General features: G+C 44.0%; 7 non-coding genes and 1 pseudogene across 7 annotated transcripts; 1 reads left to right on the forward strand and 7 right to left on the reverse strand.

Moving 5' to 3' along the window:
• Positions 1–10026: 10026 nt before the first annotated feature.
• On the reverse strand, positions 10027–10098 carry trnag-ucc (transfer RNA glycine (anticodon UCC)). Its single transcript has one exon. It is a non-coding gene; the product is annotated as a tRNA-Gly (tRNA).
• A 2007-nt stretch (positions 10099–12105) lies between these two features.
• trnag-ucc (transfer RNA glycine (anticodon UCC)) lies at positions 12106–12177 on the reverse strand. Its single transcript has one exon. It is a non-coding gene; the product is annotated as a tRNA-Gly (tRNA).
• Positions 12178–16274: 4097 nt separating this feature from the next.
• Positions 16275–16346, reverse strand: trnag-ucc (transfer RNA glycine (anticodon UCC)). The gene has a single exon. It is a non-coding gene; the product is annotated as a tRNA-Gly (tRNA).
• A 2010-nt stretch (positions 16347–18356) lies between these two features.
• trnar-ucu (transfer RNA arginine (anticodon UCU)) lies at positions 18357–18428 on the reverse strand. Its single transcript has one exon. It is a non-coding gene; the product is annotated as a tRNA-Arg (tRNA).
• Positions 18429–20437: 2009 nt separating this feature from the next.
• On the reverse strand, positions 20438–20509 carry trnag-ucc (transfer RNA glycine (anticodon UCC)). The gene has a single exon. It is a non-coding gene; the product is annotated as a tRNA-Gly (tRNA).
• A 2010-nt stretch (positions 20510–22519) lies between these two features.
• Positions 22520–22591, reverse strand: trnag-ucc (transfer RNA glycine (anticodon UCC)). Its single transcript has one exon. It is a non-coding gene; the product is annotated as a tRNA-Gly (tRNA).
• A 2011-nt stretch (positions 22592–24602) lies between these two features.
• Positions 24603–24674, reverse strand: trnag-ucc (transfer RNA glycine (anticodon UCC)). The gene has a single exon. It is a non-coding gene; the product is annotated as a tRNA-Gly (tRNA).
• A 38073-nt stretch (positions 24675–62747) lies between these two features.
• On the forward strand, positions 62748–67018 carry LOC137366829 (uncharacterized; annotated as a pseudogene).
• The last annotated feature ends 5071 nt before the right edge of the window (positions 67019–72089 follow it).

A 72089-nucleotide genomic window follows, 5' to 3' on the forward strand; every position in this document is an offset into this window, starting at 1 on the left:
CCTTGAGATTCTTGACCAAGATGGACCTACAAGGTTCTGTGATCAAGCAGAGAGTTTATTAGGCTTAACTAAGATGCACAAAGTTAATCCTTAACAACAACAATAAGTATACAGCAACACTCAGGACGGGTTCTTGCTTCTGAGCTTGCTGGGACATGGACTTCTCTCCTTCTTCTTCTCTTGCTGTATTGACAATAGTGTATCTTCTCCCTCTAAGTGTGCCAACAGTGTTCTGTTCACACGTTGCTAAGTGTACCGATGACATCCCATATCACCCTTTATTTTACGCTTCTCGGTGTGCTGGGATCTGACCATATTAGGTTCTGAATTGTTCCGGGTATCCTAATTGGTTCAATCTACACACTTTACAGATGCTTCCTGTGTCTTTCACTTTTTAGCAAGGATCCTTGTGTTCCCAGGTTCTGGTCTCTCTGATAAGGGGAAACATCCTCTCAGTATCCACCCGGCCAAGTGCTCTCACAATGTTATGCATTTCAATAAGATCACTTCTCATTCTTCTTAATTCTAATGGCTGCAGGCCAACCTGTACAACCATTTCCCAGAAAATAACTCCTTCATCCGAGCAATCAGTCGAGTGAATCTTCTCTGAACTGCTTCCAATGCAATTTATTTGTTTTCATCAGTAAGGAGACCAAAACTGTACACATTATTACGGATGCAGTCTCACCAGTACCCTGGACAACTGTAGCAAATCTTCCTTACTTTAATAGTCTATTCTCCTTGCAATAACTGACATCATTCCATTTGCCTTCCTAAACTCATGTTGTACGTGCCAACCAACTTTTTTGTAATTCATGTACCAGGATACCCAACTCTGTCGCGTTGTTTTACTGTATGTTTCTGTTCCGTGTTGATTCAGTGCGTCATGAATTAAACGGTTGCATTTGATAATGTATTCGTGAAGGCCGATTGAAACCGAGTTGTAAGACAGATGGGGGATCTCAGCCGATATAAATGAAGATACAAAAAGTCAGATTTCATAATTCTTCCGGCCAAATTAGTTTATTTTAATCTTTGCCTTGCTTGCTAATCGGAAATTGGCGGGCTTTTTGAAATTGATTACATTTCAGTTGCAGTTCAATCAATCAGGGCCCAGCATTTCCCGCCGCCCTTCTACTTCCCAGAGCTGGTTTCAAACTTGACTGATGGACGGGGCTGCATCCAATCACAACACTAGGGCGGTCCCTCTACTGTCTTAAATAGACAGTCCCTGAGCAGTCTCAACATTTACAGTGTCTTTGTTCCACATCTTCTACCATAATGGCCAGAACCAAGCAGACAGCGCGCAAATCGACCGGAGGGAAAGCTTCCCGCAAGCAGCTGGCTAACAAAGCGGCCCGCAAGAGCGCTCCAGCCACGGGTGGAGTGAAGAAGCCTCACCGTTACAGACCCGGCACTGTGGCTCTGCGGGAGATCCGCCACTGCCAGAAATCCATCGAGCTGCTCATCCGCAAACTGCCCTTCCAGCGCCTGGTGCGGGAGATCACGCAGGACTTCAAGACAGACCTGCGCTTCCAGAGCTCGGCCGTCATGGCCCTGCAGGAGGCCAGCGAGGCTTTCCTGGTGGGGCTCTTTGAGGACATCAACATGTGCGCCATCCACGCCAATCGAGTCACCATCATGCCCAAAGACATCCAGCTGGCCCGCCGTATCCGCGGGGAGCGCGTCTAAACTCACCCTGCCCCGAACTGATTTTGGCATCAAATAACACAACGGCTCTTTTAAGAGCCACCAAATCGGCAAAACAAAGAGCAGCGATCTCCTGTTGTCAGAGAACTGTGGTCTAGAGCAGATCATTTTATTGGAGAGCCGATCATTGTGTAAAAGCTTTCGTTTTGTGTAAACGGTAGATTTGCTAAAATGCCTGACAAATATTGCAAGAGGCGAGCCGTTAAATGCCCGAATCCAGTACTGAGAAGGCTGAAGGGAGATCTGATTGAAATGCACAACATTTTGGCGGGACTGGAGAGAGTGGAGGTGAAGGGTCTTAGCAGAGAGGTCAGTGACTATGGGGCATATGTTTAAAGAGATAGGTAGAAAAATTAGAGGGAAAACGAGAATTGTATTTTCACCCAGAGGGTGGTGGGGATCTGGAACTCACTGCCTGAAATGATAGTTGAGGCAGAGACCACCAACTCAGTCAAAGGGAATCTGGATATGCATCTCAAGTGCTGTAATCTGCAGGGCGACGGACTGAATGCTGGAAGGTGGGACTAGAATAGGTGGGTCGTTTTTCGGCCGGCACCGACACGATGGGGCAAGTGCCCTCTTTCTATGCCAATACAAAGCAGCGCTCGCATTATAAAATTGCCTTCTCAGACAGCAAACAGCCCTTTAACAGATAAAGTGGGTGGCTCTGAAAAGAGCCTTTGGGTTCGCAGACTTAAGTCAGGCAGCTTCACTTTCTCTTGGTGCTCAGAGCGCTGGTTTTCTTGGGCAGCAGCACAGCCTCGATATTAGGCAGCACCCCGCCCTGAGCGATGGTCACCTCTCCCAGCAGCCTGTTGAGCTCCTCGTCGTTGCGGACGGCCAGCTGGAGGTGTCTGGGGATGATGCTGGTCTTCTTGTTGTCCCGGGCTGCGTTGCCGGCCAGCTCGAGGATTTCAGCTGTCAGATACTCGAGCACAGCAGCCAGATGGACCGGTGCTCCGGCACCCACACGCCTTTTTAAGGAACCTGTGAACACTGCCCACCGGGAACTGCAGTCCAGCCCGGGAGGAGCGAGACTTGGCCTTGGACCGAGCTTTACCACCGGTCTTCCCTCTTCCAGATATTTCGTCAATCTGACAAACACTTTCAGGAAGAATGCTGAGAACCGCCCACAATAGTCCCATTTATACCTTCGGGAGGAATGGTGTCGGGGGCACTGGTGATTGGTCACTCTGCACTGGGTGTCATTGTGCTCGTCATGTGACCAATCAGAGAACTGCTGAATTCACCAATCCGGAGACGCCAAGGAGATGAGGGCGGAAAATAACGGCGCGAAATTGTCAGACTGCAAATGATTTCTCAAATTTGAAAAGCCCGCCAATATATTTGCAAAACACAGAGCGGGTTCAATATAGATCACCACATTTTTCGGTAACTTGGTTTCACCGCAAATATTTTTTATTCATATTGTATTTTTCTGCATTTGATAACAAGTTACAGATTCGCTTTCACATTCCGCCATCTATTCGGGTTTACTCTCTATCCTTTTTGAAACATTGTATAACCAGCGGACAGAAAGCCTCTTCCACAGCATTCTGTAACCAGATGAAGGGATGAAGGGTCACTGACCCGAAACGTTAACTCTGCTTCTCTTTCCACAGATGCTGCCAGACCTGCTGAGTGGTTCCAGCATTTCTTGTTTTTGTTCATGAAATAGTGTGTTAGATGTATGTTCACAAAAGAAAGGGGTGAAGTTAATATCCCGATATAGGAGGGGTGCAGAGTTATTGGATAGGATGAAAAAGTTCTGGATAGGTTGACATCTCTTTAAGTTAATAAGTCCAGAATGGAAGTATCCCATATTACTGGGGGACATAGCAGAAGCTCTGAGCAAAATCTTTGAATATGGAAGATGTGCCAGGTGACTGAAGGATTACACTCCTGTTCTGGAATGGAGAAGGAAAAATCTGGTAACAAAGACCATTATTTTTGACATCAGTGGTGAATTAATAAAGGACAACCAGTACGGATTTGCTGAGGGCAAATCATGTGCGACTAACATGATTGAATTCTTGTGGATGAAGTTACTGAAGGTAGTACAGTAATTATCGGATATATGCTCTTCCAAAGGCATTCGATCAAGTAGTGAATAACAGACTTACATGGAGAATAGAAATTCATGTAAAAATTGACACTGGCATCCTGAGATGGTAGTTGGTTAAAGGATAGGAGGTTCTTCTGTGACATTGTCTTATTTACACCTTCTCCTTTCTGATCTCTTGCCCCACCCCCACTTTACATGCTGATAACCTTTTACAATTCTAATATTTGCTCGTTCTGAAGTAGGGTCACTGACCTGAAACGTTAACTCTGCTTCTATCTCCAAAGATGCTGCCAGACCTGCTGAGTATTTCCAGCATTTCTTGTTTTCATTTCAGATTTCCTGCATCCGCAGTATTTTGCTTTTATTTTAGAGTTTAGTGGTGAACTGATCCTTTCTGCTGACTGGGCAGAACTATGCAGTGGGGTGACGCAGAAAACTGTGCGAAGAACATTACTTCGATAGGGCCGACAATGTCGAAGTTTGAGGATGACAGAATACATAGCAATGTATGCAAATAGTAAAGAGCTGTAAGTTTCAGGTAGATGTTACCTGAACAGAGGTGAGACAGAGAATACCCAACCCGTCTCACCTTTAGATTCCTGACCAAGCTAGACCTACAAGGTACAAACTCAAGTTTTGTGACCAAGTCAGAGAGTTTATTAGGCTTAACTAAGATGTACAAAGTTAATACTTAACAATGGTAATAGATATGCAGCAACACACAACACCCGTTCTTGTTTCTGTGCTTGCTGCGGCACAGACATCTCTCCTTCTTCATCCCTTGCTGTGTTTTCTTGACTGTATTCTCTCTTCTCCTTTTAAGTACCAACTATCTTCTGTTGACCCCTGTCTAAGTGTGATGACGATGTCCTGTAACACCCTTTCTTTTATCCTTTTTGTGGTGCAAGGATGTTACCATATTAGTTTTGAATTGTTCTAAGTGTCCTAATTGGTCCAGGTTGACATCATTGTTTGACACTAGTTAGTTAATAGTTGAATCTACACACATTACAGATGCTTCCCGATTCTTTCTATTTTAGTAAAGATCCTGAAGGTTACATTCTTGCTGATCCCGGACATTTTTTCTTTAATTCTGCCTTGATCTCTTCTCTCTCCCTGCAAGGATTGCTGGTGTCTCTCCCATTATTCTCACACAAAGGTTTAAACAAAGTATAGCCTTGACAACAAATTTCATAATAAAGCAAGCAACAGATCAAACAGAATTCAATATATTGATGCACAAAGCATATCATTAATCCCATTATTTTAGTTGTTCTTATTTGTTACAAACGTAAAATATGTCACGGTCCATCGCCCCCACAATGTGGATCCCCCTTCAGCTACATGACTTGCCTTTTTTTTCCTCTGGCTACGTGCATCTTCCACACTGACACCACTCTCAACATGACATTTTGACGTAGTTCAGTGAAGATGGCCGTCATGCTTTACAATCCAACCTTGACATTGCAGTTCTTGCATAAATGTAAGCCATGAAAATACTCTAAACTTTACACAGCGGTGAGCAGTGTTCAGGTGACACAGAAAATCTGGTGCGTTGGGCAGAGACAATCAGTTGATCTATCAAAGTCTCTTGATATGCTCCTATCTATACTACCTACAACACAACAATTCTTTTGTTATTGAAAAGCTTGGATAGATGGCTCTGGATTGTGTTATCTAAGTAAGTGGTTGTTCTCCTTACAGCAATGTGGATTGAGGGGAAATTTGATACAGGTGTAGGTAAGTTAGACAAGGAGAACCTGTTCCCATTAGTTGATGGTGCAAGGACTAGGAGACACAGATTGATGGTTTTGGGAAAGAGATGCAGGGAAATGTGAGGAAGCACTTTTTGTTATACCTGCTGCAACTGTCTGTCCACAAGTGTGGTGGAAGCAGAGACAATCAATGACTTCAATAGGAAATTGGAGAAACACTTGAAGGAAGCAAACTTGCTCCAGGGCGACGCTGATCAAGCAGGAGAATGAATCTGATTGGATGATGAGAATATTTTATCAACGACAATTCTGTCAAGGCTGTGAAACTTTTTCGTTTGTAAAATACTGCAACATAAAGTAAACCAGCAATTTAAGATTGCGTTGGCCGGGAATCAAACCCGGACCAACTGCTTGGAAGGCAGCTATGCTCACCACTATACCACTATCGCTTGCTGCAGTGCGCCTCTCCGGCGTTTTGATTAATAGAATGCTGTACAATGATTTCAACTTGTCGCTGAGCAATCCGTTCATGTTAATGAAAACACAATACTGTGAATGCTGGAAATCTGAAATAAAAACAGACAGTGCTGCAAATATTCTGATCAAAGGTCACTCACGTGAAACGTTATCCCTGCTTCTCTCCACACAGATGCTGCCAGACCTGCTGGGTATTTCCAGCATCTTGTTTTTATTTCAGATTTCCAGCATCCGCAGCATTTTGCTTTTCTTTTAGAATTTCGTAGTGAACTGATCCTTTTTGCTTACTGGGCAGAACTATGCAGTGAGGTGACGAAGAAAACTGTATGGAGAACAATGTTTTTAACGGGCCCACAATTTCGAAGTTTGAGGAGGACAAAATACATTGCAATGTATGCAAATAGTAAAGAGCTGTAAGTTTCAGGAAGATGTTACCTGAACAGAGGTGAGACAGAGAATACCCAACCCGTCTCACCTTTAGATTCCTGACCAAGATAGACCTACAAGGTACAAACTCAAGTTATGTGACCAAGTCAGAGAGTTTATTAGGCTTAACTAAGATGTACAAAGTTAATACTTAACGATGGTAATAGATATTCAGTAACACACAACACACGTTCTTGTTTCTGTGCCTGCTGCGGCACAGACTTCGCTCCTTCTTCGACCCTTGCTGTATTTTCTTGACTGTATTCTATCTTCTCCTTTTGAAAACCAACGATCTTCTGTTGACCCCTGTCTAAGTGTGATGACGATGTCCTGTAACACCCTTTCTTTTATCCTTTTTGTGGTGCAAGGATGTTACCATATTAGTTTTGAATTGTTCTAAGTGTTCTAATTGGTCCAGGTTGACATCATTGTTTGACACTAGTTAGTTAATAGTTGAATCTACACACATTACAGATGCTTCCCGATTCTTTCTATTTTAGCAAAGATCATAAAGTTTACATTCTTTATGATCCCAGACATTTTTTCTTTAATTCTGCCTTTATCTCTTCTCTCTCCCTGCAAGGAGTGCTGGTGTCTGTCCCATTGTTCTCACACAAAGGTTTAAACAAAGTATAGCCTTGAAAACAAATTTCATAATAAAGCAAGCAACAGATCAAACAGATTTCAATATATTGATGTACAAAGCATATCATTAATCCTATTATTTTAGTTGTTCTTATTTGTCACAAACGTAAAATATGTCACGGTCCATCGCCCCCACATTGTGGATTCCCCTCCAGCTACATGACTTGCCTTTTTTTTCCTATGGCTACGTGCATCTTCCACACTGACACCACTCTCAACATGACATTTTGACGTAGTTCAGTGAAGATGACCGTCATGCTTTACAATCCAACCTTGACATTGCAGTTCTTGCATAAATGTAAGCCATGAAAATACTCTAAACTTTACACAGCGGTGAGCAGTGTTCAGGTGACACAGAAAATCTGGTGCGTTGGGCAGAGACAATCAGTTGATCTATCAAAGTCTCTTGATATGCTCCTATCTATACTACCTACAACACAACAATTCTTTTGTTATTGAAAAGCTTGGATAGATGGCTCTGGATTGTGTTATCTAAGTAAGTGGTTGTTCTCCTTACAGCAATGTGGATTGAGGGGAAATTTGATACAGGTGTAGGTAAGTTAGACAAGGAGAACCTGTTCCCATTAGTTGATGGTGCAAGGACTAGGAGACACAGATTGATGGTTTTGGGAAAGAGATGCAGGGAAATGTGAGGAAGCACTTTTTGTTATACCTGCTGCAACTGTCTGTCCACAAGTGTGGTGGAAGCAGAGACAATCAATGACTTCAATAGGAAATTGGAGAAACACTTGAAGGAAGCAAACTTGCTCCAGGGCGACGCTGATCAAGCAGGAGAATGAATCTGATTGGATGATGAGAATATTTTATCAACGACAATTCTGTCAAGGCTGTGAAACTTTTTCGTTTGTAAAATACTGCAACATAAAGTAAACCAGCAATTTAAGATTGCGTTGGCCGGGAATCAAACCCGGACCAACTGCTTGGAAGGCAGCTATGCTCACCACTATACCACTATCGCTTGCTGCAGTGCGCCTCTCCGGCGTTTTGATTAATAGAATGCTGTACAATGATTTCAACTTGTCGCTGAGCAATCCGTTCATGTTAATGAAAACACAATACTGTGAATGCTGGAAATCTGAAATAAAAACAGACAGTGCTGCAAATATTCTGATCAAAGGTCACTCACGTGAAACGTTATCCCTGCTTCTCTCCACACAGATGCTGCCAGACCTGCTGGGTATTTCCAGCATCTTGTTTTTATTTCAGATTTCCAGCATCCGCAGCATTTTGCTTTTCTTTTAGAATTTCGTAGTGAACTGATCCTTTTTGCTTACTGGGCAGAACTATGCAGTGAGGTGACGAAGAAAACTGTATGGAGAACAATGTTTTTAACGGGCCCACAATTTCGAAGTTTGAGGAGGACAAAATACATTGCAATGTATGCAAATAGTAAAGAGCTGTAAGTTTCAGGAAGATGTTACCTGAACAGAGGTGAGACAGAGAATACCCAACCCGTCTCACCTTTAGATTCCTGACCAAGATAGACCTACAAGGTACAAACTCAAGTTATGTGACCAAGTCAGAGAGTTTATTAGGCTTAACTAAGATGTACAAAGTTAATACTTAACGATGGTAATAGATATTCAGTAACACACAACACACGTTCTTGTTTCTGTGCCTGCTGCGGCACAGACTTCTCTCCTTCTTCGACCCTTGCTGTATTTTCTTGACTGTATTCTATCTTCTCCTTTTGAAAACCAACGATCTTCTGTTGACCCCTGTCTAAGTGTGATGACGATGTCCTGTAACACCCTTTCTTTTATCCTTTTTGTGGTGCAAGGATGTTACCATATTAGTTTTGAATTGTTCTAAGTGTTCTAATTGGTCCAGGTTGACATCATTGTTTGACACTAGTTAGTTAATAGTTGAATCTACACACATTACAGATGCTTCCCGATTCTTTCTATTTTAGCAAAGATCATAAAGTTTACATTCTTTATGATCCCAGACATTTTTTCTTTAATTCTGCCTTTATCTCTTCTCTCTCCCTGCAAGGAGTGCTGGTGTCTGTCCCATTGTTCTCACACAAAGGTTTAAACAAAGTATAGCCTTGAAAACAAATTTCATAATAAAGCAAGCAACAGATCAAACAGATTTCAATATATTGATGTACAAAGCATATCATTAATCCTATTATTTTAGTTGTTCTTATTTGTCACAAACGTAAAATATGTCACGGTCCATCGCCCCCACATTGTGGATTCCCCTCCAGCTACATGACTTGCCTTTTTTTTCCTATGGCTACGTGCATCTTCCACACTGACACCACTCTCAACATGACATTTTGACGTAGTTCAGTGAAGATGACCGTCATGCTTTACAATCCAACCTTGACATTGCAGTTCTTGCATAAATGTAAGCCATGAAAATACTCTAAACTTTACACAGCGGTGAGCAGTGTTCAGGTGATACAGAAAATCTGGTGCGTTGGGCAGAGACAATCAGTTGATCTATCAAAGTCTCTTGATGTTATGCTCCTATCTATACTACTTACAACACAACTATTCTTTTGTTATTGAAAAGCTTGGATAGATGGCTCTGGATTGTGTTATCTAAGTAAGTGGTTGTTCTCCATACAGCAATGTGGATTGAGGGGAAATTTGATACAGGTATAGGTAAGTTAGACAAGCAGAACCTGTTCCCATTATTTGATGGTACAAGGAATAGGAGACACAGATTGATAGTTTTGGGAAAGAGATGCAGGGAAATGTGAGGAAGCACTTTTTGTTATACCTGCTGCAACTATCTGTCCACAAGTGTGGTGGAAGCAAAGACAATCAATGATTTCAATAGGAAATTGGAGAAACACTTGAAGGAAACAAACTTGCTCCAGGGCGACGCTGATCAAGCAGGAGAATGAATCTGATTGGATGATGAGAATATTTTATCAACTTCAATTCTGTCAAGGATTTGAAACTTTATCGTTAGTAAAATACTGCAACATAACGTAAACACACAATTTAGGATTGCGATGGCCGGGAATCGAACCCGGGCCAACTGCTTGGAAGGCAGCTATGCTCACCACTATACCACCATCGCTTACTGTTCTGCATTGCTCCGGCGTTTTGATTAATAGAAAGTACAATGATTTCAACTTGCAGCTGAGCAGTCCGTTCATGTTCATAAAAACACAACACTGTGAATGCTGGAAATCTGAAATAAAAACAGACAGTGCTGCAAATATTCTGATCAAAGGTCACTCACCTGAAACGTTAACTCTGCTTCTCTCCACACAGATGCTGCCAGACCTGCTGAGTATTTCCAGCATTTCTTGTTTTTATTTCAGATTTCCAGCATCCGCAGTGTTTTGCTTTTATTTTAGAGTTACGTAGTGAACTGATCCTTTTTGCTTCCAGGGCAGAACTATGCAGTGAGGTGACGCAGAAAACTGTACGGAGAACAATGTTTTTAACGGGCCCACAATTTCGAAGTTTGAGGAGGACAAAATACATAGCAATGTATGCATATAGTAAAGAGCTGTAAGTTTCAGGTCGATGTTACCTGAACAAGGTGAGACAGCGAATCCCCAACACGTCTCACCTTTAGATTCCTGACCACGATAGACCTACAAGGTACAAACTCAAGTTATGTGACCAAGTCAGAGAGTTTATTAGGCTTAACTAAGATCTACAAAGTTAATACTTAACAATGGTAATAGATATGCAGCAACACACAACACCCGTTCTTGTTTCTGTGCTTGCTGCGGCACGGACTTCTCTCCTTCTTCATCCCTTGCTGTGTTTTCTTGACTGTATTCTATCTTCTCCTTTTAAGTACCAACGATCTTCTGTTGACCCCTGTCTAAGTGTGATGACGATGTCCTGTACCACCCTTTCTTTTATCCTTTTTGTGGTGCAAGGATGTTACCATATTAGTTTTGAATTGTTCTAAGTGTCCTAATTGGTCCAGGTTGACATCATTGTTTGACACTAGTTAGTTAATAGTTGAATCTACACACATTACAGATGCTTCCCGATTCTTTCTATTTTAGCAAAGATCCTAAAGGATACATTCTTGCTGATCCCAGACATTTTTTTCTTTAATTCTGACTTTATCTCTTCTCTCTCCCTGCAAGGAGTGCTGGTGTCTCTCCCATTGTTCTCACACAAAGGTTTAAACAAAGTATAGCCCTGAAAACAAATTTCATAATAAAGCAAGCAACAGATCAAACAGACTTCTCTCTATTGACGTGCAAAGCATATCACTAACCTATTATTTTAGTTGTTCTTATTTGTCACAAACGTAAAATATGTCACGGTCCATCGCCCCCACATTGTGGATCCCCCTCCAGCTAGATGACTTGCCTTTTTTTTCCTATGGCTACGTGCATCTTCCACACTGACACCACTCTCAACATGACATTTTGACGTAGTTCAGTGAAGATGACCGTCATGCTTTACAATCCAACCTTGACATTGCAGTTCTTGCATAAATGTAAGCCATGAAAATACTCTAAACTTTACACAGCGGTGAGCAGTGTTCAGGTGATACAGAAAATCTGGTGCGTTGGGCAGAGACAATCAGTTGATCTATCAAAGTCTCTTGATGTTATGCTCCTATCTATACTACTTACAACACAACTATTCTTTTGTTATTGAAAAGCTTGGATAGATGGCTCTGGATTGTGTTATCTAAGTAAGTGGTTGTTCTCCATACAGCAATGTTGATTGAGGGGAAATTTGATACAGGTATAGGTAAGTTAGACAAGGAGAACCTGTTCCCATTATTTGATGGTACAAGGACTAGGAGACACAGATTGATGGTTTTGGGAAAGAGATGCAGGGAAATGTGAGGAAGCACTTTTTGTTATACCTGCTGCAACTATCTGTCCACAAGTGTGGTGGAAGCAAAGACAATCAATGATTTCAATAGGAAATTGGAGAAACACTTGAAGGAAACAAACTTGCTCCAGGACGACGCTGATCAAGCAGGAGAATGAATCTGATTGGATGATGAGAATATTTTATCAACTTCAATTCTGTCAAGGCTTTGAAACTTTTTCGTTAGTAAAATACTGCAACATAAGGTAAACACACAATTTAGGATTGCGATGGCCGGGAATCGAACCCGGGCCAACTGCGTGGAAGGTAGCAATGCTCACCACTATACCACCATCGCTTACTGTTCTGCATCTCTCCGGCGTTTTGATTAATAGAAAGCTGTACAATGATTTCAACTTGCAGCTGAGCAGTCCGTTCATGTTCATAAAAACACAACACTGTGAATGCTGGAAATCTGAAATAAAAACAGACAGTGCTGCAAATATTCTGATCAAAGGTCACTCACCTGAAACGTTAACTATGCTTCTCTCTACACAGATGCTGCTAGACCTGCTGAGTATTTCCAGCATTTCTTGTTTTTATTTCAGATTTCCAGCATCCGCAGTGTTTTGCTTTTATTTTTGAGTTACGTAGTGAACTGATCCTTTTTGCTTCCAGGGCAGAACTATGCAGTGAGGTGACGCAGAAAACTGTACGGAGAACAATGTTTTTAACGGGCCCACAATTTCGAAGTTTGAGGAGGACAAAATACATAGCAATGTATGCATATAGTGAAGAGCTGTAAGTTTCAGGTCGATGTTACCTGAACAGAGGTGAGACAGCGAATCCCCAACACGTCTCACCTTCAGATTCCTGACCACGATAGACCTACAAGGTACAAACTCAAGTTATGTGACCAAGTCAGACAGTTTATTAGGCTTAACTAAGATGTACAAAGTTAATACTTAACAATGGTTATAGATATGTAGCAACAAACAACACCCGTTCTTGTTTCTGTGCTTGCTGCGGCATGGACTTCTCTCCTTCTTCATCCCTTGCTGTGTTTTCTTGACTGTATTCTATCTTCTCCTTTTAAGTACCAACGATCTTCTGTTGACCCCTGTCTAAATGTGATGACGATGTCCTGTAACACCCTTTCTTTTATCCTTTTTGTGGTGCAAGGATGTTACCATATTAGTTTTGAATTGTTCAAAGTGTCCTAATTGGTCCAGGTTGACATCATTGTTTGACACTAGTTAGTTAATAATTGAATCTTCGCACATTACAGATGCTTCCATATTCTTTCTATTTTAGCAAAGATCCTAAAGGTTAGATTCTTGCTGATCCCAGACATTTTTTTCTTTCATTCTGCCTTTATCTCTTCTCTCTCCCTGCAAGGAGTGCTGGTGTCTCTCCCATTGTTCTCACACAAAGGTTTAAACAAAGTATAGCCTTGAAAACAAATTTCATAATAAAGCAAGCAACAGATCAAACAGACTTCAATATATTGATGTAAAAAGCATATCATTAATCCTATTATTTTAGTTGTTCTTATTTGTCACAAACGTAAAATATGTCACGGTCCATCGCCCCCACATTGTGGATCCCCCTTCAGCTACATGAGTTGCCTTTTTCTTCATATCGCTACGTGCATCTTCCACACTGACACCACTCTCAACATGACATTTTGAAGTAGTTCAGTGAAGATGACCGTCATGCTTTACAATCCAACCTTGACATTGCAGTTCTTGCATAAATGTAAGCCATGAAAATACTCTAAACTTTACACAGCGGTGAGCAGTGTTCAGGTGATACAGAAAATCTGGTGCGTTGGGCAGAGACAATCAGTTGATCTATCAAAGTCTCTTGATGTCATGCTCCTATCTGGACTACTTACAACACAACTATTCTTTTGTTATTGAAAAGATTGGATAGATGGCTCTGGATTGTGTTATCTAAGTAAGTGGTTGTTCTCCTTACAGCAATGTGGATTGAGGGGAAATTTGATACAGGTGTAGGTAAGTCAGACAAGGAGAACCTGTTCCCATTATTTGATGGTACATGGACTAGGGGACACAGATTGATGGTCTTGGGAAAGAGATGCAGGGAAATGTGAGGAAGCACTTTTTGTTATACCTGCTGCAACTATCTGTCCACAAGTGTGGTGGAAGCAGAGACAATCAATGATTTCAATAGGAAATTGGAGAAACACTTGAAGGAAACAAACTTGCTCCAGGGCGACGCTGATCAAGCAGGAGAATGAATCTGATTGGATGATGAGAATATTTTATCAACTTCAATTCTGTCAAGGCTTTGAAATTTTTTCCTTTGCAAAATACTGCAACAGAAAGTAAACCTGCAATTTAACATTGCAATGGCCGGGAATCGAACCCGAGCCATCTGCTTGGAAGGCAGCTCCGCTCACCACTATACCACCATCGCTTACTGTTCTGCATCTCTCCGGCGTTTCGATTAATAGAATGCTGTACAATGATTTCAACTTGGAGCTGAGCAATCCGTTCATGTCAATAAAAACACAATACTGTGAATGCTGGAAATCTGAAATAAAAACAGACAGTGCTGCAAATATTCTGATCAAAGGTCACTCACCTGAAACGTTAACTCTGCTTCTCTCCACACAGATGCTGCCAGACCTGCTGAGTATTTCCAGCATTTCTTGTTTTTATTTCAGATTTCTAGCATCCGCAGCATTTTGCTTTTCTTTTAGAGTTTCGTAGTGAACTGATCCTTTTAGCTTACTGGGCAGAACTATGCAGTGAGGTGACGCAGAAAACTGTACGGAGAACAATGTTTTTAACGGGCCCACAATTTCGAAGTTTGAGGAGGACAAAATACATAGCAATGTATGCATATAGTAAAGAGCTGTAAGTTTCAGGTAGATGTTACCTGAACAGAGGTGAGACAGAGAATACCCAACCCGTCTCACCTTTAGATTCCTGACCAAGATAGACCTACAAGGTACAAACTCAAGTTATGTGACCAAGTCAGAGAGTTTATTAGGCTTAACTAAGATGTACAAAGTTAATACTTAACAATGGTGATAGATACGCAGCAACACACAACACCCGTTCTTGTTTCTGTGCTTGCTGCGGCACGGACTTCTCTCCTTCTTCATCCCTTGCTGTGTTTTATTGACTGTATTCTATCTTCTCCTTTTAAGTACCAACGATCTTCTGTTGACCCCTGTCTAAGTGTGATGACGATGTCCTGTAACACCCTTTCTTTTATCCTTTTTGTGGTGCAAGGATGTTACCATATTAGTTTTGAATTGTTCTAAGTGTCCTAATTGGTCCAGGTTGACATCATTGTTTGACACTAGTTAGTTAATAGTTGAATCTACACACATTACAGATGCTTCCCGATTCTTTCTATTTTAGCAAATATCCTAAAGGTTACAGTCTTGCTGATCCCAGACATTTTTTTCTTTAATTATGCCTTTATATCTTCTCTCTCCCTGCAAGGAGTACTGGTGTCTCTCCCATTGTTCTCACACAAAGGTTTAAACAAAGTATAGCCTTGAAAACAAATTTCATAATAAAGCAAGCAACAGATCAAACAGACTTCAAATCTATTTATGCACAACGCATATCATTAATCCTATTATTTTAGTTGTTCTTATTTGTCACAAACGTAAAATATGTCACGGTCCATCGCCCCCACATTGTGGATCCCCCTCCAGCTACATGACTTGCCTTTTTTTTCCTATGGCTACGTGCATATTCCACACTGACACCACTCTCGACATGACATTTTGACGTAGTCCAGTGAAGATGACCGTCATGCTTTACAATCCAACCTTGACATTGCAGTTCTTGCACAAATGTAAGCCATGAAAATACTCTAAACTTTACACAGCGGTGAGCAGTGTTCAGGTGATACAGAAAATCTGGTGCGTTGGGCAGAGACAATCAGTTGATCTATCAAAGTCTCTTGATGTTATGCTCCTATCTAGACTACTTACAACACAACTATTCTTCTGTTATTGAAAAGCTTGGATAGATGGCTCTGGATTGTGTTATCTAAGTAAGTGGTTGTTCTCCTGACAGCAATGTGGATTGAGGGGAAATTTAATACAGGTGTAGGTAAGTTAGACAAGGAGAACCTGTTCCCATTAGTTGATGGTACATGGACTAGGAGACACAGATTGATGGTTTTGGGAAAGAGATGCAGGAAAATGTGAGGAAGCATTTTTTGTCATACCTGCTGCAACTGTCTGTCCACAAGTGTGGTGGAAGCAGAGACAATCAATGATTTCAATAGGAAATTGGAGAAACACTTGAAGGAAGCAAACTTGCTCCAGGGCGACGCTGATCAAGCAGGAGAATGAATCTGATTGGATGATGAGAATATTTTATCAACTTCAATTCTGTCAAGGCTTTGATATTTTTTCCTTTGCAAAATACTGCAACAGAAAGTAAACCTGCAATTTAAGATTGCGATGGCCGGGAATCGAACCCGGGTCAACTGCTTGGAAGGCAGCTATGCTCACCACTATACCACCATCGCTGACTGCGCTACATCACTCCGGCGTTTTGATTAATAGAATGCTGTACAATGATTTCAACTTGGAGCTGAGCAATCCGTTCATGTTTATAAAAACACAACACTGTGAATGCTGGAAATCTGAAATAAAACCAGACAGTGCTGCAAATATTCTGATCAAAGGTCACTCACCTGAAACGTTAACTCTGCTTCTCTCTACACAGATGCTGCCAGACCTGCTGAGTATTTCCAGCATTTCTTGTTTTTATTTAAGATTTCCAGCATCCGCAGCATTTTGCTTTTGATTTAGAGTTTCGTAGTGAACTGATCCTTTTTGCTTACTGGGCAGAACTATGCAGTGAGGTGACACAGAAAACTGTACGGAGAACAATGTTTTTAACGGGCCCACAATTTCGAAGTTTGAGGAGGACAAAATACATTGCAATGTATGCATATAGTAAAGAGCTGTAAGTTTCAGGGAGATGTTACCTGAACAGAGGTGAGACAGAGAATACCCAACCCGTCTCATCTTTAGATTCCTGACCAAGATAGACCTACAAGGTACAAACTCAAGTTATATGACCAAGTCAGAGAGTTTATTAGGCTTAACTAAGATGTACAAAGTTAATACTTAACAATGGTAATAGATATGCAGCAACACACAACACCCGTTCTTGTTTCTGTGCTTGCTGCGGCACGGACTTCTCTCCTTCTTCATCCCTTGCTGAGTTTTCTTGACAGTATTCTATCATCTCCTTTTAAGTACCAACGATCTTCTGTTGACCCCTGTCTAAGTGTGATGACGATGTCCTGTAACACCCTTTCTTTTATCCTTTTTGTGGTGCAAGGATGTTACCATATTAGTTTTGAATTGTTCTAAGTGTCCTAATTGGTCCAGGTTGACATCATTGTTTGACACTAGTTAGTTAATAGTTGAATCTACACACATTACAGATGCTTCCCGATACTTTCTATTTTAGCAAATATCCTAAAGGTTACAGTCTTGCTGATCCCAGACATTTTTTTCTTTAATTATGCCTTTATATCTTCTCTCTCCCTGCAAGGAGTGCTGGTGTCTCTCCCATTGTTCTCACACAAAGGTTTAAACAAAGTATAGCCTTGAAAACAAATTTCATAATAAAGCAAGCAACAGATCAAACAGACTTCAATATATTGATGTACAAAGCATATCATTAATCCTATTATTTTAGTTGTTCTTATTTGTCACAAACGTAAAATATGTCACGGTCCATCGCCCCCACATTGTGGATCCCCCTCCAGCTACATGACTGCCTTTTTTTCCTATGGCTACGTGCATCTTCCACACTGACACCACTCTCAACATGACATTTTGACGTAGTTCAGTGAAGATGACCGTCATGCTTTACAATCCAACCTTGACATTGCAGTTCTTGCATAAATGTAAGCCATGAAAATACTCTAAACTTTACACAGCGGTGAGCAGTGTTCAGGTGATACAGAAAATCTGGTGCGTTGGGCAGAGACAATCAGTTGATCTATCAAAGTCTCTTGATGTTATGCTCCTATCTAGACTACTTACAACACAACTATTCTTCTGTTATTGAAAAGCTTGGATAGATGGCTCTGGATTGTGTTATCTAAGTAAGTGGTTGTTCTCCTGACAGCAATGTGGATTGAGGGGAAATTTTATACAGGTGTAGGTAAGTTAGACAAGGAGAACCTGTTCCCATTAGTTGATGGTACATGGACTAGGAGACACAGATTGATGGTTTTGGGAAAGAGATGCAGGTAAATGTGAGGAAGCATTTTTTGTCATACCTGCTGCAACTGTCTGTCCACAAGTGTGGTGGAAGCAGAGACAATCAATGATTTCAATAGGAAATTGGAGAAACACTTGAAGGAAGCAAACTTGCTCCAGGGCGACGCTGATAAAGCAGGAGAATGAATCTGATTGGATGATGAGAATATTTTATCAACTTCAATTCTGTCAAGGCTTTGAAATTTTTTCATTTGCAAAATACTGCAACAGAAAGTAAACCAGCAATTTAAGATTGCGATGGCCGGGAATCGAACCCAGGTCAACTGCTTAGAAGGCAGCTATGCTCACCACTATCCCACCATCGCTGACTGCGCTGCATCACTCCGGCGTTTTGATTAATAGAATGCTGTACAATGATTTCAACTTGGAGCTGAGCAATCCGTTCATGTTAATAAAAACACAACACTGTGAATGCTGGAAATCTGAAATAAAACCAGACAGTGCTGCAAATATTCTGATCAAAGGTCACTCACCTGAAACGTTAACTCTGTTTCTCTCGACACAGATGCTGCCAGACCTGCTGAGTATTTCCAGCATTTCTTGTTTTTATTTCAGATTTCCAGCATCCGCAGCATTTTGCTTTTGATTTAGAGTTTCGTAGTGAACTGATCCTTTTTGCTTACTGGGCAGAACTATGCAGTGAGGTGACACAGAAAATTGTACGGAGAACAATGTTTTTAACGGGCCCACAATTTCGAAGTTTGAGGAGGACAAAATACATTGCAATGTATGCATATAGTAAAGAGCTGTAAGTTTCAGGTAGATGTTACCTGAACAGAGGTGAGACAGAGAATACCCAACCCGTCTCACCTTTAGATTCCTGACCAAGATAGACCTACAAGGTACAAACTCAAGTTATGTGACCAAGTCAGAGAGTTTATTAGGCTTAACTAAGATCTACAAAGTTAATACTTAACAATGGTAATAGATATGCAGCAACACACAACACCCGTTCTTGTTTCTGTGCTTGCTGCGGCACGGACTTCTCTCCTTCTTCATCCCTTGCTGAGTTTTCTTGACAGTATTCTATCATCTCCTTCTAAGTACCAACTATCTTCTGTTGACCCCTGTCTAAGTGTGATGACGATGTCCTGGAATACCCTTTCTTTTATCCTTTTTGTGGTGCAAGGATGTTACCATATAAGTTTTGAATTGTTCTAAGTTTTCTAATTGGTCCAGGTTGACATCATTGTTTGACACTAGTTAGTTAATAGTTGAATCTACACACATTACAGATGCTTCCCGATTCTTTCTATTATAGCAAAGATCCTAAAGTTTACATTCTTGCTGATCCCAGACATTTTTTCTTTAATTCTGCCTTTATCTCTTCTCTCTCCCTGCAAGGAGTGCTGGTGTCTCTCCCATTGTTCTCACACAAAGGTTTAAACAAAGTATAGCCTTGAAAACAAATTTCATAATAAAGCAAGCAACAGATCAAACAGACTTCAATGTATTGATGTACAAAGCATATCATTAATCCTATTATTTTAGTTGTTCTTATTTGTCACAAACGTAAAATATGTCACGGTCCATCGCCCCCACATTGTGGATCCCCCTCCAGCTACATGACTGCCTTTTTTTCCTATGGCTACGTGCATCTTCCACACTGACACCACTCTCAACATGACATTTTGACGTAGTTCAGTGAAGATGACCGTCATGCTTTACAATCCAACCTTGACATTGCAGTACTTGCATAAATGTAAGCCATGAAAATACTCTAAACTTTACACAGCGGTGAGCAGTGTTCAGGTGATACAGAAAATCTGGTGCGTTGGGCAGAGACAATCAGTTGATCTATCAAAGTCTCTTGATGTTATGCTCCTATATAGACTACTTACAACACAACTACTCTTCTGTTATTGAAAAGCTTGGATAGATGGCTCTGGATTGTGTTATCTAAGTAAGAGGTTGTTCTCCTGACAGCAATGTGGATTGAGGGGAAATTTAATACAGGTGTAGGTAAGTTAGACAAGGAGAACCTGTTCCCATTAGTTGATGGTACATGGACTAGGAGACACAGATTGATGGTTTTGGGAAAGAGATGCAGGAAAATGTGAGGAAGCATTTTTTGTCATACCTGCTGCAACTGTCTGTCCACAAGTGTGGTGGAAGCAGAGACAATCAATGATTTCAATAGGAAATTGGAGAAACACTTGAAGGAAGCAAACTTGCTCCAGGGCGACGCTGATCAAGCAGGAGAATGAATCTGATTGGATGATGAGAATATTTTATCAACTTCAATTCTGTCAAGGCTTTGATATTTTTTCCTTTGCAAAATACTGCAGCAGAAAGTAAACCTGCAATTTAAGATTGCGATGGCCGGGAATCGAACCCGGGTCAACTGCTTGGAAGGCAGCTATGCTCACCACTATACCACCATCGCTGACTGCGCTACATCACTCCGGCGTTTTGATTAATAGAATGCTGTACAATGATTTCAACTTGGAGCTGAGCAATCCGTTCATGTTTATAAAAACACAACACTGTGAATGCTGGAAATCTGAAATAAAACCAGACAGTGCTGCAAATATTCTGATCAAAGGTCACTCACCTGAAACGTTAACTCTGCTTCTCTCTACACAGATGCTGCCAGACCTGCTGAGTATTTCCAGCATTTCTTGTTTTTATTTCAGATTTCCAGCATCCGCAGCATTTTGCTTTTGATTTAGAGTTTCGTAGTGAACTGATCCTTTTTGCTTACTGGGCAGAACTATGCAGTGAGGTGACACAGAAAACTGTACGGAGAACAATGTTTTTAACTGGCCCACAATTTCGAAGTTTGAGGAGGACAAAATACATTGCAATGTATGCATATAGTAAAGAGCTGTAAGTTTCAGGTAGATGTTACCTGAACAGAGGTGAGACAGAGAATACCCAACCCGTCTCACCTTTAGATTCCTGACCAAGATAGACCTACAAGGTACAAACTCAAGTTATGTGACCAAGTCAGAGAGTTTATTAGGCTTAACTAAGATGTACAAAGTTAATACTTAACAATGGTAATAGATATGCAGCAACACACAACACCCGTTCTTGTTTCTGTGCTTGCTGCGGCACGGACTTCTCTCCTTCTTCATCCCTTGCTGTGTTTTATTGACTGTATTCCATCTTCTCCTTTTAAGTACCAACGATCTTCTGTTGACCCCTGTCTAAGTGTGATGACGATGTCCTGTAACACCCTTTCTTTTATCCTTTTTGTGGTGCAAGGATGTTACCATATTAGTTTTGAATTGTTCTAAGTGTCCTAATTGGTCCAGGTTGACATCATTGTTTGACACTAGTTAGTTAATAGTTGAATCTACACACATTACAGATGCTTCCCGATTCTTTCTATTTTAGCAAATATCCGAAAGGTTACAGTCTTGCTGATCCCAGACATTTTTTTCTTTAATTCTGCCTTGATCTCTTCTCTCTCCCTGCAAGGAGTGCTGGTGTCTCTCCCATTGTTCTCACACAAAGGTTTAAACAAAGTATAGCCTTGAAAACAAATTTCATAATAAAGCAAGCAACAGATCAAACAGACTTCAATATATTGATGGACAAAGCATATCATTAATCCTATTATTTTAGTTGTTCTTATTTGTCACAAACGTAAAATATGTCACGGTCCATCGCCCCCACATTGTGGATCCCCCTCCAGCTACATGACTGCCTTTTTTTCCTATGGCTACGTGCATCTTCCACACTGACACCACTCTCAACATGACATTTTGACGTACTTCAGTGAAGATGACCGTCATGCTTTACAATCCAACCATGACATTGCAGTTCTTGCATAAATGTAAGCCATGAAAATACTCTAAACTTTACACAGCGGTGAGCAGTGTTCAGGTGATACAGAAAATCTATTGCGTTGGGCAGAGACAATCAGTTGATCTATCAAAGTCTCTTGATGTTATGCTCCTATCTAGACTACTTACAACACAACTATTCTTCTGTTATTGAAAAGCTTGGATAGATGGCTCTGGATTGTGTTATCTAAGTAAGTGGTTGTTCTCCTGACAGCAATGTGGATTGAGGGGAAATTTTATACAGGTGTAGGTAAGTTAGACAAGGAGAACCTGTTCCCATTAGTTGATGGTACATGGACTAGGAGACACAGATTGATGGTTTTGGGAAAGAGATGCAGGTAAATGTGAGGAAGCATTTTTTGTCATACCTGCTGCAACTGTCTGTCCACAAGTGTGGTGGAAGCAGAGACAATCAATGATTTCAATAGGAAATTGGAGAAACACTTGAAGGAAGCAAACTTGCTCCAGGGCGACGCTGATAAAGCAGGAGAATGAATCTGATTGGATGATGAGAATATTTTATCAACTTCAATTCTGTCAAGGCTTTGAAATTTTTTCCTTTGCAAAATACTGCAACAGAAAGTAAACCTGCAATTTAAGATTGCGATGGCCGGGAATCGAACCCGGGTCAACTGCTTGGAAGGCAGCTATGCTCACCACTATACCACCATCGCTGACTGCGCTACACGACTCCGGCGTTTTGATTAATAGAATGCTGTACAATGATTTCAACTTGGAGCTGAGCAATCCGTTCATGTTAATAAAAACACAACACTGTGAATGCTGGAAATCTGAAATAAAACCAGACAGTGCTGCAAATATTCTGATCAAAGGTCACTCACCTGAAACGTTAACTCTGTTTCTCTCGACACAGATGCTGCCAGACCTGCTGAGTATTTCCAGCATTTCTTGTTTTTATTTCAGATTTCCAGCATCCGCAGCATTTTGCTTTTGATTTAGAGTTTCGTAGTGAACTGATCCTTTTTGCTTACTGGGCAGAACTATGCAGTGAGGTGACACAGAAAACTGTACGGAGAACAATGTTTTTAACTGGCCCACAATTTCGAAGTTTGAGGAGGACAAAATACATTGCAATGTATGCATATAGTAAAGAGCTGTAAGTTTCAGGTAGATGTTACCTGAACAGAGGTGAGACAGAGAATACCCAACCCGTCTCACCTTTAGATTCCTGACCAAGATAGACCTACAAGGTACAAACTCAAGTTATGTGACCAAGTCAGAGAGTTTATTAGGCTTAACTAAGATGTACAAAGCTAATACTTAACAATGGTAATAGATATGCAGCAACACACAACACCTGTTCTTGTTTCTGTGCTTGCTGCGGCACGGACTTCTCTCCTTCTTCATCCCTTGCTGAGTTTTCTTGACAGTATTCTATCATCTCCTTTTAAGTACCAACTATCTTCTGTTGACCCCTGTCTAAGTGTGATGACGATTTCCTGGAATACCCTTTCTTTTATCCTTTTTGTGGTGCAAGGATGTTACCATATAAGTTTTGAATTGTTCTAAGTTTTCTAATTGGTCCAGGTTGACATCATTGTTCGACACTAGTTAGTTAATAGTTGAATCTACACACATTACAGATGCTTCCCGATTCTTTCTATTTTAGCAAAGATCCTAAAGTTTACATTCTTGCTGATCCCAGACATTTTTTTCTTTAATTCTGCCTTTATCTCTTCTCTCTCCCTGCAAGGAGTGCTGGTGTCTCTCCCATTGTTCTCACACAAAGGTTTAAACAAAGTATAGCCTTGAAAACAAATTTCATAATAAAGCAAGCAACAGATCAAACAGACTTCAATATATTGATGTACAAAGCATATCATTAATCCTATTATTTTAGTTGTTCTTATTTGTCACAAACGTAAAATATGTCACGGTCCATCGCCCCCACATTGTGGATCCCCCTCCAGCTACATGACTTGCCTTTTTTTCCTATGGCTACGTGCATCTTCCACACTGACACCACTCTCAACATGACATTTTGACGTAGTTCAGTGAAGATGACCGTCATGCTTTACAATCCAACCTTGACATTGCAGTTCTTGCATAAATGTAAGCCATTAAAATACTCTAAACTTTACACAGCGGTGAGCAGTGTTCAGGTGATACAGAAAATCTGGTGCGTTGGGCAGAGACAATCAGTTGATCTATCAAAGTCTCTTGATGTTATGCTCCTATCTAGACTTCTTACAACACAACAATTCTTTTGTTATTGAAAAGCTTGGATAGATGGCTCTGGATTGTGTTATCTAAGTAAGTGGTTGTTCTCCTTGCAGCAATGTGGATTGAGGGGAAATTTGATACAGGTGTAGGTAAGTTAGACAACGAGAACCTGTTCCCATTAGTTGATGGTACAAGGACTAGGAGACACAGATTGATGGTTTTGGGAAAGAGATGCAGGGAAATGTGAGGAAGCACGTTTTGTTTTTCCGGCTGCAACAGTCTGTCCACAAGTGTGGTGGAAGCAGAGACAATCAATGATTTCAATAGGAAATTGGAGAAACACTTGAAGGAAGCAAACTTGCTCCGAGGCGACGCTGATCAAGCAGGAGAATGTATCTGATTGGATGATGAGAATATTTTATCAACTTCAATTCTGTCAAGGCTTTGAAATTTTTTCCTTTGCAAAATACTGCAACATAAAGTAAACCTGCAATTTAAGATTGCGATGGCCGGGAATCGAACACGGGACAACTGCTTGGAAGGCAGCTATGCTCACCACTACGCCACCATCGCTTACTACGCTGCATCACTCCGGCGTTTTGATTAATAGAATGCTGTACAATGATTTCAACTTGGAGCTGAGCAATCCGTTCATGTTAATAAAAACACAACATTGTGAATGCTGGAAATCTGAAATAAAAACAGACAGTGCTGCAAATATTCTGATCAAAGGTCACTCACCTGAAACGTTAACTCTGCTTCTCTCGACACAGATGCTGCCAGACCTGCTGAGTATTTCCAGCATTTCTTGTTTTTATTTCAGATTTCCAGCATCCGCAGCATTTTGCTTTTCTTTTAGAGTTTCGTAGTGAACTGATCCTTTTTGCTTACTGGGCAGAACCATGCAGTGAGGTGACGCAGAAAACTGTACGGAGAAAAATGATTTTAACGGGCCCACAATTTCGAAGTTTGAGGAGGACAAAATACATAGCAATGCATGCATATAGTAAAGAGCTGTCAGTTTCAGGTAGATGTTACCTGAACAGAGGTGAGACAGAGAATACCCAACCCATCTCATCTTTAGATTCCTGACCAAGATAGACCGACAAGGTACAAACTCAAGTTATGTGACCAAGTCAGAGAGTTTATTAGGCTTAACTAAGATCTACAAAGTTAATACTTAACAATGGTAATAGATATGCAGCAACACACAACACCCGTTCTTGTTTCTGTGCTTGCTGCGGCACGGACTTCTCTCCTTCTTCATCCCTTGCTGTGTTGTCTTGACTGTATTCTACCTTCTCCTTTGAAGTACCAACGATCTTCTGTTGACCCCTGTCTAAGTGTGATGACGATGCTCCTATCTATACTACTTACAACACTACTATTCTTTTGTTATTGAAAAGCTTGGATAGATGGCTCTGGATTGTGTTATCTAAGTAAGTGGTTGTTCTCCTTACAGCAATGTGGATTGAGGGGAAATTTGATACAGGTGTAGGTAAGTCAGACAAGGAGAACCTGTTCCCATTATTTGATGGTACATGGACTAGGAGACACAGATTGATGGTCTTGGGAAAGAGATGCCGGGAAATGTGAGGAAGCACTTTTTGTTACACCTGCTGCATCTCTCTGTCCACAAGTGTGTTGGAAGCAGAGACAATCAATGATTTCAAAAGGAAATTGGAGAAACACTTGAAGGAAACAAACTTGCTGCAGGGCGACGCCGATCAAGCAGGAGAATGAATCTGATTGGATGATGAAAATATTTTATCAACTTCTATTCTGTAATGGCTTTGACATTTTTTTCCTTTGTAAAATACTGCAACATAAATTTGACCTGCGATTGGACATTGCGGTGACCAAGCACAACAGCTCCTTGCAGATCTCCACAATGTACAAAAATAAAGCACCAAGCACATCGGCTCTTTTAACATCCACTGACAGCCTCTCTGAAAGAATCGATTTACTGCAGTTATTTGAATACCAACTGCTCACATTTCAGCTGAAGGTAACTTCGAGATCTCCGACAGGAACGTTCATATATCGGTTCGATCATTGCGTCACTTGTTAATGCCCTGCCTTAAAATAACTACCGGCCAACGATCTGTATTGTACCTGTTAGTTCATGGCATGTGAATGTTGATTTTCCTCTGCACCAGTCAATTCCTGGTATGTGAATGTTGATTTTACTCTGTACCTGTCAGTTCATGGCATGTGAATGTTGATTTTACTCTGCACCTGTTAGTTCCTGGTATGTGTATGTTGATTTTACACTGCACCTTTCAGTTCCTGGTATGTGAATGTTGATTTTACTCTGCACCTATCAGTTCCTGGTATGTGAATGTTGATTTTACTCTGCACCTGTCAGTTCCTGGTATGTCAATGTTGATTTTACTCTGCACCTGTCAGTTTTTGGTATGTGAATGTTGATTTTACTCTGTACCTGTCAGTTCCTGGTATGTGTATGTTGATTTTACTCTGCACCTGTCAATTCCTGGTATGTGACTGTTGATTTTGCTCTGCAGTTGTCAGTTCCTGGTATGTGAATGTTGATTTTACTCTGCACCTGTCAGTTCCTGGTATGTGAATGTTGATTTTACTCTGCACCTGTCAGTTCCTGGTATGTGAATGTTGATTTTACTCTGCACCTGTCAGTTCCTGGTATGTGAATGTTGATTTTACTCTGCACCTGTCAGTTCCTGGTATGTGTATGTTGATTTTACTCTGCACCTGTCAGTTCCTGGTATGTGAATGTTGATTTTACTCTGCACCTGTCAGTTCCTGGTATGTGAATGTTGATTTTACTCTGCACCTGTCAGTTCCTGGTATGTGTATGTTGATTTTACTCTGCACCTTTCAGTTCCTGGTATGTGAATGTTGATTTTACTCTGCACCTGTCAGTTCCTGGTATGTGAATGTTGATTTTATTCTGCACCTGTCAGTTTTTGGTATGTGAATGTTGATTTTACTCTGTACCTGTCAGTTCCTGGTATGTGAATGTTGATTTTACTCTGCACCTGTCAATTCCTGGTATGTGACTGTTGATTTTGCTCTGCAGTTGTCAGTTCCTGGTATGTGAATGTTGATTTTGCTCTGCACCTGTCAGTTCCTGGTATGTGTATGTTGATTTTACTCTGCACCTGTCAGTTCCTGGTATGTGAATGTTGATTTTACTCTGCACCTGTCAGTTCCTGGTATGTGAATGTTGATTTTACTCTGCACCTGTCAGTTCCTGGTATGTGAATGTTGATTTTACTCTGCACCTGTCAGTTCCTGGTATGTGAATGTTGATTTTACTCTGCACCTGTCAGTTCCTGGTATGTGTATGTTGATTTTACTCTGCACCTGTCAGTTCCTGGTATGTGAATGTTGATTTTACTCTGCACCTGTCAGTTCCTGGTATGTGAATGTTGATTTTACTCTGTACCTGTTAGTTCCTGGTATGTAAATGTTGATTTTCCTCTGCACCTGTCAATTCCTGGTCTGTGACTGTTGATTTTGCTCTGCACCTGTCAGTTCCTGGTCTGTGAATGTTGATTTTACTCTGTACCTGTCAATTCCTGGTGTGTGAATGTTGGTTTTACTCTGTGCCTGTCAATTCCTGGTATGTGAATGTTAACTTTACTCTGCACCTGTCAGTTCCTGGTATGTGAATGTTGATTTTACTCTGCACCTGTCAGTTCCTAGCATGTGAATGTTGATTTTGCTCTGCACCTTTCAGTTCCTGGTATGTGAATGTTGATTTTACTCTGCACCTGTCAGTTCCTGGTATGTGAATGTTGGTTTTACTCTGTACCTGTCAATTCCTGGTATGTGAATGTTGATTTTACTCTGCACCTTTCAGTTCCTAGCATGTGAATGTTGATTTTGCTCTGTACCTGTCAGTTCCTGGTATGTGAATGTTGATTTTACTCTGCACCTGTCAATTCCTGGTATGTGAATGTTGATTTTGCTCTGCACCTGTCAGTTACTGGTATGTGAATGTTGATTTTACTCTGTACCTGTCACTTCCTGGTATGTGAATGTTGGTTTTACTCTGTACCTGTCAGTTCCTGGTATGTGAATGTTGATTTTGCTCTGCACCTGTCAGTTCCTGGTATGTGAATGTTGATTTTACTCTGTACCTGTCAGTTCCTGGTATGTGAATGTTGATTTTACACTGTACCTGTCAGTTCCTGGGATGTGAATGTTGATTTTACTCTGTACCTGTCAGTTTCTGGTGTGTACACGTTGATTTTACTCTGTATCTGTCAGTTCCTGGTATGTGAAGGTTGATTTTACTCTGTATCTGTCAGTTTGTGCAATGAGAGGGGTCAATAGAAGATCGTTAGCACTTAGAAGGAGAAGGTAGAACACAGTCAAGAAAACACAGCAAAGGAAGAAGAAGGAGAGAAGTCCGTGCCGCAGCAAGCACAGAAACAAGAATGGGTGTTGTGTTTTACTGAATATCTATTGCCTTGTTAAGTATTAACTTTGTGCATCTTAGTTAAACCTAATAAACTCTCTGACTTGGTCACATAACTTGAGTTTGTAACTTGTCGGTCTATCTTGGTCATGAATCTAAAGGTGCGATGGCTTGGGTATTCTCTGTCTCATTTCTGTTCAGGTAACATCTACCTGAAACTTACAGCTCTTTACTATTTGCATACATTGCTATGTATTTTGTCCTCCTCAAACGTCGACATTGTGGGCCCGATAAAAACATTGTTCTTCGCACAGTTTTCTGCGTCAGTCCACTGCATAGTTCTGCCCCAGTAAGCAAAAAGTATCAGTTCACGACTAAACTCTAAAATAAAAGCAAAATACTGCGGATGCTGGAAATCTGAAATAAAAACAAGAAATGCTGGAAAAACTCAGCAGGTCTGGCAGCATCTGTGGAGAGAGAAGCAGAGTTAACATTTCAGGTCGGTGACCCTACTTCAGAACGAGCAAATATTTGAATTGTAAAAGGTTATAAGCAAGTAAAGCGGGGGTGGGGCAAGAGATAACAAAGGAGAAGGTGTAAATAAGACACGGTCACGGAATAGCCTCCTATCCTTTAACCAACTACAATCTCAGGATACCAGTGTCAATTTTAACATGCATTTCTATTCTCCATGTAAGTCTGTTATTCACTACTTGATTGAATGCCTTTGGAAGAGCATATATCCAATAATTACTGTGCTACCTTCAGTAACTTCAACCACAAGAATTCAATCATGTTAGTCGCACATGATTTGCCCTGAGCAAATCCGTACTGGTTGTCCTTTATTAACTCACCACTGTTGTCAAAAATAATGGTCTTTGTTACCAGATTTTTCCTTCCCCTGGTTCTGCCTGGTTGTAATCATGGTGATAGGGTGGATATGGGATATTTTGTACAAATCACTGTCATCATTATTTCAATGATTGTCTCTGCAAACCTTTGAATTGTATTGATCAAAAGCAAATTAATGGTAACGTGTGTGACACTGAGATTGGAAGATGGACGGAATAAAGCGGAGGAAGGGGTGAGGGGGCGGCTCCTAAACTGTCCAAACGGATCTCGTCGAAGTGTAAAAGTGAATCCGAGTGTTTGAGGGATGAAAGTTAAACATCTGATAGTCTCTGCTTAATGTCATCAAAATGAATCTCTTAGTGATTGAAAATATATCTGAATGGCCTTGTCCTGCGAATCTGCAGAGAGTCCAACAGGTAAAAGTGGTTCAGTGAGAAATACAGCATTTCTTCATAATCTGGCCCTGTTTGAGTTTGGAAATAATAGTATGTCATCGAGAGACTAGTTTACATTTTTCTATCTTGAGTAAGTCTTTACCCAAATAGAACAGGATCTCTGTCAATGTGTTACATTATATAAACATCACAGGACACTTCCCCTCCCTATTCTATCTCCCTGCTCTCGATCTCCTCCCCATCCAGTTCATTATTGTTGCTGATCATTATATTGGCCTATTTATTCTCTTCCATCTCAGACAGTCTCTCGCGATCAGGGATGACTTTTTTCCACTCCAGTTTGATGGGTTCTGAAATGGCTGATAAGTCCAATGCATGATCTGCAGACCCTGTCATATCAGAGTCAGATGGTGCTGGAAGGGTCAGGTAAATGACTGCATCGGAGGTGTGATGCTCCCTTCGCTGTCTTCGCTGCCTCGAGTTCGCCTTTGCATGTTCCTGATAAATATCCCTGAAGTATAAAATGTCTTCCCAAATGGGGGATGATTTGAGGACATCTCTGAAGTGTTTCTCCTGTCCTCCTGGGGTTCTCCTACCATGACCAAGTTCTGAGTAGAACAGCTGCTTCGGGATATTGGATTTGCAGGTTCTTGGAGAGGCGCCTATTCATGGTAAGTGAAAGACTAACACTGACTGTCTGAACACATGTCAGTTGCTGTCTGAGAGTGAGAGGTACTGGAACACTTTCCCTCACATAATGTACCAGATACAGTGAGGAAAGATGGAGTGGACAAGCCTCTGTCTTTCTCCAGTACTGAATTATAGTGAGTTGGATGTTTAGTCAGTCCCGAACTGTCTTTGTTGGGTGAGTAGGCAACGGAATCGAGACCATTTCCCGTCCCTGTGTGACTGTCACTCAAACTGCCCTGTGTGTGCAGGATCAACCCTGAGTCCCTCTATCCAGCTCTGTCTGTTATATCTGGAAAAATGCTGAACCTTTCACTTGTTGATCTGCTCAAACCGAGTTCAAGACCCAAGTAGTGAACAGAATGTCTCATTAATTGTTTGAATAATACAATGATTGAACAGCAGGTTATGATCGACTCAGCCAAAGTTTAGAAAAATTCCTATCCATAAATCTTTCAAAATGGCGTGTGAGGATCTCCTGGCTCCGTGTGTTTAAGGGATACAGGACTGGACATCCGCAACTGAGCCCTGAAAATTCACAGCAATGACTGTGTACATGAGGACATTTAACAAAGTGGAGCTGAAACTCTGGGACGGGCTCTATTGTCACTGTGTTTGTGTGTCCGGAATAATCGCGGCAGCTCCGTGTCACTCTTGTTTAGAATGAAACGATGAAGATCGCCATTCGGTATTACTCACATTGACCTCGGGTTTCACTCCGCTTAGACAAACCTTTGCTGGCTGAAATGAATTCTACAAGGTCCCAGCAAACACACCGACTCCCTCCGTCCTCCCATGTTTCTGTCGGACTGTTTTGAGAGGGGGGTCTCAATAATAACAAACACCCTGCAGGGAGAGACGGCAATTTGAACATCTAAATGGGATCAGCTCACGGCTTTCTAGGTTATAGATTCCCTCCACCCCTCCCCACCCTCCCTCCACCCTAACCCCATGTTCAGTTTCATTGTTCACACATTGATGAGGGTGAAATGGGGAAAGTTCCCATTGCTTTTTGTTGCAGAGAGCTGCGCACGCGCGATATAACACCGCCCACTGTGACGTCATCATGAGGAGAAGAGCGCATGTGCTCCCGTGCCCCCAACACTGTCTCTGAGCGTCATTCAGTGAGTGAGCGGAAGATTGTTTAAATCAGCTGCGAATGGAGACATCCGGGTCCCGGGGTAAGTGAACAAACAACATCTGCTTCCAGCAGCAACACCAGGTTTGGGGAGCGAGTCTGGAGATGTGTTCAGAGATTAACATTGAATAGTGGGGAAGTTCAGCGGGAGTCGGGGACTGTGTGGAGTGTGCACTGGAGGCCTGGATACCCGACTCCAACCCGAGCGGGACCCGAGCACATGTGTCCGCCTCGGCTCGGTCCCAGCTTGCGGCTCCGGCTTTCGGACTCGGGTCCAGTTTGGGTTCGGATCGGACACACTCGGTCAGTCTCTGCTGGTCAGTATTGAAATTTAAATAAGCTGACCGGAGCTTGGAGTCTGGGTTGGAACTGAGTCTGCGCAGTGAGCCGGTGCCTTCACTTTGCCCTCCACGCATGCGCTGCAGCTTCTTGCATGTTGGGTGTCAGGAAGGGAAGTGAAGGGATGGTCGGGTCGGGTTCGGGTCCACTGTGGTTCGGTCAGGTAATGTGTGTGTTTCCAGACTAGAGTCCTGACAGTGAACAGGTTATATTTTTAAGATAAATACTGTATATTTTATAATCATTTTGTAATAATCACTCAGAACATTCCTGCTCTTTGCATCTCAGCTGCTCACTGAATAAACTTGCAGCAAGTATTTCAACCTGTAAAGCAGGAGTCCAGGTAATGGAAAATGATACTTACTGAGCCTCCGGGCAATTGCTGTGTTTAGTTTAAGCAATACAGATACTGGTACAGTGTGGCACTACCTGTCTGGACACAACTCCATGGGTTTCTGTTTAACTCATGACCAAACAATCACTGACTTCGTGGCTCCAATCTTCATCTTTTTAAACAACCTTTCGAGTCCGATTAATGCTGTGTTTGTCAGACCCGAGCCCAAGAGCTCGACCCGGAAGAGTGACCGATCCAAACCCGACACATGTCGTCAGGTCCTGTCGGGTTCGGGTCTGGTCGCAGGCCTTTAGCAGGTACTGGTCCTGGGACATGGAGTGAGTCGGGGGGAAGAGAGAGGTATTTCTCAGGCAGTGTCTGGACAGGGTGAGAGAGACAGAATGAGAAGTACTCACTATTGAAAATCATTGCTGCTTTCTGTCTCCAAACTGTAATGAATGTTCCTGGTTCAGATCCAGAGTCTCACTGTTCATTGTTATTGGACAGTGAACAGCAGAAAAAAAAGGCCGCACTAACGATGCAGCGATTGTTTAATGACTAGGTGAGAAGATTAAGGACACATTTTAAACAGTGTCTGCTTGTTTTCCCTTCAACAATCGGACTTGGAAGTAGAAATCTGACTTAACGCCTGGCTGCCTGACCCAAACACGACTAGACCCGACTACATGTGTCCAAAGGTGATTTTACATTACTGTACACTATGGATGTAAAACAAGTGCTGTCTACTGGAGAATGTTTCGCAGTGGAAAGTCCTGGAGCTGGAAAACGTAAATCTTCTGTGTGGGAACATGTCAATGTTGTTGTTTTCCGCAATAGTAAAAGTTCAAGTGGATTTGTACAATGTAAATCTTGCAAACTTCTACTAAAGTATCACAGCAAAAAGACAGGAAATTCATCTTTGCAGCGGCACACTGTAAAAGGATGTACTCGACCCAGAGCAGGGCCAAGTCGGTCAGACTTAACTTCCTTTGCACGGACAAAAAAAAGCATACCCACTCACAAGAAATCAGAAATTATAGACAAATGCGTGAGTTTCTGTTGCAAAGATACTCGATTTTTCCAAACTGTCTCTGGTGAAGGGTTTGTTGAGCTAGCACAAGAGCTTATCAATGAGGGTGCAACATATGGTCAAGTATCAGCATCAAGTGTGTTACCAAATCCAGGACAGTTTCACGAAGGTGTCGTGATGTGGCCAAAGAAAAGAGAAAAGAACTAATTTCTCAGATTACTGACATACTGAAGGATGTGAATGTGGGAATGACAACTGACATGTGGACGGACGACTACAATAAAATCCATTAGATGTCGATAACTTGTCATTACATCACAGTAGATTTTAAACTTCATGCCAAAGTTTTAACAACAGCAATGTTTCCACTGGAGGACGTCAAAACTGGTAAAAACATCAGTCAGGAGATTTTAATTCTGCTCGTGAATACATTTGGATTCGACCCAGCAAATTTATACAAACTCGTCTGGGTGACAGATCAAGGCACCAACATAGTGTTTGATCTTAGACCATATCGACGTCTGGATTGTCAGTGCCATGTATATAACACGGTCCTTCAACATTCACTTGATCCAAAGGAATTCGCTTCTGAAGCTCCGGATGTTGTAGAAACTATACATCATGCCAAAGACTTGGTGACATATATTAAACAGTCTGGTCTTGCTGCACAGTTGTCTAAAACTTTAAATCCAATAGAAGAAACGAGGTACAGTGCTGTGTATCTGACACTGAATTCAATTCAGGATATTTATCATGAGCTGCACGAGAAACTGGAACAGCATGGGGAAAGCTCCAGGCTGGAAAATATCACCCCTGATGTCTTGCAGTTTTTGGTGGATTTCCTCCGACCATTTTATGAAGCTCAGAGGGAAATGGAGGGAGACCAATATCCTACATTGAACCTGGTAATTCCGTGGTTTGAGAAACTTAAACGTCCCTGTATGCCACATTCTTCAGATACTCCAATGCAAGCAGTTGTCAGGGAACGGCACAGACGGTGGCTTCTGAAGAAAGTTAAAATAAATGACGAGCACAAAATAGCAACGTTCCTCTGACCTAAATTTAATCAGCTACGAATGTTATCCAGCCATGACAGGGAAGTATTTTATTCTGAAGTGCGCAGACTTATCAACAACATTAAAACAGAAGACCCGGTGAAGGAAACGGCAGTGGTTGATAATGAACCTACAGCTGCCAAAAAAACAGTGACTGCATTTGCTGAATGGGAGAATGTTCATGAAGAAATAGACACAAATGATGAAGTGCAGCAGTACACAGCACAGAGACCTGCTGTGTTGGCGATGGAAAACGAACGTGATCTGTTCGGCTGGTGGAAGGAACACAGTGGTACATACCCTAAATTGACCAGGCTGGCTAGAAGTATACTTTGCATTCCGGCGAGCTGTAGCATCAGGGAGAGGAACTTCAGCGTAGCTGGAAGGACAATCAACCAGTGGAGGACGGTCCTGCTGCCTTCCACTGTTGACTGTATTCTTTTTTTACATGACAATTTATAAGACCTTTTGTTTTTTTTTGCTGTGTCTGTAACTGAGACTACTTACTTTCTATCTCTGCAACTGAGTCTACATCCTTGCTCTGTCTGTAACTGAGGCTATTTACTTGCTCTGTCTGTGACTGAGACTACTTACTTGCTATCTCTGTAACTGACACTACTGACTTGCTGTGTCTGTAACTGAGACTACTTACTTTCTATCTCTGTAACTGAGACTACTTACTTGCTCTGTCTGTGACTGAGACTACTTACTTGCTCTGTCTGTGACTGAGACTACTTACTTGCTATCTCTGTAACTGAGACTACTGACTTGCTGTGTCCGTAACTGAGAATACTTACTTGCCCTGTCTGTAACTGAGACTACTTACTTGCCCTGTCTGCAACTGAGACTTCTTACTTGCTCTGTCTGTAACTGAGCCTACTTACTTGCTCTGTCTGTAACTGAGACTACTTACTTGCTATCTCTGTAACTGAGACTACTTACTTGCTATCTCTGTAACTGAGACTACTTACTTGCTCTGTCTGTAACTGAGACTACTTAATTGCTATCTCTGTAACTGTGACTACTTACTTGCTCTGTCTGTAACTGAGACTACTTATTTGCTATCTCTGTAACTGAGACTACTTACTTGCTCTGTCTGTAACTGAGACTACTTACTTGCTATCTCTGTAACTGAGACTACTTACTTGCTATCTCTGTAACTGAGACTACTTAATCGCTCTGCCTGTAACTGAGACTACTTACTTGTTATGTCTGTAACTGAGACTGCTTAATTGCTCTGTCTGTAACTGAGACTACTTACTTGCTATCCCGGAACTGAGACTACTTAATTGCTCTGTCTGTAACTGAGACTACTTAATTGCTCTGCCTGTAGCTGAGACTACTTACTTGCTATGTCTGTGAATGGGACGACTGACCTGTTATGTCTGTAACTGAGACTACCACATCCAATGTTCACCTCACTGCTGATTGGGTGCCTCGTTGGAGTAGGTTATTAGTTTTCGTTTTAATCTATTTTAATCTATTTGTGCGGTACAGTGGCGCAGTTGTTAGCACCGCAGCCTCACAGCTCCAGCGACCCGGGTTCAATTCTGGGTACTGTCTGTGTGGAGTTTGCAAGTTCTCACTGTGTCTGCATGGGTTTTCTCCGAGTGCTCCGGTTTCCTCCCACATGTCAAAGACACGCAGGTTGGTAGGTTAATTGGCCATTATAAATTGCCCCTTGTCTCGGTAGGTGGTCGGGATGTAGGATTAGTATAAATGGGTGGTTGATGGTCGGCACAGACTCGGTGGGCCGAAGTGCCTGTTTCAGTGGTGCATCACTAAACTAAACGAAACTATGGTTTGACACGATTTGTTTCTGTTTTATCTGGTTATTATCACAGTGCTGATTGTGGGAACTTGCTGTGGGCAATGGCTGTTGTGTTTCCTACTGTACAACAGTGATGACAATTCACAAAGATCTTCATTGGGTGGAATGTGGTTTGGGACGTCCTGAGATTGTGAAAGGTGCTCGAGAAGAGCAAGTCTTTCTTTGTGGAGAGAAAATGGATAATCTCATGAGAAGACTGCGTAAAAATCTTGAGGGAGTCAAGAAGTTGTTTGAAAGTCTCAGAAGAGACAGGCTGATATTTCTGACAGAAAAGATAAATACTGTGTGTATTTATAAGTTATCAAGAAAAACTTATTTTGGTTCCTAGAGTTGGGATCTTTAATTTTATGTACTCAAGGAGTTGGAAGAAAGATGTTCAATAAATACATAACTGTATTTGATCACTGTTAGATTATTTGTTTTGCATTTTAATACTTGCAAAGCATTAAGTTAGATAAGTCCCCTGGGCCTGATGGGATCTACCGTAGAATTCTGAGGGATGCAAGGGAAGAAATTGCTGGGGCCTTGACAGAAATCTTTGCATCCTCAATGGCTACAGGTGAGGTCCCACAGGACTGGAGAATAGCCAATGTTGTTCCTTTTTTTAAGAAGGGTGGCAAGGATAATCCAGGAAATTCTAGGCTGGTGAGCCTGACGTCAGTGGTTGGGAAACTATTGGAAAGGATTCTTGGGGACATTATTTAATGCCATTTGGAAACAAACAAACTTATTAGCGAGAGACAGCATGGTTTTGTGAAGGGGATGTCGTGTCTTACTAATTTGATTGACTTTTTTGAGGAAGTGACGAAGATGAGTGATGAGGGAAGGGCAGTGGAGGTTGTCTATATGGATTTTAGTAAAGCCTTTGACAAGGTCCCGCATGGCAGACTGGTGCAAAAGGTGAAGTCACACGGGGTCAGAGGTGAGCTGGCAAGATGGATACAGAACTGGCTCAGTCACAGAAGACAGAGGGTAACAGTGGATGGGTGTTTTTCTGAATGGAGGGATGTGACTAGTGGTGTTCCGCAGGGAGCAGAGCTGGGACCTTTGCTGTTTGTAGTATATATAAATGATTTGGAGGAAAATATAGCTGGTCTGATTAGTAAGTTTGCGGACGACACAAAGGTTGGTGGAGTTACGGATAATGATGAGGATTGTCAGAGGTTCCAACAGGATATCGATCGGTTGGAGACTTGGGTGGAGAAATGGCAGATGGAGTTTAATCCAGACAAATGTGAGGTAATGCATTTTGGAAGGTCTAATGCAGGTGGGAGGTATACAGTAAATGGCAGAACCCTTAGGAGCATTGACAGGCAGAGAGATCAGGGCGTATAGGTCCACAGGTCACTGAAAGTGGCAACGCAGGTGGATAAGGTAGTCAAGAAGGCATACAGCATGCTTGCTTTCATCGGTCGGGGCATAGAGTATAAAAATTGGTAAGTCATGTTGCAGCTGTACAGAACCTTAGTTCGGACCCACTTAGAATATTGCATGCAATTCTGGTCGCCACACTACCAGAAGGACGTGAAGGCTTTGGAGAGGGTACAGAAGAGGTTTACCGGGGTGTTGCCTGGTCTGGAGGGCATTAGCTATGAGGAGAGGTTGGAAAAACTCGGATTGATTTCACTGGAACGACGGAGGTGGAGGGGCGACATGATAGAGGTTTACAAAGTTATGAACGCATGGACAGAGTGGATAGTCAGAAGCTTTTTCCAAGGGTGGAAGAGTCAGTTACTAGTGGACATAGATTTAAGGTGCGAGGGGCAAAGTTTAGAGGTGATGTGCGAGGCAAATGTTTTACGCAGAGTGTGGTGAGTGCCTGGAACTTGCTGCCAGGGGAGGTGGTGGAAGCAGATACGATAGCGACGTTTAAGAGCCATCTTGACAAATATATGAATAGGAAGGGAATAGAGGGAAGTGCAGAAGGTGTTAGATTCAGCAGGCATCAAGATCGGTGCAGGCTTGGAGGGCCGAATGGCCTGTTCCTGTGCTGTACTGTTCTTTGTTCTTTGTTAACATCAGGGTTTCTGGGATGTTTTATCTCTTCGAGGACTGAACTGTAATTTTTTGAGGAACAGGGCAGTCCAGTGTGTAAAAGCAATGAACAAGCAGTACTTGCTGATTGTTTATCTGGCAGTACTACAAAAACTTACAAAGATCTCAAAGGATAGATGGACAATCTGAAAGCTTTGGAGGGTTGAGATTCACGCATGACATCAAATAATCTAGGGTAAGAATATTTTTATTTGAAAAAAAAGTGACAGGAAGCTTTATGTAAAATTGTATTAAATGTTAATGCGAGAAATTGTTCAACAGACTTTGTCAACATTAACATATATGTTTTGTTTTGTTTTGTAGGCTATTTGAGGTGCTGGCCATTATGTGTATGCTGATCAACCAGAAGGCTACAATCAAACAGTATTGTAGATCTGCAGTACTGTAGACTAATGATCAGACAGCACAGGGAATCTGCAGTACTGTAGACTAATGATCAGACAGCACCAGGAATCTGCAGTACTGAAGACTAATGATCAGACAGCACCGGGAATCTGCAGAACTGTAGACTAATGATCAGACAGCACCGGGAATCTGCAGCACTGCAGACTAATGATCAGACAGCACCGGGAATCTGCAGTACTGCAGACTAATGATCAGACAGCACCGGGAATCTGCAGTACTGTAGACTAATGATCAGACAGCACCGGGAATCTGCAGTACTGCAGACTAATGATCAGACAGCACCGGGAATCTGCAGTACTGTAGACTAATGATCAGACAGCACCAGGAAGCTGCAGGACTGCAGACTAATGATCAGACAGCACCGGGAATCTGCAGTACTGTAGACTAATGATCAGACAGCACCGGGAATCTGCAGTACTGTAGACTAATGATCAGACAGCACCGGGAATCTGCACTACTGTAGACTAATGATCAGACAGCACCGGGAATCTGCAGTACTGTAGACTAATGATCAGACAGCACCGGGAATCTGCAGTAAGGTAGACTAATGATCAGACAGCACTGGGAATCTGCAGTGCTGTGGACTAATGATCAGACAGCACCGGGAATCTGCAGTACTGCAGACTAATGATCAGACAGCACCGGGAATCTGCAGTACTGTAGACTAATGATCAGACAGCACCGGGAAGCTGCAGTACTGTTCACTAATGATCAGACAGCACTGGGAATCTGCAGTACTGTAGACTAATGATCAGACAGCACCGGGAATCTGCAGTAATGTAGACTAATGATCAGACAGCACCGGGAATCTGCAGTACTGTAGACTATTGATCAGACAGCAGTGGGAATCTGCAGTACTGTAGACTAATGATCAGAGAGCACCGGGAATCTGCAGTACTGTAGACTAATGATCAGACAGCACCGGGAATCTGCAGTAAGGTAGACTAATGATCAGACAGCACTGGGAATCTGCAGTGCTGTAGACTAATGATCAGACAGCACCGGGAATCTGCAGTACTGCAGACTAATGATCAGACAGCACTGGGAATCTGCAGTACTGTAGACTAATGATCAGACAGCACCGGGAAGCTGCAGTACTGTTCACTAATGATCAGACAGCACTGGGAATCTGCAGTACTGTAGACTAATGATCAGACAGCACCGGGAATCTGCAGTACTGTAGACTAATGATCAGACAGCACCGTGAATCTTCAGTACTGTAGACTAATGATCAGACAGCACCGGGAATCTGCAGTACTGTAGACTAATGATCAGACAGCACCGGGAATCTGCAGTACTGTAGACTAATGATCAGACAGCACCGGGAATCTGCAGTAAGGTAGACTAATGATCAGACAGCACTGGGAATCTGCAGTGCTGTGGACTAATGATCAGACAGCACCGGGAATCTGCAGTACTGCAGACTAATGATCAGACAGCACCGGGAATCTGCAGTACTGTAGACTAATGATCAGACAGCACCGGGAAGCTGCAGTACTGTTCACTAATGATCAGACAGCACTGGGAATCTGCAGTACTGTAGACTAATGATCAGACAGCACCGGGAATCTGCAGTAATGTAGACTAATGATCAGACAGCACCGGGAATCTGCAGTACTGTAGACTATTGATCAGACAGCAGTGGGAATCTGCAGTACTGTAGACTAATGATCAGAGAGCACCGGGAATCTGCAGTACTGTAGACTAATGATCAGACAGCACCGGGAATCTGCAGTAAGGTAGACTAATGATCAGACAGCACTGGGAATCTGCAGTGCTGTAGACTAATGATCAGACAGCACCGGGAATCTGCAGTACTGCAGACTAATGATCAGACAGCACTGGGAATCTGCAGTACTGTAGACTAATGATCAGACAGCACCGGGAAGCTGCAGTACTGTTCACTAATGATCAGACAGCACTGGGAATCTGCAGTACTGTAGACTAATGATCAGACAGCACCGGGAATCTGCAGTACTGTAGACTAATGATCAGACAGCACCGTGAATCTTCAGTACTGTAGACTAATGATCAGACAGCACCGGGAATCTGCAGTACTGTCGACTAATGATCAGACAGCACCGGGAATCTGCAGTACTGTAAACTATTGATCAGACAGCTCTGGGAATCTGCAGTACTGTAGACTAATGATCAGACAGCACTGGGAATCTGCAGTAATGTAGACTAATGATCAGACAGCACCGGGAATCTGCAGTACTGTAGACTATTGATCAGACAGCAGTGGGAATCTGCAGTACTGTAGACTAATGATCAGAGAGCACCGGGAATCTGCAGTACTGTAGACTAATGATCAGACAGCACTGGGAATCTGCAGTATTGTAGACTAATGATCAGACAGCACTGGAAATCTGCAGTACTGCAGACTAATGATCAGACAGCACCGGGAATCTGCGGTACTGTAGGCTAATGATCAGACAGCACCGGGAATCTGCAGTACTGTAGACTATTGATCAGGCAGCACTGGGAATCTGCAGTGCTGTCAACTATTGATCAGACAGCACTGGGAATCTGCAGTACGGCAGACTAATGATCAGACAGCACTGGGAATCTGCAGTACTGTAGACTAATGATCAGACAGCACTGGGAATCTGCAGTACTGTAGACTAATGATCAGACAGCACCGGGAATCTGCAGTACTGTAGACTATTGATCAGACAGCACTGGGAATCTGCAGTACTGTCAACTATTGATCAGACAGCACTGGGAATCTGCATTACTGTAGACTAATGATCTGACAGAGGATTAGTATAGGATTAAAGATGTCTTGCTGCAATGAGATAGAGCCTTGTTGAGACTGTACCTGGAGTATTGTGTGCAGATTTGCTCTCTTACCTATAAAAAGGTATACTTGTCATAGAGGGAGTGCAATGAAGGTTCACCAAACTATTTCCTGGGATGAAGGGATTGCCTTATGAGGGAAGATTAAACAGACTGGGCCTTTATTCTCTAGAGTTTAGAAGAATGAGAGGTGATCTCATTCAAACATTCAAAATTCTTACAGGGCTCGATAGGGCAGATGTAGGAAGGATCTTTCCCCGGACTGGGGATCTATAACCAGGGGACACAGTCTCAGAATAAGGAGCAGGCCATTTCGGACTGAGATGAGGAGGAATTTCTTCACTCAGAGGCTGGTGAATCTTTGGAATTCTCTACCCAGAGGGCTGTGGAGGCTCAGTCATTGAGTAAGTTCAAGATGGAGATCGATACATTTATATATACTAAAAACATCAAGGGTTGCAGGGATAGTGCAGGGTTATGGTGTTGAAGTAGATCAACTATGATCTCATTGAATGGTGGAGAGGGCTTGATGGGCTGAATGGCCTACTCCTGTTCCTAGTTCTTATGTTTTTGTGCTGTGGACAGGATAAGGGGGAACAAAACTGTGCTGCTGTACTGCAGTGCTGTCCAACACTGACACTTTGTATCACCGGGTTCCCACTGTGGAAATGACAATGATGAAACTGTAAAGTTCTAACCCTCACCTGTGCTTGTCTTACAAGGAATACTTCTCCTTTGTGCAGGAACCAGAATAGATGTGATGTTTCCCAGGACCAAGGAATGGTGCGGCCCAGCTCCTGCTAACACACAGTAGGTACGTGATCATTCCCAGAGTGTAAAGGCACAGACAGCTCACCAGTTCCACTGTCAGGGACAGCAGAAGGAATCAGTCTCACACTGATCGCAAGATCCAGACACACATTTTCAATCCCAACAAGGTAAATAGAGCAGGAGAGACAGACATTGTGTCCAGTTCAAACCAATTCAGTAATGCTGACAGGGAGAGACATGAATCCCAGGTCAACTACCAGATTTAAATAAAGTCATAGAGTCATTTACAGCACAGAGGAGGCTATTCGGCCCATTGACTCCATGTTTACTCTCCACAAAGGAATACAGTCAGTCCCACTCCCCTGCTCGATCCCCGTAGACCTGCACGTCTATTTCTCTCAGGTGACCATTCAACATCCTACTGAAGTCAGTGATTGTCTCCACTTTCACCTCCCTTGTTGGCAGTGAGTTCCAGATCATTATCACCCCCTGTGTAAAACTGTGTTTCCTAATATTCCCCCTGAATCTCTGGTCAAAATCATTCAATCTGTGTAAACTAGTCCTTGTACCATTTGTTAATGGCAACAGTTTTTTCCCTTTCCAGCTTGCCTGTTAAAATCTTGTACACTTCTGTTAAATCTCCCCTCAATCTCCTTTGTTCTGAGGAGAACAAGCCGAGCTTTTCCAACCTAACATTGCAACTAAAATCCTCCATCCCTGGAACCATTCTGGTAAATCTCCTCTGCACCCTCTCAAGGACCCTCCCATCCATGCTGAGGTATGGTGACCAGAACTGGACACACTACTCCAGTTGGGGTCTAACCAGAGCTTTATAAAGGTTCAGCATAATCGCCCTGCGTTTGTACTCAATGCATCTGTTTATAAAGCCCAAGATCCCATATGCTTTACTATCCAATCTCTCCATATGTCCTGACAGTTACAAAGATCTATGCACTTGCACCCTCAGGACCCTCTATTCCTGCAAACTCCTTCGAACTGTGCCAATAATTATATATTGCCTCTCCCTATTCCTTCTGCCAACATGCATCACCTCACACTTGTCAGTATTAAATTCCATCTGCCACCTCTCTGCCCATTCTACTAGCCTCTCTATGTTCTGTTGCAGGTGGTTCATATCATCCTCACTGTTTGCCTCACCTCCATGTTTGGTGTTGTCAGCAAATTTTGAAATAGACTCTGTGCAGGCTGAGCTACAAATTAAATATTAGATAGATCTGACACACTGTACTCGATTGAAAGGTATAGAATTCATACGACGAAGATGCTCCAGGACACAAATTAAAATGTTACCCACTTAACCTGCAGTGTGATTTTAAACAATATTCATCCCAATAGTATGACCTCACACCCAGCTTAGATGCAAGTTCAAAATTCTGTGCAGTATCAGATTGAGTGATGCTGTAAAATAGTGAAACCCCGAGGGACAACTTTGATCACAGTTCAGCATTCATCTACATTATACAGCTGCAAGATACAGTATCAATTGTTTTCGGCCCAGAGCTACACATACATCCCATTTCAAACTGAAAGATACAGTGTCAATTCCATCACTGTAGATTCAGGTATTAATGTTAAATATATTATTTCAGAGACCAGAAGTGAGATGCAAATGAAATACAAATGACAAATGAACATCAGATGCACAAACGTACAAGAGACTGACAGATACTGACTAAATCTCACAGTCCCATACAGTACCACAAACAGACAAATACAGAATGAATCACATGCTTACACACAGTAGCAGGGAATGTCAGATCCCTCATTCAAACAGTACCACAGACTGATAGGTACAGACAGAATGCCACACTCACACTCAACTGAGAGAGACAAAATGGGCCACACATTCACATTCAGTGCAAGACAATGAAAAATACAGAATTAATCCCACTTGTACACAATACCAGATTCTGACAGAGAATGAATTCCTCTCTATCACTATCTCTCACTATCACTGAACACACTCACACACACCTTCAGATGCAGTACCAGAAACTTAAAGATAAAGAAGATAGCACACACTGACATCAAACAACAGAGACTGTCAAATCCTGATTGAATCCCACATTCACAAACAATATCAGACACTGAGAAATAAGGAATTACACTCAAACCTATACACAGTAACAGAGAATGACACAAACAGCATTAATCAATCATTCATACTTTAGCACAAACTGACACAGGCAGAAAATATCCAATACACTTAAACAGTACCAGTGACAGAGAGATAGAGAATGAACCCCACATTCACATTAAGTAAGGGAGACATTGGCATGAAATATAGTTTCTACCACACACACACACACACATAGACACAGAGTACCATCGGCCAACAGATATGGATTGAATCCTACAACCATACAGAGTAGCAGAGTCTGACAAATATAGAATACATCCCATGCTAACATCCTGTAACAGAGACTGACAGTAACAATATTAATTCCACACATGCATATAATACCAGAGACTGACAGATGCACAATTCCCACAGAGTGGCAGATAAAGATTGAAACACTCACGAATATACTATGGAAGAGCAGAGTGAAAACAGAATGAATTCCACTCACGGAAAATACCAGAGAGAGATCCAGAACTAATTTCACAATCACACACAGTAACAGATTATGAGAGCTGGAGACTTAGAACCAAACCACATACTGGACGAGAGAATGACAGATAGAGAACTAACCACAAACTCTCACACAGTAACAGACACTGACAGATACAGAATTAATCCCACACTCACACACAGTAACAGACACTGACAGAGACAGAATTAATGCGACACTCACACACAGTAACAGACCCTGACAGATACAGAATTAATCCCACACTCACACACAGTAACAGATACTGAGAGATACAGAATTAATCCCACACTCACACACAGTGAAAGTCACTGACAGATACAGAATTAATCCCACACTCATACACAGTAACAGACATTGACAGATACAGAATTAATCCCACACTCACACACAGTAACAGACACTGACAGATACAGAATTAATCCCACACTCACACACAGTAACAGACACTGACAGATGCAGAATTAATCCCGCACTCACACACAGTAACAGACACTGACAGATACAGAATTAATCCGACACTCACACACAGTAACAGACACTGACAGATACAGAATTAATCCCACACTCTCACACAGTATCAGACTCTGACAGATACAGAATTAATCCCACACTCTCATACAATAACAGACACTGACAGATACAGAATTTATCCCACACTCACACAAAGTAACAGACACTGACAGATGCAGAATTAATCCCGCACTCACACACAGTAACAGACACTGACAGATACAGAATTAATCCCACACTCTCACACAGTATCAGACTCTGACAGATACAGAATTAATCCCACACTCTCATACAATAACAGACACTGACAGATACAGAATTAATCCCGCACTCACACACAGTAACAGACACTGACAGATGCAGAATTAATCCCGCACTCACACACAGCAACAGACGCTGACAGATACAGAATTAATCCCACACTCACACACAGTAACAGACACTGACAGATACGGAATTAATCCCACACTCTCACACAGTATCAGACTCTGACAGATACAGAATTAATCCCACACTCTCATACAATAACAGACACTGACAGATACAGAATTTATCCCACACTCACACACAGTAACAGACACTGACAGATGCAGAATTAATCCCGCACTCACACACAGTAATAGACACTGACAGATACAGAATTAATCCCACACTCACACACAGTAACAGACACTGACAGATACAGAATTAATCCCACACTCTCACACAGTATCAGACTCTGACAGATACAGAATTAATCCCACACTCTCATACAATAACAGACACTGACAGATACAGAATTTATCCCACACTCACACACAGTAACAGACACTGACAGACACAGAATTAATCCCACACACACACACACACAGTAACAGACACTGACAGGCACTGAAATAATCCCACACACTCACATTGTATGTGTTACTGCATGTAAGTGTGGGATTAATTCTGTATCTATCTGTGTCTGTTATTGTGTGTGAGTGTGGAATTAATTCTGTATCTATCTGTGACTGTTATTGTGTGTGAGTGTGGGATTAATTCTTTATCTGTCAGTGTCTGTTACTGTGTGTGAGTTTCGAATTAATTCTGTATCTATCTGTGTCTGTTATTGTGTGTGAGTGTGGGATTAGTTCTGTATCTGTCAGTGTCTGTTACTGTGTGTGAGTGTGGGATTAATTCTGCATCATTCAGTGTCTGCTACTGTGTGTGAGTGTGGGATTACTTCTGTATCTGTCAGTGTCTGTTACTGTGTGTGAGTGTGGGATTAGTTCTGGATCTCTCTTTGGTATTTTGTGTGGGTGGAATTCATTCTATATTCACTCTGATCTGCTATAGTATGTTGGTGAGTGTTTCAATCTGTATCTGCCACTCTGTGGGACTCCGGTTTCATTCTGTATCTGACTGTCTCTGCTATTGTATCTTTGTGTGAGAGAAATTGATTCAGGATCTCTCAGTCCCTGGTGCAGTTTGTAAGTGTGAGATTCATTCTGCCTCTGACACTCTGATACAATATGAATGAGAGATGAATTCTGTATCACACACTATCTGGTCCTGTGTGGGTATATTTATTTTACCTGCATCTGTCAGTCTCTGGTATTATATACATGTGTGGGATTGGTATTGTTACTGTCAGTCTGTGTTACAGTATGTGAGCATGGGATGTATTTTCTATTTATATATAGACCAGTCTATGCTACTGTTTGTGTCAAATGCAATCTGTATCTGTCTATCTATGGTAAAGTGTGTGTGTGTGTGTACGCGCGCGCGTGTGTGTTTTGGATTCATTCTCAGTGTTCATTACTCGATGAGAGTGTTGGATTCTTTCCCTTTCTGTCTCTGCTACTGTTTGTGAATGTGGGGTTCATTTTGTATCTCTCAGTCACTGGTACTGTTTATGTGTGTTGTATTTTTTCTGCCTGTGTCAGTTTGTACTAAAGTATGAGTGAGTGATTCATGCTGTTTGTGTCATTCTCTGTTACTGTGTATAAATTGGAGTTTAATTCTGTATTTCTCAGTGTCTGGTATTGTTTGTGAATGTGGGATTCATTCAGTATTTGTCAGTCTCTGTTGTTTGATGTTGCTGGGCACTATCTTCTTGATCTGTAAGTCTCTCGTACGACATCTGAATGTGTGTGTGTGTGTTTTCAGTGAGAGAGAGAAATACATTCTCTGTCAGAATCTGTTATTGGGTACAATTGGGATTAATTCTGTACTTTGCAGTCTCTGGTACTGTTTGTGAATGTGTTGTTTATTTTGTCTATCTCAGTAGTGTGTGAGTGTGGCATTCAGTCTTTACATATTAGTCTGTGGTACTGTTTGAATGAGTGATCTGTCATTCCCTGATGGTCACCTGATGAGAAATAGACTTGCAGGGCTACGGGGAATGTTTGTACATCTGCTGTTCTTTTGTCGAATGTATTTCATTTGCATCTCACTTTGGTCTCTCGAATATATTTAACATTAATACCTCAGTAGGTATTTACTTGACATTTAATTTAAATTATGACTACACAGGGCTTGATGCTGTCAGTTTTAATTAACTAATATGAACGTGTTTTTAACTACTATTGACCCAATCTCCTGTAAACACACCAGTGATACATAATTTTAACCCATCCTTTACAGCACTAATGATAGTGCATGAGGTTTTTGGACTGGCTTGTATCCTGGAGCTCCAGTGATGGAATTGACACTGTAACTTTCAGTTTGAAATGGGATGTAATGTGCAGCTCTGGGCCGAAAACAATTGATACTGCATCTTGCAGCTGTATAATGTGGATGAATGCTGAACTGTGATCAAAGTTGTCCCTCGGGGTTTCACTATTTTACAGCATCACTCAATCTGATACTGCACAGAATTATGGACTTGCATCTAAGTTGGGTGTAAGGTTGTACGATTGGGATGAATATTGTTTCTACTGATACACAGGTTAAGTGTTATTTTCTTAATTTGAGTCCGAGCGCACCTTCCTGGGATGAATTCTATACCTCTCAATCGAGTACAGTGTGTCAGATCTATCTAATATTTAATTTGTAGCTCAGCCTGCACAGAGTCTATTCCAAAATTTGATGGCAACACCAAACATGGAGGTGAGGCACACAGTGAGGATGATATGAACCGCCTGCAACAGGACATAGACAGGCTAGTAGAATGGGCAGAGAGGTGGCAGATGGAATTTAATACTGACAAGTGTGAGGTGACGCATTTTGGCAGAAGGAATAGGGAGAGGCAATATATAATTATTGGCACAGTTCTAAAGAGTGTGCAGGAATAGAGGGTCCTGAGGGTGCAAGTGCATAGATCTTTGTAACTGTCAGGACATATTGAGAGATTGGATAATAAAGCATATGGGATCTTGGGCTTTATAAACAGAGGCATTGAGTTCAAAAGCAGGGAAGTTACGCTGACCCTTTATAAAGCTCTGGTTAGACCCCAACTGGAGTACTGTGTCCAGTTCTGGTCACCATACCTTAGCATGGATGGGAGGGTCCTTGAGAGACTGCAGAGGAGATTTACCAGAATGGTTTCAGGGATGGAGGATTTTAGTTACAAGGTTAGGCTGGAAAATCTGGCCTTGTTCTCCTCAGAACAAAGGAGATTGAGGGGAGATTTAACTGAAGTGTACAAGATTTTAACAGGCAAGCTGGAAAGGGAAAAACTGTTCCCATTAACAAATGATACAAGGACTAGGTTACACAGATTGAATGTTTTTGACCAGAGATTCAGGGGGAATATGAGGAAACACTGTTTTACACTGGGGGTGGTAATGACCTGGAACTCACTGTCCACAAGGGTGGTGGAAGTGGAGACAATCACTGACTTCAGTAGGATGTTGGATGGTCACCTGAGAGAAATCGACTTGCAAGGCTACGAGGATCGAGCCGGGGAGTGGGACTGACTGTATTGCTTTGTGGAGAGTAAACATGCAGTCAATGGTCCGAATAGCCTCCTCTGTGTTGTATATGACTCTATGACGAATTAAATCTGAGAGTTGACCTGGGATTCATGTCTCTCCCTGTCATCATTACTGAATTGGTTTGAACTGGATACAATGTCGATTTCTCCTGCTCTCTTTACATTGTTGGGACTGAAAATATGTGTCTGGATCTTGGGATCAGTGTGAGACTGATTCCTTCTGGTGTCCCTGACAGTGGAACTGGTGAGCTCTCTGTGCCATTACACTGTGGGAATGATCACGTACCTACTGTGTGTTAGAAGGAGCTGGGCTGCACGGTTCCTTGGTCCAGGAAAACATCACATCTATTCCGGTTCCTGCACAAAGGAGAAGTATTCCCTGTAAGACAAGAACAGGTGAGGGTTCGAACTTTACAGTTTCATCATTGTCATTTCCACAGTGGGAACCCGGTGATACAAAGTGTCAGTTTTGGACAGCACTGCAGTACAGCAGCACAGTTTTGTTCCCCCTTACCCTGACCACAGCACAAGAACATAGGAACTAGGCACAGGAGTAGGTCATTCAGCCCTTTGAGCCCTCTCCACCATTCAATGAGATCATGGTTGATCTACTTCAACACCATTTTCCTGCACTATCCCTGTAACCCTTGATGTTTTAATCTGTAAAAATCTATCAATCTCCGTCTTGAACATACTCAATGACTGAGTCTCCACAGCCTCTGGGGTAGAGAATTCCAAAGATTCACCAGCCTCTGAGTGAAGAAATTCCTCCTCATCGAAATCCTAAATAGCCTGCTCCTTATTCTGAGACTGTGTCCCCTGGTTCTAGATTCCCAGTCAGGGGAAACATCCTTCCTGCATCAACCCTGTCGAGCCCTGTAAGAATTGTGTATGTTTGAATGAGATCACCTCTCATTCTTCTAAACCCAAGTCAATACAGGCCCAGTCTATTTGATCTCTCCTCATAGGGAAATCCCTCCATCCCAGGATTTCGCTTGAGGAACCTTAATTTACACTCCATCTATGGCAAGTATACTTTTTTACATTTAAGGAGATCAAAACTGCGCACAATACTGCAGGTGCGGTCTCACCAAGGCTCTATGTAACTGCAGTAACGTATCTTTACTCCGATACTCAAATCCTCTTTCAGTAAACGCCAACATACCATGTACCTTAATTGCTTGTAATACCTGCATGTTAGCTTGCAGTGTCTCATGAAAAATTCCCTTTGTAATTCAACACTTCCCAACGTCTGACCATTTATAAACTATTCTGTTTTTCTCCTTTTTCTCCCAAAGTGGATAACCTCACATTTCTCCATATTATATTCCATGTCAAATTTCATGTTCACTCATTTAGCCTTTATTCACACATGCACACAGACACACTCAGACAGACACAGAAACACACTCACACACACACACACCCACACACACACAGTCCGAGAATCCCCTTCCCCCAGCCCTGCCCGCTCTCTGCTCTGGGACCATTTCTTGCTCCATTCTGCCTCTTCCAATTCAGCCCCACCTCCCCTCCAGAAATTGACCCGGACTCAATGCTGACCTGAGCCATTGTGAACACACTCTCCCAGTGCCATGTGAGGCTGGAAGGAGGCTGCAATTTGGTCCATTCCCCCCGGGCAGCGGGATTTCTCAATTCGCCACTGTTTCATACCGTCTGCTGCTGCTGATTCTGTGGACAGCACGCATGCGCGTTTCCCTTCATTCATCAGCTGAGGCGGGGTGGGGCGGCGGAGCTACATCAAGCAAGCGCACTGTACAGGTTTAACAAAAACATCAGATTTGCATTTACCTAACGCCTCTAACAAAATAAAATATCCCCAAGCGCTTCAGTGTGGTCGCTATAACACTATATGTAGCAGTCAGTAACATAAGGAGTCATTAGGGACAGGTGATCAACAGCTTGTAGGTTTAACAGGGACAGGTGAGGATGTGATAGGAATATGGGATTCGTGTCAGATTAGTATAAATGGGTGGTTAATGGTCGGCACTGACTCGGTGGGCCGAAGGGCCTGTTTCAGTGCGGTATCTCGAAATCTAAAAATCGAATGTAGGTTTGAAGGCGTGTGTTAAAGGTGGAGAAATTAAAATTGGGGAATGGTCAAGAGGTCAGAATTAGAGGAACACAGATCTGTCGAGGGGTTGTGGGGCTGGAGGAGGATATGAGATAGGGAGGGGGAGAGGAGTCATGGAGGGATTTGAAAATGAGGATGAGAATCGTCGGGTCTGGAGGAGGTTACAGAGATAGGGAGGGGGCGTGGTGTCATGGACGGATTTGAACAGGAGTTTGAGATTCGTTGATGCTGTAGGAGGTTAAGAGATTGGGAGAGGAGAAAGGGGCCATGGAGAGATTAATATGAACAGGAGGATGTGGATTGCAAGGGCTGGAGGAGCTTTCAGGAATAGGGAGGGGGGCTAGGGGACATGGAGGGGTTTGATAAGGAGGATGAGAATTGTCCGGGCTGGATGAGCTAACAGAGATAGGGAGGCGGCGAAGGGACATGGAGGGATTTGATCAGGAGGATAAAAATTGTCTGGGTTGGAGGAGGTTACAGAGATAGGGAGGGGAGAAGGGACATGGAGGGATTTGATCAGGAGGATAAAAATTGCCGGGTTGGAGGAGGTTACAGAGATGGGGAGGGGGGCGAGGAGACATGGAAGGATTTGATCAGGAGGATGAGAATTGTCTGGGTTGGAGAACGTTACAGAGATAGTGAGGGGGGCGAGAGGACATGGAGGGACTTGATCAGGAGGGTGAGTATTGTCTGGCTGGAGAAGGTTGCAGAGATAGGGAGGGGGCGAGGGGACATGGAGGGGATTGATAAGGAGGATAAGAATTGTCTGGGTTGGAGGAGGTTACAGAGATAGGGAGGGGGCGAGGGGACATGGAGGGATTTGATCAGGAGGATGAGAATTGTCCAACTGGAGGTGGCTACAGAGATAGGGAGGGGCAAGGAACCATGGAGGGATTTGAACAGGAGGATAAGAATTGACCTGGCTGGAGGAGGTTACAGAGATAGGGAGGGGGCGAGTGCACATGGAGGGTTTTGAACAGGAGGATAACAATTATCTGGGCTGGAGGAGGTTGCAGATATAGGGAGGGGGTGAGGGGACATGGAGGGATTTGAACAGGAGGATAAGAATTGTCCAGGCTGGAGGAGGTTACAGAGATAGGGAGGGGCGAGGGCACATAGAGGGATTTGAAGAGGAGGATAAGAATTGTCCAGCCTGGAGGAGGTTACAGAGATCGGGAGGGGGCGAGGGGACATGGAGGGATTTGATCAGGAGGATAAGAATTGTCTGGGCTGGAGGAGGTTACAGAGATAAGGAGGGGCGAGGGCACATGGAGGGATTTGAACAGGAGGATAAGAATTGTCCAGCATGGAGGAGGTTACAGAGATAGGGAGGGGGCGAGGGGACATGGAGGGATTTGAACAGGAGGATAAGAATTGCCTGGGCTGGAGGAGGTTACAGAGATAGGAAGGGGCGAGGGCACATGGAGGGATTTGAAGAGGAGGATAAGAATTGTCCAGCTGGAGGATGTGACAGAAATAGGGAGGGGGCGAGGGGACATGGAGGGATTTGATCAGGAGGATAAGAATTGTCTGGGCTGGAGGAGGTTACAGAGATAAGGAGGGGCGAGGGCACATGGAGGGATTTGAACAGGAGGATAAGAATTGTCCAGCATGGAGGAGGTTACAGAGATAGGGAGGGGGCGAGGGGACATGGAGGGATTTGAACAGGAGGATAAGAATTGCCTGGGCTGGAGGAGGTTACAGAGATAGGAAGGGGCGAGGGCACATGGAGGGATTTGAAGAGGAGGATAAGAATTGTCCGGCTGGAGGATGTGACAGAAATAGGGAGGGGGCGAGGGGACATGGAGGGATTTGAACAGGAGGATGAGAATTGTCCAACTGGAGGTGGCTACAGAGATAGGGAGGGGCAAGGAACCATGGAGGGATTTGAACAGGAGGATAAGAATTGACCTGGCTGGAGGAGGTTACAGAGATAGGGAGGGGGCGAGTGCACATGGAGGGTTTTGAACAGGAGGATAAGAATTATCTGGGCTGGAGGAGGTTGCAGAGATAGGGAGGGGGTGAGGGGACATGGAGGGATTTGAACAGGAGGATAAGAATTGTCCAGGCTGGAGGAGGTTACAGAGATAGGGAGGGGCGAGGGCACATAGAGGGATTTGAAGAGGAGGATAAGAATTGTCCAGCCTGGAGGAGGTTACAGACATCGGGAGGGGGCGAGGGGACATGGAGGGATTTGAACAGGAGGATAAGAATTGTCTGGGCTGGAGGAGGTTACAGAGATAGAGAGGGGCAAGGGCACATGGAGGGATTTGAACAGGAGGATAAGAATTGTCCAACTGGAGGTGGCTACAGAGATAGGGAGGGGCAAGGAACCATGGAGGGATTTGAACAGGAGGATAAGAATTGACCTGGCTGGAGGAGGTTACAGAGATAGGGAGGGGGCGAGTGCACATGGAGGGTTTTGAACAGGAGGATAAGAATTATCTGGGCTGGAGGAGGTTGCAGAGATAGGGAGGGGGTGAGGGGACATGGAGGGATTTGAACAGGAGGATAAGAATTGTCTTGGCTGGAGGAGGTTACAGAGATAGGGAGGGGCGAGTTCACATAGAGGGATTTGAAGAGGAGGATAAGAATTGTCCAGCCTGGAGGAGGTTACACAGATAGGGAGGGGGCGAGGGGACATGGAGGGATTTGAACAGGAGGATAAGAATTGTCTGGGCTGGAGGAGGTTACAGAGATAGGGAGGGGCGAGGGCACATGGAGGGTTTTGAACAGGAGGATAAGAATTTTCCTGGCTGGAGGAGGTTACAGAGATAGGGAGAGGGCGAGGGGACATGGAGGGATTTGAAGAGGAGGATAAGAATTGTCCAGCCTGGAGGAGGTTACAGAGATAGGGAGAGGGGCGAGGATCCATGGAGGGATTTGATGAGGAGGATAAGAATTGTCCTGGCTGGAGGAGGTTACAGAGAAAGGGAGGGGGCGAGGTGACATGGAGGGATTTCAACAGGCGGATAAGAATTGTCCGGGCTGGAGGTGGTTACAGAGATAGGGAGGGGGCGAGGGGACATGGAGGGATTTGATCAGGTGGATAAGAATTGTCCGGGCTGCAGGAGGTTACAGAGATAGGGAGGGGGCGAGGTGACATGGAGGGATTTGATCAGGAGGATAAGAATTGTCCGGGCTGGAGAAGGTTATAGAGATAGGGAGATGGCGAGGGGACATGGAGGGATTTGAACAGAAGGATAAGAATTGTCCGGGCTGGAGGAGGTTACAGAGATAGGGAGAGGGCGAGGGCACATGGAGGGATTTGATCAGGAGGATAAGAATTGTCCGGGCTGGAGAAGGTTATAGAGATAGGGAGATGGCGAGGGGACATGGAGGGATTTGAACAGAAGGATAAGAATTGTCCGGGCTGGAGGAGGTTACAGAGATAGGGAGAGGGCGAGGGCACATGGAGGGATTTGATCAGGAGGATAAGAATTGTCCGGGCTGGAGGAGGTTATGGAGATAGGGAGATGGCGAGGGGACATGGAGGGATTTGAACAGGAGGATAAGAATTGTCCGGGCTGGAGGAGGTTACAGAGATAGGGAGGGGGCGAGGTGTCATGGACGGATTTGAACAGGAGTATGAGATTCGTTGATGCTGTGGGAGGTTAAGAGATTGGGAGAGGAGCAAGGGGCCATGGAGAGATTAATTTGAACAGGAGGATGTGGATAGCGAGGGCTGAAGGAGCTTTCAGGAATAGGGAGGGGGGCTAGGGGACATGGAGGGGTTTGATAAGGAGGATGAGAATTGTCCGGGCTGGATGAGCTAACAGAAATAGGGAGGGTGTGAGGGGTCATGGAGGGAGTTGATTAGGAGGATAAGAATTGTCTTGTTTGGAGGAGGTTACAGAGATGGGTAGGGGGTTGGGCACATGGAGGGATTTGAACAGGAGGATAAGAATTGTCCGGGCTGGAGGAGGTTACAGAGATAGGGAGAGGGCGATGGCACATGGAGGGATTTGAACAGGAGGATAAGAATTCTCCGGGCTGGAGGAGGTTACAGAGATAGGGAGAGGGCGAGGGCACATGGAGGGATTTGAACTTGAGGATAAGAATTGTCCGGGCTGGAGGAGGTTACAGAGATAGGGAAAGGGCGAGGGCACATGAAGGGATTTGAAGACGAGGATAAGAATTGTCTGGGTTGGAGGAGGTTACAGAGATAGGGAGGGGGCGAGGGGACATGGAGGGATTTGAACAGGAGGATGAGAATTGTCCAACTGGAGGTGGTTACAGAGATAGGGAGGGGCAAGGAACCATGGAGGGATTTGAACAGGAGGATAAGAATTGACCTGGCTGGAGGAGGTTACAGAGATAGGGAGGGGGCGAGTGCACATGGAGGGTTTTGAACAGGAGGATAAGAATTATCTGGGCTGGAGGAGGTTGCAGAGATAGGGAGGGGGTGAGGGGACATGGAGGGATTTGAACAGGAGGATAAGAATTGTCTGGGCTGGAGGAGGTTACAGATTTAGGGAGGGGCGAGTTCACATAGAGGGATTTGAAGAGGAGGATAAGAATTGTCCAGCCTGGATGAGGTTACACAGATAGGGAGGGGGTGTGGGGACATGGAGGGATTTGAACAGGAGGATAAGAATTGTCCTTGCTGGAGGAGGTTACAGAGATCGGGAGAGGGCGAGGGGACATGGAGGGATTTGAAGAGGAGGATAAGAATTGTCCAGCCTGGAGGAGGTTACAGAGATAGGGAGAGGGGCGAGGATCCATGGAGGGATTTGATGAGGAGGATAAGAATTGTCCTGGCTGGAGGAGGTTACAGAGAAAGGGAGGGGGCGAGGTGACATGGAGGGATTTGATCAGGTGGATAAGAATTGTCCGGGCTGCAGGAGGTTACAGAGATAGGGAGGGGGCGAGGTGACATGGAGGGATTTGATCAGGAGGATAAGAGTTGTCCGGGCTGGAGAAGGTTATAGAGATAGGGAGATGGCGAGGGGACATGGAGGGGTTTGAACAGGAGGATAAGAATTGTCCGGGCTGGAGGAGGTTACAGAGATAGGGAGAGGGCGAGGGCACATGGAGGGATTTGATCAGGAGGATAAGAATTGTCCGGGCTGGAGGAGGTTATAGAGATAGGGAGATGGCGAGGGGACATGGAGGGATTTGAACAGGAGGATAAGAATTGTCCGGGCTGGAGGAGGTTACAGAGATAGGGAGGGGGCGAGGTGTCATGGACGGATTTGAACAGGAGTATGAGATTCGTTGATGCTGTGGGAGGTTAAGAGATTGGGAGAGGAGCAAGGGGCCATGGAGAGATTAATTTGAACAGGAGGATGTGGATTGCGAGGGCTGGAGGAGCTTTCAGGAATAGGGAGGGGGGCTAGGGGACATGGAGGGGTTTGATAAGGGGGATGAGAATTGTCCGGGCTGGATGAGCTAACAGAAATAGGGAGGGTGTGAGGGGTCATGGAGGGAGTTGATTAGGAGGATAAGAATTGTCTGGGTTGGAGGAGGTTACAGAGATAGGGAGGGGGCGAGGGGACATGGAGGGGTTTGATAAGGAGGATAAGAATTGTCTGGGTTGGAGGAGGTTACAGAGATAGGGAGGGGGCGAGGGGACATGGAGGGATTTGATCAGGAGGATAAAAATTGCCGGGTTAGAGGAGGTTCCAGAGATAGTGAGGGGGGCGAGGGGACATGGAGGGACTTGATCAGGACGGTGAGAATTGTCAGGCTGGAGAAGGTTGCAGAGATAGGGAGGGGGCGAGGGGACATGGAGGGGTTTGATAAGGAGGATAAGAATTGTCTGGGTTGGAGGAGGTTACAGAGATAGGGAGGGGGCGAGGGGGCATGGAGGGATTTGATCAGGAGGATGAGAATTGTCAAACTGGAGGTGGCTACAGAGATAGGGAGGGGCAAGGAACCATGGAGGGATTTGAACAGGAGGATAAGAATTGACCTGGCTGGTGGAGGTTACAGAGATAGGGAGGGGGCGAGTGCACATGGTGGGTTTTGAACAGGAGGATAAGAATTATCTGGGCTGGAGGAGGTTGCAGAGATAGGGAGGGAGTGAGGGGACATGGAGGGATTTGAACAGGAGGATAAGAATTGTCCTGGCCAGAGGAAGTTACAGAGATAGGGAGGGGTGAGGGCACATAGAGGGATTTGAAGAGGAGGATAAGAATTGTCCAGCCTGGAGGAGGTTACAGAGATAGGGAGGGGCGAGGGGACATGGAGGGATTTGATCAGGAGGATAAGAATTGTCCGGGCTGGAGGTGGTTACAGAGATAGGGAGGGGGCGAGGTGACATGGAGGGATTTGATCAGGAGGTTAAGAATTGTCCGGGCTGGAGGAGGTTATAGAGATAGGGAGATGGCGAGGGGACATGGAGGGATTTGAACAGGAGGATAAGAATTGTCCGGGCTGGAGGAGGTTACAGAGATAGGGAGAGGGCGATGGCACATGGAGGGATTTGAACAGGAGGATAAGAATTCTCCGGGCTGGAGGAGGTTACAGAGATAGGGAGAGGGCGAGGGCACATGGAGGGATTTGAACTTGAGGATAAGAATTGTCCGGGCTGGAGGAGGTTACAGAGATAGGGAAAGGGCGAGGGCACATGGAGGGATTTGAAGACGAGGATAAGAATTGTCTGGGTTGGAGGAGGTTACAGAGATAGGGAGGGGGCGAGGGGACATGGAGGGATTTGAACAGGAGGATGAGAATTGTCCAACTGGAGGTGGTTACAGAGATAGGGAGGGGCAAGGAACCATGGAGGGATTTGAACAGGAGGATAAGAATTGACCTGGCTGGAGGAGGTTACAGAGATAGGGAGGGGGCGAGTGCACATGGAGGGTTTTGAACAGGAGGATAAGAATTATCTGGGCTGGAGGAGGTTGCAGAGATAGGGAGGGGGTGAGGGGACATGGAGGGATTTGAACAGGAGGATAAGAATTGTCTGGGCTGGAGGAGGTTGCAGAGATAGGGAGGGGCGAGGGCACATGGAGGGTTTTGAACAGGAGGATAAGAATTGTCCTGGCTGGAGGAGGTTACAGAGATAGGGAGAGGGCGAGGGGACATGGAGGGATTTGAAGAGGAGGATAAGAATTGTCCAGCCTGGAGGAGGTTACAGAGATAGGCAGAGGGGCGAGGATCTATGGAGGGATTTGATGAGGAGGATAAGAATTGTCCTGGCTGGAGGAGGTGACAGAGAAAGGGAGGGGGCGAGGTGACAAGGAGGGATTTCAACAGGAGGATAAGAATTGTCCGGGCTGGAGGTGGTTACAGAGATAGGGAGGGGGCGAGGGGACATGGAGGGATTCGATCAGGTGGATAAGAATTGTCCGGGCTGGAGGAGGTTGCAGAGATAGGGAGATGGCGAGGGGACATGGAGGGATTCGATCAGGTGGATAAGAATTGTCCGGGCTGGAGGAGGTTGCAGAGATAGGGAGATGGCGAGGGGACATGGAGGGATTTGAACAGGAGGATAAGAATTGTCCGGGCTGGAGGAGGTTATAGAGATAGGGAGATGGCGATGGGACATGGAGGGATTTGAACAGGAGGATAAGAATTGTCCGGGCTGGAGGAGGTTACAGAGATAGGGAGAGGGCGAGGGCACATGGAGGGATTTGAAGAGGAGGATAAGAATTGTCCGGCTGGAGGAGGTTACAGAAATAGGGAGGGGGCGAGGGGACATGGAGGGATTTGAACAGGAGGATAAGAATTGTCCTGGCAGGAGGAGGTTACAGAGATAGGAAGGGGCGAGGGCACATGGAGGGATTTGAAGAGGAGGATAAGAATTGTCCGGGCTGGAGGTGGTTACAGAGATGGGTAGGGGGTTGGGCACATGGAGGGATTTGAAGAGGAGGGTAAGAATTGTCCGGGCTGGAGGAGGTTACAGAGAAAGGGAGGGGGCGAGGGGACATGGAGGGATTTGAAGAGGAGGATAAGAATTGTCCGGGCTGGAGGAGGTTACAGAGATCGGGAGGGGGTTGGGCACATGGAGGGATTTGAACAGGAGGATAAGAATTGTCCCGGCTGGAGGAGGTTACAAAGATAGGGAGGGGGTGAGGGGACAAGGAGGGATTTGAAAACAAAAATGAGAATTTTGCAATCGATGTTTTGCTGGACCGGGTGCCAGGGAAGTTCAGAGAGCACGGGGTGAAGGATAAACTGGACTCGGTGTGAGTTTAGTGCATGGTCAGCAGAGTTTGGGATGACGTCATGTGTGGGAAGTGTCGAATGTGGGAGAGCAGCCAGGAGTGTGTTGAATTGTCAAGTCCAGAGGTAACGAAGGCATGAATGAGGGTTTCAGTAACAGATGAGCTGAGACAGGGACAATGTCAGGTGATGTTATGGAGGTGGAATTGGGCATGCTTAGTGATGTGTGGTCGGAAGCTCATCTCAGGGACAAATATGACACCAAGGTTACACACAACAGACATTTGTCAGGGAGAGGAATGGAGTTGGTGGTTGGGGAATGGAGTTTGGAGTGTGCATCAAAAACAATTGTTTCAGTCTTCCCAATAAACCTGGGTGCAAGCGGACACATGGATAAACTTTGAAACCAAAGAAACACTGGCATTTATGTAGCGCCGATCAAGACCTGAGAATGTTCCGAAGTGCTTTGCAGCCAATTAAGTCAGTATTGAAATATTAAAGTATTGCGTTTGGACAGATCCATGGATAGATTGGAGAAGCTGCGTCTGTTCTCCTTCAAGAAGAGAAGGCTGGGAGGAGAGTGAATAGAGGTTTTCAAAATCATGAGGGATCTGGACAGAGTAGATGGGGAGAAACTGTTCTCATTTGGAGAAGTGTCAAAAACCAGAGGGCACCGATTTACAGTGGTTGGCAAAACTGCCAGAGGCGACATGAGGGAAAAGGGAAACTTTTCCTGTCCAGTGAGTGGTTAGGATCTGGAATACACTGCCTGAGATTGTGGTGGAGGCAGATCCAATCGTGGTTTTTGAAGTGAAATTGGATCATTATCTGAAGGCAAAAAATGCAGGGTTACAAGGAAAAGGCAGGGGAGTGGGATTAGCTGACATGCTCTTGTAGAGAGCGGGCACTGGTTCAAAGGGCTGAATGGCCTCCTTCTATACTGTAACCATGTTTTAATACTGTAATTCTATTGTTACTGATCCACCTGCCAGGGGAAACCTTTTCTCCTTATAGAATGCATGTAAACCCTTCCTGAATATCAACCTCACCATTGAACCTCCCATCAAATGTTCACTGTTTGAGTGGAGCAACCTGAGCTTCAGGAGCGCCAACCTCAGAGTGTATAACATTTACTGAGCTGAGAAAATACAAATACTCCCGCGATTGCGCAGTATTTACCACCTGCTGTGATGGGATTTGATCCCATGTCCGCAAACATTAGTCTGGGTCTCTGCATATTACTCTGAGTTACCTGTTATGCCAGAGATTGTTGCAAACAACAACAGCCAAAAAATATGCTACACTGACATATTGTATCAAGTGCAGAATTAAACACAAACTTACAATATCAGAGGCAAAGAGAGACAGAATAATTCCCATGCACACACAATACCACAACAGACAAGTACAAAATGAATCCCACAATCATATACAGTAACACAGTCAGATCGATGCAGAACGAATCCCAAAACCATATTGTATCGGGGACTGACAGATACATTATGTACCCTATAATAACATAGAATACCAGAGACTGACCAAATATAGAATGATTACATCACACACAGTTCCGGAGAGGGTCAAATGAATCCCACACTCACAATCTGTAGAAGAGACGTACAGATAGAGAGTGTCTCCGTCCCTGATACATAGTATCAGGAAGTTTCAGACAGACAATGTCCAGGGAGTGACAGACACAGAGTGAATCCCACACTCACACTGCACACAACTGATCCCACACTCACACACAGTATCTGGAACTGTCAGAAAGAGAGTGAATCCCACATTCAGACAAAGGAACTGAGAATGACAGAGACTGAATTAATCCTACTCACACACACAGGGTCAGAGAGAAACAGACACAGAGTGAATCCCACACTCACACTGCACCAGACAGTGATAGAAATACAACTGATCCCACACTCACACACAGTATCTGGAACTGTCAGAAAGAGAGTGAATCCCACACTCTGACAAAGGAACTGAGAATGACAGAGACTGAATTAATCCTGCACACATACACAGGAACAGAATCTGAAAGATACAGAATTAATCCCAAACTCATAGACTGTATCAAAGCGAGGTAGCTGAAGAATTATTCCCCCACTCATATACAGTAAGAGAATCTGACAGATGCAGACATAACTCCACACTCACACACTGTACCAAAGCGAAACAGATGCAGAATTAATCCCACATTCACAAACTGTACAAGGGAGTGACAGACAGAATTAATCCCATATGCACTCAGAGTACCAGAGGGTGACAGGAACAGAATGTCCCTCGACAGCCTTCTAGATTCAACATTGAGTTCAAAAACTTCAGAGTATGACTGTCTTTTGTACTTTATTTTAACCATGGGCCTGCATTAAACTTTTTCTTTCAGATTTCTGCATTTGGACAGATCTGTTCATTGGTCTGTCATTAACACTCTCTCCAGACTAATGCTTTGTCTTTTAATGCAACTAATGACACTCCCTTTGCCTTTGTTCCATGACCTCTGTATCATTTACTCTCTCCTGTCCTCAGCCCTCTCACACACCTTCCCTTGTGTTCTTCTTCCCCTCCACCCCGCCCACTTTACACTTGTTCATAGCCTGTTACATTTCTAACCTTTAACAGTTCTGATGAAAAGTCGCAAACCTGAAACATTAACTCTGTTGTTCTCTCCACAGATGTTCCCAGACCTGCTGAGTATTTCCTTCTGTTTTGATGTGAGTCAGAATTAATGCCGCATTCACACATAGTCCCAGATAGTGACAGAGAGAAAATTCATAGCACATTCACACACAAAACCAGATACTGACAGATACAGAGTTAATATTGCACTTATACACAATACAGTTAGTCACAGATGCAGAATTAATCACCTATTTACAATCTGTGTTTGGTGTATTTATCTCCTGTTCAAATAAATCAGTCAGCAAGTTTGTACTGAACAGAATACCGACAGAATACTGTCTGTGTGATGTGCTGCAAATGTTAAAGCAAGGAATTCAACATTAAATAAGAGGTGGGGGTTGCATTTCAAACTGTGTTTGTGCTGCTTTAACACAGCTCTTTCTCGAGCAGCACCGCTGCTGTCAGAGCCAGGGAGCATTTTGACTGCGGGTGGATATCAGGCGGGAGTGTTGAAAGCTCCTGTCATTGGCAGGAATCACTTTGACTGGCGGCAAGTCTTTGTATGGGATTGGGACAATGAGCCAGCCTGCGGTGCAGTGACGGACTGCTCGCCCAGCTGGAAGGTTGGGAATTTCCGGCGGCTGGGATTTCCGGCGGGCCCGGCGCTCTTTAAACCTCTCTCTCATCCTTCACTTTGTCTGCAGTCGCTGCTTCTTCGCCGCCTCCGTCCCTGAAACATGTCGGAATCGAAAGCTCCGAGATTCAGCGATGCAGCAGTGGAGATTCTGGTGGAACAGGTGAGGTCCCGCAAGGAAGTCCCCTCGGACGGGAGGAAGATGCCCAGACAGACACTACGCCAGGCCTGGGAGGAGGTGGCCCTCAATGTGAATGCCAGGACTGATGTCATCCGGACAGGGGGGCAGTGCCGCAAGAAGTTCAACGACATCACCCGCACTGCAAGGGTAAGACTCCCGGTCACTGCTCAGGGACTGCGACACTGTCAGAAGTGCGTCCTTAACATGATTGGGTTAAACAAGTCACGTGTGACATGTACGATCTCACTGCTGGATTTGAACAGGAGCAGAGAAATAGTTTCTCCTTATTGACTGTATAAAAACCCGCCCAATTTGAACACCTCTATTAAATCTCCCATTATATTCCCCTGCTTTAAGGAGAACAATCCCAGCTTCTCCAGTCTCTCCACATTAACTGAAGACCCTCATTCCTACTATCATTGTGGTACATGGCTCTGCGGCTCTGTTGGTAACACTGTGACCTCTCAGTCACAACTCTGTGATTTCAGGTTCCACTCCAGGACCTGAGCACAACAAACTAACTTGACCCATCAATGAGCAAGTGCTGCTAAGGCCATGAGGAGCAGGTATATACCATATGGCCCCTGAAGTCTGCTCCAACCATCAATACAATCATGGCTGATCTTCTACCTCAGCTCCATTTTCCACCTGCTCCTCATATTCCTCGATTCCCTGAGAGTTTACAAAAGTATCAATCACAGTCTTGTTAATACACAAAGATAAAGCATCTGCAACCTTCTGAGATGTAGAATTCTAATGTTTCACACCCTCTGAGTGAATACATTTCTCCTCCTTTCAGTCCTGCAGGATTGGCCACTAGTACTGAGGCTGTGTCCCTGTGTCTAGATTCCCCAGTTGAAGGATAACCCCTCTCAGTGTCTGCCTTAGCAAACCCCTTCGGAGTTATATATGTTTCAATGAGATCATAGATTTATACAGCACAGAAACAGGCTCTTCGACCCATCATGTCTGTGCCAGCCATCAAGCACTTATCTATTCTAATCCCATTTTCCAGCACTTGGCCCGTAGCCTTAATGCTATGGCGTTTCAAGTGCTCATCTAAATACTGCTTAAATGTTGTCAGGTTTCCTGCCTCTACCACCCCTTCAATCAGTGTTTTCCAGATTTCTCCATCCTCTGGGTGAATGTTTCTTCCCTCAAATCCTGTCTAAACCTCCTGCCCCTTAGCTTAAATCTATGCCCACTGGTTATTGACCCTGCGCTTTTGAGGAACCCTCCAAGATATCATCCTTCCTTACTGCAGTAATTGACTTCCTGTTCAACAGTCCAATGCCACCTCCTCTTTCACACCCTCCCCTGTCACGCCTGAAGATTCTATACCCTGGAATATTGAGCTGCCTGTCCTGCCCTTCCCTCAACCATGTCACAGTGATATCAATAATATCATATTCCCATGTGTTAATCAACGCACGCAATTCATCAGCCTTACTAGTAAGACTCCTTGCTTTAAAACAGATGCAATCCAGCCTTGCATTATTCGCTTGTGCCATACCAGGTCTATATTTGCACTGCCTTCCAGTCTGACTCAATTGCTCTTCTATATTTGACTTGTATCACCACTACTGTCCCTCCACTCTGTATCACACCACCTGCCAAATTAATTTAGCCAGCACCGCCTCCCCCCCCCCCCCCAAAAAAAAAAAGAAAACAGCACTAACAAATCTCCCAGCAAGGATGTTGGCCCCATTTCGGTTCAGGTGCAACTCATCCAACTTGTTCAGGTCCCACCTTCGCTGGAAACAGACCGAGAGATCCAGCCAACTAACGCCCTCCCTCCTGCATCATCTCTTCAGCCACGCATACATCTGCTCTATCCTTCTATTCCTATACTCAGTAGCACATGGCACCAGGGGTAATCCAGAGATTGCAACCTATGAGGTCCTGCTTTTTAATCTGCTACCTAGCTCCCTAAATTCTTGTTACAGGACTTCATCCCTTTTTCTACCTATGCCATTGGTACGAATGTGAGCCACCCCCTCTCATTCTTCTAAACTGCCTAGAGTATGAGCACAATTTGCTCAGCATCTCACCGTAGGGCAACCCTCTCATCCGAGGTACCAACCCAGAACTACCTCCAGGGAAGTATATCCTTCCTTAGGTGCGGAGACCAAACTGCACACAGTACTCCAGGTGCGGTCTCACCGGGTCCCCATACAATTGTAAGTCAGTCAGAGGTGCCACGTTTCCGATGAAATGACAAAGAGAGATCCCGTCTGCCCTCTCAGGTGGATGTAAAAGATCCCATGGCCACTATGTGGAGGAAGAGCAGAGGGACAATTCTTCCCAATATTAATCCCTCAATCAACACCACAAAAGCAGATGATCGGGTCAGAATCACATTGCTGTAATTGGGATCTTGCTGTGCACAAATTGACTGCCGCTTTTCTTCTATTCCAACAGCGTATACACTTCAATTGGCGATAAAGCATTTTACAACGTCATTTGGTCTTCAAAGTTGCTATATAAATGCAAGCCCTTATCTTTGCTAGTATCTGCCATGGTACAGTAGGTCACCTTAGGGTTAGAAATGGTGGATTACAGTCCTATTCCACAGAATTGAGAGCAGAATCTAGGTTAACACTGGTGTTTCCTTTTAGGTAAGATGTCAGACCATGGTCCTGTCCTCTCAGTTGGTGTAAACAATCCCATTGCACTATTTTGAAGATGAACAAGAGAGTTCACCTGGGTTCCCTTGGCCAACATTTATCCCTCAACAAACTGCACTGAAACACATTACCTGATCATTGATCTCAAAGTGGGACCACGCTGTTGGCAAATTGGCTGCCGCATTTCATACATTACAGCAGAGACGAGATTTCCAAGGTCCTCCATTGGCTCCAGACTGTTCGGGACATCTTGAGTCCTGAATGGTGCTATAAAAATACACGTTTTCTTCCTTTATCTGGAGTTTCCCCAACACCTCTTCAGATTACAGCCTCAGACAGCAGAGACTAACTCCCTTCCACTCTCTCCACAGGACAAACTGGCACACAAGCCCAGGAAGAGGACCTATATTCAGGAACTCACCCAGATGGAGCAAGAAGCTCTGGACATCATATGGCTTGGCAGCTGGAGAAGAATGCAGAATGACAGTGTTGGAGGCCGGTTGACACAGGGTGAAGACCTAATTCTCTAATTCTTTCTCTTCTGTTAAACAATCACGTGGACGTTGTGGCGCCCTGCACTCACATTGTGCTGCCCCCTCATCTTGCTGCTATCTAACCTTCCCATCACAAACTGACACTTGCCCCTCTCCCCTCTGTTCCAGGTCTGAGCCATTACTTGGGTCCCGCTGTGTATGAGATGGAAGGGGACCAGCGAACAGAAAAGGCTTTGTCACCAGCTCCAATATTCCAGTACATCAACACGGGATTCGCTGGTGGAAGAGATGTCCAGTTGTCAGGATGCACGGAGAGTGAATCATTCAGGAATGGTGAGCAGAAGCTGGCCATGGTGGAAAGGAGAGTGCAGGAGATGGATGGCCGAAGGGCAAGCTCAGCTTCCAGCTCTGCCGAAGAGCACACGGATGGAGAGTTCACCAGCCCAGCCTTTAAAATGAGGATCTTCCAAGTGCATCATCAACTGCTGGAGGCACTGGACAACCTGTCCAGGAACTGCCTCACCCTGTCTGAGAGGATGGAGGAGTCAGTGTCCATACTGGGTGATGCTCTGTCACAATACCTCACCACCTTGCAGTCACCAAGGAGCCTATGGTGAGCTCCACGGACGCCGCTGTGATGCCCCCTGTCCAGGATCCGGTGGTCCCCGACCTGGCATCGTTGATCGAGGCTCAAACAGGCGCCTTTCAGGCTCTAACCTGTACCGTCTCCTCCGGTTTGGAAAGGCTGGTTGGATTTATTGACCGTGGCTTCGGTCGTGTCACAGCTCTGCTGCAGTCAACTCTCCCACCGGTCAGTGCTGAGTCCTGGCCACATGAGACTGGGACCGTGCACCTGGTGCATTCTGCCCTCTCTCGGGGTGACATTGCATCCGTGCCCGTGTCCATTCCACAACCCAGTGCGGCCACACGGCCAGGAAGCGGGCTGGACCAGACTGCACTGGGGACTGCAGTGATACTGCAGACTGTGAGCAAGACCCCTCAGACTCGGGTTCTGAGGGACCACAGACTATGAGCAACTATTAACACCTGATTGATGACAATCCACTCACAATCCTCACACTGAAACCATGGGAGCTCCTTTGGGAAGGACTTGAGTAGCAAAGAGTGTTGATATATTGTTAATAATGTTGGCACACGGTTTTTGTATACGTGATTTAAATATTAAATCTTTGAAATTCAGACTTTGTATTCCTGGAATGATGCATTGTCAGCAGTGAAGGAAGACTTGCATTTCTATAGAGCCCTTCACAACCTCAGTGCGTCACCTAACGCTCAACAGCCAATGAAGTTATACGGGAAGTGTAGTCGCTGTTGTGATGTGGGAAAATCGGAAGCCAGTTTGTGCACAGCAAGATCCCACAAAAGCCAGATTCCAAAACCCAGATAATATGCTGCAGTAATGTTGGATGAATGATAAATATTAGGCCCCAGGATACCGGGGAGACCCCATCCCCCACCTGCCACTACTGCTCTTCTTCAGACTAATGCCATGGGATCTGTTACATCGACCTGAGAGGGCAGATGGCGTCTTATTTTAATATCTGATCTGGTAGACGGTACTTCTGACAGAGCAGCGCTCCCTCAGTACTGGCACTGGAGTGTGCGCCGAAATTTCCGACTGAAATTGAATTCACCGCCGTCAACTGAGTGTTTGTAATTGAAACTGACTTTACAATCTAGAACTATTCAACTCGATAGATCCCTTCTCTCAGTTTTTCTCAGTGTCTTCTGATGTAAGTAACCATTCACCGACTGTGATCCTGAAGGGAAATTTCTCAAACCAATCCTGGTGATAGTTGGGAGGGAAGAGGGTCTCAGTGTGTTTGCTGGGATTGTGTAGGAGTTAATCTATGAGGCAGCATTCGCAGATAAAATTAGTCGTTTGGTTGTTCAGAGCTTGAGTATTGCTGAAAGTAGAGACATTTTGTCAAAGCTTTTCGTCTTGCACTCATCAGGACAAGCCGCAAGAATACCAATGTAAGGAGAAGCAAGAAATTATACTGTATAAGAAGAAAGTGCTGATTGGTTGGCAGGTGGACTCTTATTGGTAGAGGTGTTGCCATGGAAAATACAATAGTTTATGGTGACTGACAGTTAACTTTGTTTGAAATTTTCATCATGACTCAAATATCAGATTAATTCAATCAGAGTGATACACACGGTCACTGAGAGTATTAACCAACTGCCCTCAGCTGCCAGACTGCAGACAGCTCAACAGGCAAGAGAGGGTTAATCTGGAACGTTGTTATTTCTCTGTCTCTGACACATTTCCAAAGTGTGAGATTAATAATGTCCCTGTCTGTGGTGCAATATCTGTGAGGGGCAAGACTGCATCGCTTGTCTCTTCAAAGTGCAGTACCATTTGGAATCTGGGACTGCTCCTGTCCTCACTCTTGCCTTTCTCTTTGCTGATGGAAAGTTGATGGGAGATCGGAGGGGCAGTATCTCACCTGCAGTGATTCCCTGGAATGTATGGATAGGTGGGCAGTGACTGTGTCTGAGAGCACACCATCAGTGCTGTGTGTGAGACAGATATTGTTCCCCCCTATGATGTGCAGGTGAGTTTATCCATCCTAGTTTTGCCTGGACATCAGGACAGAACCTAACTGTCAGTGCCTGACTGTGCACTGTCTAGCAGAGCGCGGATTATTCACTACCTAACCCGTCCCTGAAAATTGTAAGTGTTGCTGTTCAAACAGTCTTGGGTGAGCCTGTACAGGGATACAGACATTAAGCGTGCAGGCACAGCAACCATTTAGGAAGGCAAAATGGCATGTCAGCCTTTATTAGAAGGGGGTTGGAGTAAAGGAATAAAGAAGTCTTGTTACAATTGTGCAGGCTATTTGTGAGACCACATCTGGAGTACTGTGTGCAGTTTTCATCTCAACATTTAAGAAAGGATATACTTGAATTGGAGGTGGTTCAGTGAAGGTTCAGTAAACCTTCGGGTGAGGGAGTTTCCCTAATAAGGGAGGCTGAGTATATTGATTCGATATTGTCTGGAGTTTAGAGAATGAGAGGCAATCTCATTGAAACATGCAAGATTCTGAAGGAGCTGGATAGGGTAGACAATAAGAGATGGTATCCGCTGGTCGAGGAATGTAACACAGGGGACACAGTCTCAGGATATGGGGCGATCATTTAGGAGTTGGATGAAGAGAAATTACTTCACTCAAAGGGTTGTGAAACTTTGGAATTCTCCACCCCATAGTGTTGTGGATTCTCTAGCATTGAATACATTTCAGGTCGGGATGGACAGATTTTTGGTCTCTCATATAATCAAGGAATATGGCGAGCTGGCAGAAAGTGGAGAAGGAAACAGCATTCAAGGCGAAGTGGAGAAAGAAAGTGCTGAAAACACTCAGCAAGTTTGGCAGCATCTCTGGAGAGAGAACCTGAGTTAACGTTTCAGGTCAATGTGTGTGTGTTTGTGTGTGTGTGTGCGTGTGTGTGTGTATGTGGTGGTGGGGAATAGAAGAAGGAGCTAAGGTTGGAGAGAGAGAGAGAGAGTTGCGTTGTTTGAGTCAGATTGAAAGCCTGAGGAGGAACTGAGAACTGAGCACCCATTCCCTCTGTTGAAGGGCATGCTTTGATGTCACTGAGCTGGTAATCCAGAAGTCCAAGATAATATTTTGGGCACGTCGTTTCAAATCCCACCACGGCAGCTGGTGGAATTAAAATTCAATAAATTAACAGAAAAAAAATTCTGGAACTGAAAAATCTGTCACCTCATTTCAGAAATTGCACTAGAGAGGGGAGAGAGGAGATTTATGAGGATGTTGCCAGTACTGGAAAAATACAGCTGTGATGAAAGATTGGATAGGCAGTGGTTGTTCTCCTTGGAACAGAGGAGGCTGAGGGGAGATCTGATAGAGATGTACAAAATTTTGAGGGTCCTGGATAGAGTGGAGGTGAAGGGCCTATATATCGGACAAGATAGGTCAATGACGAGAGGGGCAAAGATTTAAAGTGATTGGCAGAAAGATTCGAGGGGAGATGAGGAAATGTTTTTCACCCTGTGGGTAGTGGGGCTCTGGAACTCGCAGACTGTAAGGGTTGGAAACCCAGGAACGCTCAACTCATTCAAAAGGTGCCTGAATATGCACGTCGAGAGCTGTAACGTGCTGGGCTATGGAACAAATTCTGGAAGATGGGTTAGTCTGGGTGGCTCGATTCACCGTTGGTGCAGACACGTTGGGCCAAGTGGTCTCTTTCTGTGCCATAAACTTTCTATGATTCTATTATGTGATTCTATGAAAGCTAGTCTCAGGAATTGTGCCATGAAACTATCATCAATTGTCAGCAAAATAATACATTTTGTTCACTAATGCCCTTTACTGATGTACATCTGCCGTCCTTACCTGGTCTGGCATACATGTGACTCCAGACCCACTGCAACGTGGTTTACTCTTAACTGTTCTATGAAATTGCCTCGCAAGCCACTCAGTTGTTAATTAGGGATGAACAACAAATACTGGCCTTGCCAGTGACGCCCACATCCAATACAAAAGCTGTAGAGAAATTCCCTCTGCTCTGGAGAAGTCAGTGCAAGCGGGAATCCTGTTGAGATTCGAGCCAATGGAGTTAAGAGCACAGTAACTGGAGTCGACTGGAGACTGGAATGGAAGGAGACAGGTTGACCTGAGACAGGACTAATACTTTCTGTTCATTGTAACACGTGCTTAGTGAAAAGCCCAGGGCATCTGAAAATACCTGGCGATGGAGACCCAGTCTGTCAGGGTTTATACTTCGGTTCCATGATTGAGAAAGCGTTTTAAGCTGGAGATGGGGGCGCAGAGCGATCCGAGACCATTCTCTGTTCTGTCTCTCTCCTCTCCCGCTCTCTGTTTAATCCTCACTTGGTCTACTCCCCTTCCTGCGCTCTATCTGTCCTTATTCGAAGGCAGTTCGGGGCAGGCTGTATTGAAAAAAAGGAGCCTGCAGAAGTTCCCATCTCATTCAATAGTGATTCGAGTGAAGGGGCGGCACAGTGGCGCAGTGGTTAGCACAGTAGCTTCAACGACTCGGGTTCAATTCTGGGTACTGCCTGTGTGGAGTTTGCAAGTTCTCCCTGTGTCTGCATGGGTTTCCTACGGGTGCTCCGGTTTCCTCCCACATGCCAAAGACTTGCAGGTTGATAGGTTAATTGACCATTATAAATTACCCCTAGAATAGGTAGGTTGTAGGGAGATATAGGAACAGGTGGGGATGTGGTAGGAACAAGGAATCAGTGCAGGATTAGTATAAATGGGTGATTGATGGTCGGCACAGACTCGGAGGGCTGAAGGGCCTGTTTCAGTGCTGTATATCTAAACTAAACATTTCTGGGAGAGGGGAAGGAGTCAAAGGACTGGGCAAAGCGGGAGCCAAGTGACCACACAAAACTGCCTTCGTGATAAAATCACCAGCGCAGCAAACCGCCGACTGGCGGGATCTGAAATGGGAGATTTCACAACCTATCAGAGAGCCACGTTGTAAACGATCAATTAAGACATTGGTTTCGATTTACGAATCGTAGAATAAAAGCCCGCCAATTCCGATGTGGGACAGAAGTGAATTAATATAAAGTTTTACTTTTGAGACAATTTGATAAACTTCGTAATTTTTTCGAGTATTGCTGATAACAAAGACATTTGTCGAACATTATCCTCTTTCACTCATCAGGACAAATCTATAGAATACCAATGGAAAGACAAACAGTACATTTATACTATGTAAGGGAGTTCTGATTGGTTGACAATTGGATTCTGATTGGTAGAGACGTTGCCATGGAGAATGCAGCAGTTTATGGTGACTGACAGTTCACTGCCAATCAGAGTCAATGTGCCTGGTTTTATTTCAAGCAAAGTTTGGCAGTTATCTTATCTATTCTCATTGTCCTGTATTTTCACCATAGCCATCTATTTTTCTTCCCTTCAGATAATTATTCAATTCTCTTTTGAATACCTCAGTTGAATCTGCCTCCACTACACTCTCAGGCAGTGAATTCCAGATCCTAATCACTCTCTACGTGAAAACGTTTTTTTCTCCTGGTTGCTATTGCTTCTTTGCAATCGCCTTAACTTGGTGTCGACTCATTCTCG

The sequence above is a fragment of the Heterodontus francisci genome, unplaced genomic scaffold (genome assembly GCF_036365525.1).
Source record: "Heterodontus francisci isolate sHetFra1 unplaced genomic scaffold, sHetFra1.hap1 HAP1_SCAFFOLD_241, whole genome shotgun sequence".
Classification (NCBI taxonomy): Eukaryota; Metazoa; Chordata; class Chondrichthyes; order Heterodontiformes; family Heterodontidae; genus Heterodontus; species Heterodontus francisci.